Source organism: Phoenix dactylifera, chromosome 17 (assembly GCF_051530095.1).
Source record: "Phoenix dactylifera cultivar Ajwa chromosome 17, Ajwa_hap1_PhDact_Kaust_v1.1, whole genome shotgun sequence".
NCBI classification, from domain to species: domain Eukaryota; kingdom Viridiplantae; phylum Streptophyta; class Magnoliopsida; order Arecales; family Arecaceae; genus Phoenix; species Phoenix dactylifera.
The window spans coordinates 8,450,339-8,522,427 of NC_143206.1; the positions used below are offsets into that span (position 1 = coordinate 8,450,339).

General features: G+C 39.4%; 3 protein-coding genes, 1 long non-coding RNA gene and 1 pseudogene across 5 annotated transcripts; 4 read left to right on the forward strand and 1 right to left on the reverse strand.

Moving 5' to 3' along the window:
• Positions 1 to 224: 224 nt before the first annotated feature.
• LOC149751025 (uncharacterized) lies at positions 225 to 1,495 on the reverse strand. Its single transcript, XM_089928282.1, has 2 exons — positions 1,382 to 1,495; positions 225 to 491 (listed from the first exon to the last, which is right to left on the reverse strand). The coding sequence occupies exons 1-2, from the start codon at positions 1,493 to 1,495 to the stop codon at positions 225 to 227; spliced, it is 381 nt and encodes a 126-aa protein (XP_089784408.1).
• Positions 1,496 to 12,195: 10,700 nt separating this feature from the next.
• LOC103709445 (antifungal protein ginkbilobin-like protein) lies at positions 12,196 to 14,639 on the forward strand. The gene has a single exon (XM_088713850.2). The coding sequence runs from the start codon at positions 13,138 to 13,140 to the stop codon at positions 13,777 to 13,779; it is 642 nt and encodes a 213-aa protein (XP_088569976.1). The 5' UTR covers positions 12,196 to 13,137; the 3' UTR covers positions 13,780 to 14,639.
• A 9,836-nt stretch (positions 14,640 to 24,475) lies between these two features.
• On the forward strand, positions 24,476 to 48,598 carry LOC103697019 (SUMO-activating enzyme subunit 2-like). Its single transcript, XM_008778781.5, has 11 exons — positions 24,476 to 24,788; positions 24,875 to 24,964; positions 31,715 to 31,798; positions 31,909 to 32,127; positions 36,164 to 36,265; positions 42,314 to 42,766; positions 42,852 to 43,081; positions 43,368 to 43,461; positions 43,577 to 43,759; positions 43,861 to 43,958; positions 47,829 to 48,598. The coding sequence occupies exons 1-11, from the start codon at positions 24,756 to 24,758 to the stop codon at positions 48,193 to 48,195; spliced, it is 1,953 nt and encodes a 650-aa protein (XP_008777003.2). The 5' UTR covers positions 24,476 to 24,755; the 3' UTR covers positions 48,196 to 48,598.
• Positions 48,599 to 51,147: 2,549 nt separating this feature from the next.
• On the forward strand, positions 51,148 to 55,539 carry LOC120112864 (putative disease resistance protein RGA3; annotated as a pseudogene). The gene is made up of 2 exons (XR_015974490.2): positions 51,148 to 55,096; positions 55,338 to 55,539. The product of XR_015974490.2 is annotated as a putative disease resistance protein RGA3 (transcript).
• An 11,812-nt stretch (positions 55,540 to 67,351) lies between these two features.
• On the forward strand, positions 67,352 to 69,618 carry LOC149751026 (uncharacterized). Its single transcript, XR_016398883.1, has 2 exons — positions 67,352 to 68,037; positions 69,444 to 69,618. It is a non-coding gene; the product is annotated as an uncharacterized LOC149751026 (long non-coding RNA).
• Positions 69,619 to 72,089: the final 2,471 nt, after the last annotated feature.

Here is a 72,089-nt window from a genome sequence, read left to right on the forward strand (position 1 = left end):
CAGTACTTGTCCCACTCCCATGCAGTTACACTTCCCTCCATCAGTGAACTGTACATTCTATAGAAGAGGATGGAAGCTTATTTTAATTAAGCCCTCTTCATAATTACTTGGGCAGATGGAAGAGGTTTCTTATTCCATTTTCACAATAACCATAGAAGTCCATGACATTGTCAACAAACAGAGACCAGATTAAGGTTAGTATGAGCCAAGGATCTCTGAAGTTCCTACTTATGAGTCTTCAGCACAGCAGGGTTGATGTAATAACTAGAGTATATGTGGTTTTTGGTGGTGGTATCAGAAACTGCAACTCCTTGTTTGTAAGGATGCTTGTGAGAGTTGGTGTAATCTGGAATGGATCTCCCAGACTTGTTCTTCCTTCTAGGGAGCGTCGACCGGGGAATGAACACTCCGGTCCCCTTGCTCTCCCTTCTGTAGGCCAATTCATACCCATAAGGCGGTGGCATGATCGTTTGGGGCATGCAAGGGAATCCCTGTGGGCAAGAACATATAAACCACTTGTTAATATTCCATCTAGTGTGATGTTTTTTTTTATACCAAGGCTGTTTGGTTGTTTTAAGTTTTCTCGAAACAGATAACCATAAACTCTGAACTTTGGTATTTTTTTTTTGTATAACAGATTATTTTCAGATTCTATGATTTGTCAAGTTATTTCAAATAGATTTTATGAAAAGTAAACAAACAAATATTTTTATAAGATTCATTTCTTATAACAAATCTCTTGTTAAGCAAAACATGTTTTTAGTGCAGTTCAAAACATGTTTTGTGCCATAATACTGTCTAAGCTATATTCAGAATGTTCAAATAAAAATCACTTTTATTTATATAAACGAAGGATCATGGAAGAACTGAGTACAATCAAATGTTAAGAGGCAATAATAATGAATAAATAGAGGGATCGTATAAGATAGTTTGCACAAGGACAGGCCATAATTGAAGGACTTCTATGGAAATAAAAGGTGCAGCCGACAGGTAGATCCGACATGCTGTTATTGGAATACATCCAGCTTTCCTAGAAACAGACTATTCTATGTCCAATCTCTGAGAAACATGCCTTCCGATTGATTAAAAAAAATATTATTAGCTCTAATCTGAGGGAAACCAAAGCTTAAAAAGAAAGAGCACAAGATCATAACTAGAATTCCAAATCTTAGCTTCTCTGCAGCTATCTCTAAGTGCAAACAATTTCAACTACATCTTCTGTTATGATCCTTTTAACAAAAACAGGGCACAACATGGTTGATTGGTAGGTAATTACTCCACCAAAAAATCAATCTATTTAGCATGAAAAGAACTACTACTACATCCTTGCCTTCCTTGTTAATTACTTTAGAGCATCCAAATGATCCAGAGGATGACTCACCTGAACCGGAAGCGAGGGACACTTCACGGGGAATTCTTCTTCATCATCCTCCATAATTAGCCGAGCTATCTGCTTGCTTAACTCGGCAAAGAGCACATCATCTTCTACCTCCATGGCCATGCAGCACTAGTTCTAGAAAGAGAGAAAAAAAGGGAGCTAAGCTAGTCCTACTGGCCTCACTTGCAAAGCAGAGGAATTGAAGAAGAGAAGTTGACTGCTCTATTTGTTCCTACTTCCTTGGCTGCCCATGAACTTATAATAGGAGAGACAAGGGATGGAGGGGAAGCTGAGGGCATGTGGGTTGGAAGAGGCAGGTGGGTCCACGCGGCAGTTGGCCAATCCCTGCTTTCTTCTGACCCCAGAAAAAAATAGATGGCGAAGGGAGGTGCATGGTATTATCCGGTTGGGAGAGGGATGCCGCAAGGGGAAGGGATGGCAGCCGCTTTGCCGACGAAGTTTATCATTTATCAAATCCTAAGATCAGGCTCCACTGCATCCACTCATGTGGAAAGCCGTCTGGCCCGGTTCTTCTCCCCTATCTGAATCCAGCGCCAAGGCAAGCCTCCTTCCACGTAAACCACACCCTTTTTGGTGTGGTTTGGGGCTCCAATCCTTCATCAGGATTTCAGCAGGTGACGTGGAATTTTGAACCACACTAGCTTCAGTGCCAAGTGTTTGCTCTTCGTAGACCCCACCTAGTGATTGGATCAACTGTTCTGTCGGAGTAGCAGACAGCTACCCAATGCAAGTAGCTTTCAGACAACTTATTTCACAAGAATTGTACGTATGAGTTGCTTCATGGTGAAGGTATGGTAGTGTTGTTCTGTTAGATCTGGAAATCTAGGCACATCATTATGTACATATGCAAATACTGCCCCACTTATGTCCTCTGTGGTATACGTTTGTCCTTCTTATTTGTTTGCACTCTGCATTTTAGAAGTATAACGATATATTTGCAGTGTAAACAGTGAATATTGGTGTTTTGATAGGGCGGTTTGTGGAATGCGATCTAACTCTTGTAGCTAGAGGCCAATGGTGCTGCGGACCAGTAAGTGCAAAAAAAAAAAATATATATACAAAATAGTTTAGATTGAAAAGAGAATATTTTGAGCTTTGAGTTTAGCAATTGGAGGAACATTATGTTTGTAGTTTCGGGTTCGAAGGCTTGCTCAGTTTGTGTGTGTGTGCACAGAAAAAAAATAAAAATAAATATAGAGAGAGAGAGAGAGAGAGAGAGAGAGAGAGAGAGAGAGAGAGAGAAAGTAGGGAGATACCAACTTTTTCTATTAACATAATTTTTATTAACAAAAAAGGCTAGAAATTTTGTTTAATTTTTAATTTGTATATCGACAGCAAATTTTTGTAATCGACCTCATTAATGTTCAGGAGACAAGTTAGCCCCTCATTAATCCACATTAGAGTATGTTAGCATCGATCAATGCTCATTCATCAAGTCATCGAGGCGCCTCCTTAGATTTGTTATCCACCTTCTTTTCCATTTCTTCGATTACTACTACTGTTTTTTCCCAGAAAAAGTATATCATTTCTTAAATTGTGGTTACTAGTGGGTGCATGCAGGGAGCAAGGAGCCAAACCCATATCCCTCCTATCCCCAAGCTTTGATGATATACTGTTACTTGGCAGCCCAGGAATATCACTTTTAGCTGTTGAGCAGCAGCATAACAGATCACACCCAGCTGGCCTAATGGCCACCCTGCACTCAGTTTTGAGTGCCTTCAAAGCTTGGAAACTAGCTAGCTAGCGAATAATGTGACACAGAATTATATCCATCCTAGTGGGGTGGGTCACGGAGACCAAACAGCTGGAGATTGCCAAATTATGAGCATCATGTGACCTCTAAAGCCACCATTGCTGGCATGGGCCCGGAGTGCAATTATGTGACAAACTCCCTACTACGATCTTAGTAATTGTGAACACCCAATGCAGGATAAGAAATTCTCCTCCTCCGAGTCGGTGTCGCATAGGAATAAGCTGGCATTGTACTGAAACGTAGACGGTAGATCTTGTCCTCCTTATTCTCCTTTATTCCAGCTTTATGACAGAGAGAGAGAGAGAGAGAGAGAGATACATTGATGAGGTCTGGTATGATTTTCTAAGGCGACAGAGAACCTTTCCATGTAACTATAGCTTTAGATCTCGCCCGAAGGACAGTGTCACAAAGGTCTTTGTCTGCTTCCAACAGTGTGGAGCAAGCGTCATCGCATGGCGGCGCCGCTGGTGGTCGGCCAAGGCTGCGGTGGATGTGGGCCTTGGGACGAGCATCATGTTTGATTCTGAGCATGGTTTCAGTATTTTAGTGGTGATGACTAAGAATTGGGTGTGTCCAAGAAGAGCAGACTGAGAGCTTTATATATGTTCGCTTTTGACCATCCAGCCTGGTTAACTAGTAAAGCACATGGAACACCAATTCAATATTTAAGATCAGATGGAATAACACACTTTCTAAGGTTCACTTCTGGAGCTATGTATTGCTCCTTTTGCAGGATTCATGCATAGATTTACATCAATGTACATCTTTAGTGTCATACATCAACATTTAGATGCCAGCTTTTAGCTCTACGCAACATGCTTAGGCCCCACATGTTGGTGAAAGTTGCTTGAGGTTTGGATACTTTTGAGAAGTAAAAGCAAAATGAACCGTTGTTGCACTGCACTGACCCTATAATTAGACCAATAGCTAACATTGTATCTGGAGAACCCATGGAAAACTCAAGAAATGCTAAAAACCTTCTTAGGGGCCTGCATATGGCGCAGCACTATAAAGTATTGCACAGTTATGGATGGCCGACATCAAAAGATGGATGGCCATTAAGCGAGGCAGGCTATGAGTGCTTACCATATTCAATACGGCACATGTTTGTCTGATGGTCATTCATCTTCTGATGGTGGCCATCCAAGAATGTACAGCACTTTGCAGTGTGCAGGCTGCGCCGATCCTAGTTGATCATTGAGATCTCACGTTACATGTACAAGATGTTCTATTCAAGGAAAAGCTGGGAATAGAAAAAATAATAGAACATAAGTGCATAACAGCACACTGTGTACTTAGCTTTAAAGTCTCTGAGAATCTATATAGCATGATTTAGGGAAAATATTATGCTTATGCGCTGTTTCTATGTACTGTTTCTCAATTAGGTGCTTAGCAGGCAGAAAGACAAGTTGGAATACACTTCCAAAATTTCAGAAATCCGTGAAGACAACTCCAGTTCACATGCTGCCACATCCATCAGAAAATCAAAATGAGTGGGTGAAGACTTCATTCCTAAGTATTATTTAATTTAAATCATTATGTTTAATTGCTCTCTCAAAGAAATAGTTGTGTTGCATATGCTCCATATGAATTCCTAGATGAGTCTCTAGTTAAATTGTTTAATATTTTATAATTGGCATTTTAGTTAACTAATTATTATTGGGCCAGTGCAAACTTAGTAACTAAGCTCATAAATTATTATTGTATAGGATTTATTAAGCCCAACATTGTGCTCATCTTTTTTTTTTTTAAGTCCAAGATCTGGCTACTTTTTTATTCACTTGTAGCTCAGTAGGGATGCTTAAAATTGATTATTTTTATATATAAGGTAATTTTAAAGCAGCATAAGTAACTTAGGCTATAAAATTAAGGGATTGGATTATTGCCAAATAAAAGAATAGGACTTCCTTTTCAATGAGCTGGTATTAAGGCTACAAATGGGTCGGGTTGACCCGTGACCCAACCCGACCTGCTTATATTCGATTCGACCAGTTTTGGATGAGCCGTAGGGCCGGGTCAGGTTCTAAAATTGGACCCATTCCATTTTTCGGGTCGGGTCTGGGTTTACTGAATTCAGACCAAATCCGACCCGACCCGATCCATTTGAAATTTGGATAATTGTGGTTTTCAGTCCTACGAATCGACCCAACCCGACCTAAATCTGTAAAATTGTTGAAGCTCGTGAGGTGCAAACACAAGTTCTGAAGCCATGGATGGGTTGACCCGAATTGGACCTGATCCAGACCCGAACTGGACCCAAATTTTTTGATTTAGGTTCGGGTTATACAAGGATTGGACACGACCCGAATGACTCGTTGGGTCAAAAATTATAGCAGTGGACCCGATCCGGCCAGACCCAATCTGGTCCAAAATTAGAATCCAAACAAGAAACTGGATTGGTTCGGGGTCACTCATGATCCCACCTGACCCGACCTATTTGCATCCATAGCTGGTATTGGTTGACAGAATCCCCATCCTTGAAATTAATAAGATGAGTAGAACTTTTTGGTGGAATATTTTAAATTGCATATTGGTTTTATAAGAAAGTCTCTCTTCCATATCGTTGCAAAGAGGGCTCTTTTGCAAGAGAATTTTGTTCACTAAACTTTCTCTCATATCTTCTCCTAGCACAGTACGACATTTTCAGATGTTTAAAAATTGGCTGACCTATTTGAATTAACCTTCGAGGCTTTTCAATTAGGTATTCAAACCGTATTGTACCCCAAAGGTTGCAGCATCCTTCATTTGGAAGGAAGTTCTAGGTTTAAATCTTGAGAGGTGCTTGCCAAGTGTTCGACTCGAGTAAGTATAATATAATGCTCCCACTATTACTCTTAATTAAGGGAGAAGAAGGAGAAAAAAAAGGTTGGCAATGCTAAGTTTTAGCATATTTTGAAAAAAAAAAATCTTTAAAAATACATTCACAATGTGGTGATAATTGAATTCTAGAACCGTGTTTGACGAATATCTATAATGTTATGTAGTATGGTTATATAGAAATTTTATTATCCCAATTCAAAAATATAAAATAATTAAAAAATTTCTAGGAATAAATATGCCTAGCTTTCCTTTTAGCACTAGTCTTTTCTAGAATACTTTAATTCTATCTATGCTTTTGTTTAGCCTTAAATAGCCCAAATTCTCTTACAAAAGAACTTTCTTAAATTAGAAATTTTGTATTGAAATCATATAAACAAATCAAATTGAATTTTGTCATCTTACCCTATATAAATCCAATTTACAAATAATTGGTAAATCCAAACAAAACAACAAGTAAACTAATCATTACATGACTTTGATACAAATTAGCATTTATTTTGTGAAAAGTGTTAGACTAAATGAATTCACTTTTTAACAAAGGCAGGTTAGGTCTGACGCTCATGAAGCCATCCTGGATGTCTTATCATCCAATGTAACAAGAGCCGCACACCATGTCAGGTGTATAGGCACTTGTGTATTATGTGCATATAGGTATAAATAAGGTTCGCCGTCTTGGTACCGTATTCTATACCAGTGCCATATTAGCACAATATCGGTACGGTATGGTACGAAATTTTTTTGGCGTACTGTGTCGGTATGCCATCCATATTCAATATCGGTACCGAACTAGTATGGTACGTTTCATACCATCTGGTTTGGGCCGGTATGGCATACCATTGCCAAATTGCTTAAAGCCATAAAAATTAAATTGATTTGGTAATAAAAATTTTATAACCGGATCAAGTTTGCTTGGGGCCCCAACCCTAACAAGTCATCATGGGTCGGACAAGGCCCTAAAACCGAACCCCAAGCTCATACCATAGTAGTAGTACTGAAATCATAGATGTAAATAGATGCTGTCAAAATCGAGCTCAGGACTTCCAATAAGTGGAAAGGGCTTAGCCAGGGCTACCTGGAAAGAATTTATTTAAATGATTAGCAAGATCATGCAATTCATGGTTAAGAGATGAAATAAAAGGAGGAAAAATTAGAGATATCTTTGATCTCCCTTGTAATATTCTCTCTTTTCTCACTTCAAGATATCTTTGGTGAAGACATTGACTAATAGTGGATTGCGCACTTTGAGTAAAGCACTTCTTGATCCTAAAAACCAAGGCTAGTGGACCAATTTGAATTTTTAAAAGGAATATATAGCAGAGTGCTTTGCTAGTGCTCCAATAATTCATTCTCTTTGTAAGCATAGAAAGATTAATAAAGTGGTATGGAAAACATATTATGATAAATTCAAATTCTCTTTGAGCTTTTTGACAGCTTAAGTTAGAGCTTTTTGACTGAATTACTACCTAAGAGAGGTGTTAGAACAAAGTGGCATGGATGCACCTTATCTTGCCTTAGTCTAACAAATCAACAGTTTTAGTTGGCAGTGTGTGGGTTATTGGATCACCAGCAGGAGAGGGCTTAAAGCAAGGTGATCTTTTATTGCATTATCTTTTTGTTCTGGTAGCTGATTTCTTGGAAAGAATTCTGGATAAAGTTAGTGCTGAAGGGGTCTGAAAGAATCAGGATTCCTGGATCTGGTCTTGATCGTTTTTAGAACTGCATTTTATGATGATGATCATCTTTTGTGGTGCTGATGATACATGGTTCGGAAATCATAAATTCATCTTATATTCTTAGTAGATCTTATATGGTCCTCAAATCAACTTTGAGAAAAAGCTGTCTATTTGGTAATTAATCTTGAGTATAGAAGTGGATTTGTGGCTAATATGCTTGACTCAATTGGATTGAGTAATTAGACTAAGGATGAGCCAAATTGAATTAGATTCAATTCTGGGCTCAATCAGGATTTTTTGACCTGATTGGATTAGGTCTGAATCAAGAGGACTTAGGTTGACCAAATTAAATTAGATTAAATTTGTGCTTAATTAGGGATTGACCTAATTGGATTAGGTTCAACCCATGGTAATTGGATCATTCTAATTGTTAGGATTTAATTAAATTAAATGGGTTTGATTTGAAACTGTTCGGATCTTGAAATCCACTTGTCACATATCCATGCAAGGCGCCATAAATTGATTTTTAATATGATTAATAATTAATTTAATTTATTTAATGGTGCCATGGGATACTTGGCAACATCAGGGACCTCTTTCATCATTAGATGGGTCGAAATGAAGAGATAAATTCATGAAAAGAATTGGATAAGATCAAATTCTCTCTCTTCATGACATATGTCATCCTTATCTTTATCTCACTTCTAATTAAGGTTGAATTTCGAATTTAATCACCACAAAATCACCACGTGACCCTCTAATCTGATTGGGGGCATGGGAATTTCGAAATTGAAAGAGGGAAGTGGCAACATGATGAATGGTTTAGATTAGATCAAGCTTCATCATGTAATGGCACATGAACTTGAATTTTGAATTCAAAATTCAAAACCCCACAAAATCCTCCACAAATATGGGATGGTTGGCATGAAGTTAGGTAGGAGAGCAACATTAAAAGGACCTCCATCAGCTGGTGGTCGAATTCAAGGAAAAAAGAGAGAAAAAGAAGAAGAAAAAAGAGAAAAAAAAGAGAGGAACCCTAGTTCATGCATGAAAAATTCTGCATTCAATCTAGCTGACTTCTTCCTCCTCTAAGTTCATCGCGCCATTAGTTTTAGGGATCCCTGATAAGAGTCTTTAGATCAGATCTAAGTCCTCTTAAATCCCTTGAAACCTTTCCTCCAAGTTCTTCCAAGAAGGCGGATCAAAAGTTGATAGCATTGGAAAGATCAAATTTCAGCCTCAAGAAATTCTGCGCAAGCTAGCACTTCCGCAGGATTGGATCTCTTCAGGAACTTCGCGTGGACTTCTCGTAGAGGCCATTCGTGTGCGTGGCTGCGAAGTCAAGGATCAGATCCACAAGTTTCATCCATCATAAAAGGTATTAATCCTACATTAATCTTTTGTTATGGTGTCAAGATTTAGGTCCGATTCCCCGAAGTTTTACCCTCTTTTGGGGCTCCTCACGGAGATATCTCTAGAATCCATTCAATGGATATTCGGAGATTAATTGGAATAGAGTTTTTAAGTTTCAGATCTGATAGTTAATCATGCATGAAAGTTTTAGCATAATTGTTTAAACGATTCCGGCATAATCCTATGTGTTCTTAATGTGCTGATTTCTAGATTTGATCTTGTAAGCATGCATGAATTAAATTGTTTGATTCATTTTTCCGCTGCATTTTTGAAACTTAAAAAGAACTACGTATGGCTTGATCCCCCTTATGAAGGGGTACGTAGGCAACCCGATCAGGTTCAGCCATGGTTTTCAAAAAAAAAAAAAAAAAAAATCAGCATGCTTAACACCGAAGAACCTAGGATTCACTTTCAGTGGTATCAGAGCAAAGGTCCAAGAGTTGTGACCGATCTCCGGGAACTCTCACGCGTGATCGTGTGACGAAGCGTGGCTCTCCATCCGGAGGCGTATAGAGATGCGTGCTCTGATAGGTATACATGGGTGTCACCCTATTTTTAATAGGACCGAACCCATGTAGGAGTTGAGACTCCCCTTTCAGTGGTATCAGTAATAAGGTTATCATTTATTTGGTAATTAATCTTGAGTATAGTCTGAGTTCGAAGATGGTACTTCCAATTTTAGCTGAAGTCCAGTTTAGAAAAGCAGAGTTTCTAGTGTACACCATCAACTCATACTCTGTATAACTGGATCCAAAAAAATATGGTGGTTAAAGAAAAATCTAAATGCTGCATATTTATGGGTAATGAAATTGGTGAAATCAAATGGATTCTTGTAATTTACACGCACCCATGTTAAAAAAAAGTGGACCTCACATAAGAGGATAAGTTATTGCTAATGAGATCCTTAGAATGTGTTAGGAATGATATTAATTTATACTAGGGTGTTAATTAAGATCATTGAGAAGATTATATATTCATGCTTCATTGTTTTTTCTTCAAAATGTTCTTAGTATTGTTCCAAATGTGTAAAGATATATTAAGCCTCTAAACTGTGCATTAGATTAATTAGATAAATGATTTTTAGTTTGAATAGTTCATAATAGGATGACCAGGTGTGTATTATCCTGGCGAGTGGTTCATCTTTGATGCCTTGAAGAATAGTTGGCCACCTTCTTTAGTTGACCATTCCAAAATATCTGATGTTGGAACCCAACTCTCTATATCTAGAGCTATGTCATTATTGTGGAATTGTCTGTTGACTCCAGATACACCCTCTAGGTATGGACTCCATCTCCATGTCCATCATTCGCAAACATTTGGTTGCATCATGGTATGTCGTACCGGTCCGGACTGGAACCGGTATCGGATCAGCGTGAAATCCGATACCGGTAGTTTATTGTTGAAGAACCGGTACGAGATCGGTACGGAACCGGTTCGCCACCGGTTCGGAATCGGTACGGACTGGTACGGGACCGATTTCGTACTGGTCCAAGCCGCCATCGGTACTTAGGTTGCATGGTTTTACAAAGTTTTACATCTCCATTATCTCATCTCATCTAATTCAATTCCAAAGTGCTATATATACTCCGAGAATCCACGGAGTTTCATGTAGATTGTATGGTTAAAGAATCAATAGATTGTCGCTCGGCAACCACAAGGGTACTGTATATTCTCTTCACCTCTCTTTTCAATACAGTAGCACTAGTGCACTACATTTCAAAAAAAAATACTTTTAGTAATTGTTGGGACCCACGTCTCTGATATTTCCGTGATGTTTCTGTTTATTTCCGCAAACTAGATATTTATGCTGGAGGGCGTGTGCTTATTGAGGAGGGGTTAGTGTTTATTCTTTCTGTGTTTCTGTTTATTTCTGGAAAGGAACATAGGAAGGTTGTGAGCACCCTCGCAATTTTCTGCTAATCGGTGGTCTGTCTGTTTAAATACACCCCCCCTATTGCTCAGGACACCCCCCAAAAATTAAAAAAAAATTAAATACTCTCTACACCCCCCCCATTTGCTAAGGACACCCCTAAAAAATTAAAAATTCCTAAATTACCCCCACCTTCCCCACCCCCCACCTCCCCACCCTCCACCTCTGCCTCCTCCTCCTCCCCCCTCCTCATCCTCCTCCTCCCCCTCCCCCTCTTCCCGCCCACCTCTGCCTCCCCCTCATCCCTCTCCCCTCCTCCTCCTCCCCCCTCCGCCTCCTCCTCCTCCCCCCTCCTCATCCTCCTCCTCCCCCTCCCCATCTTCCCGCCCACCTCTGCCTCCCCCTCATCCCTCTCCCCTCCTCCTCCGCCCCGCCTCTGCCTCCTCCTCCTCCCCCCTCCTCATCCTCCTCCTCCCCCTCCCCCTCTTCCCGCCCACCTCTGCCTCCCCCTCATCCCTCTCCCCTACTCCTCCGCCTATTCACCCTCCTCCTCCTCCTCCCTCCTCCCTCCTCCTACTCCTCCACCCCTCTACCTCCGCCCCCCATCCCCATCCCCTCTTACTCTGCATCCCCCTCCGCCTTCTCCCCCTTCTTTGCCTCCTCCTCCACCCCCTATTCCTCCCTGCTCCCATTCCTCCTCCTCCTCCTACCCCTCCTCCCCCTTCTCCTCCACCTCCCCCTCCTCCTTCTCCTCCTCCACCTCCCCCTCCTCCAACTACCCCTCCTACCCCTCCCCCCTCCGCCGCCTCCTCCCCACCCTCCTACCCCTCCTCCCCTTCCCTCCGTCGAACAGAAGGATTCTGTTCGGTTGAGGGTTGCCGAACAGAAGCCTTCTGTTCGGCACTGGATCGCCGAACAGAAGCCTTCTGTTCGGCACCGTTCAGCCGAACAGAAGCATTTTGTTCGGCGATCCAGTGCCGAACGGAGCACGAAACGGAGGAGGAGGAAGGGGGTGTACTGAGAAAATTTCAAGGGCAATATGGTAATTACACTAAAGGTTAGTTTGGGTATTTTTTTTTTAATTTTTGGGGGGTGTCCTGAGCAATAGGGGGGGGTGTATTTAGAACTACCCTTTCCTTGCACTACTTTGTATTTATTGCATCTGAATTTTGTGTTTATCCTCAATCTTTACTGTTTATCGTGAGTGAGCCTGGAATTGACTAAGGGTGGGGCGTCAAGTTTTTATTTATTTCTGCCGTGTTTTTATTTATACACATAAAGTCGGTGTTTATCCTAAAAAATTTGTGTCTATCTTGGAGGGATTAGTATTTATTCTTTAGATATTTTTATTTATTTCTGCCGGTGAGTACAGATTTCTGTTTATCTATGACCGATTTGTGTTTCCTCTTAAATAGTAATAAAGTGGGTCATAGGGGTGAGTTTTATTTTATTTATTTTTCTTTTGTATGTGTGAAATGATAGTACTAAGGGGTAGACTTCGACATGGGTAGCCTGTTCCGTCCAATTAATACTTTTTTCCTTTAATAGCTCCATTAACCTATTAACTAGGGCTTGTTACCTTGGGATTGGTGTAGGATCGGACAACTTTAAAGACAACTGGATTTGTTTTCAAATATTGGAACGGAGTTTAGTCTATCTCTCTTTTATATATATATATATATATAAACTAAACTTAATAGACTTGGTTGCACTCGGTTGGATCTCCACTCAGATCCGATCAAATTTATATTGGATAATGGAGATCTTACATCGATGATCCAAGCAGTTGGATGTGATCCACTATCTCCAAATTGCTTATATACCAAAAATTATATGATTTAGAGACTCATAGCTTGTGCATCAAGTAGTCAAAAAATTAAATAGTCAAAGTAAAATTAACTTAAATATTTTTTTTTATCATTTGATATATAGATTAGAAAATTCCAAATCACATAATTTTTGTTCTGTAAGCAATTTATGGATACACAAACAATAGCTCGACCATCAATATGGGACTTCTATTGTCAAGTGTAAACCTTGATCGGAGCTAAGTCAAGATCCACGCAACTATGGTCAAGTCCTCTCTCTCTCTCTCTCTCTTTATATATATATACATAGATATATAGTGTGTATGCATGTATGTGCGTACATATGCATCAAAACTACAAGGAATTAACCAGCCGACCAACTATTAAATGGCATTAATAATATGAGCATTTCTTTATACTCTGCCATTGATGCCTATTTCACCATGGCCGGCCGAGGGTGGCGTCCAGCCACTCCATCCAAGCAAAAGGAGACAAAAGAAACGGCAACACCGAATAGCCCCACACAAGTCAAGTTACAACGACGACCATCCGCTGAAGGCGGAGAAGCCGATAAGAATCCAATGCCAATTCCTCCCAAGACTGCACAATCCCATTACCAAGCCAATTCAGCAAAGGAAATGTCTTTCCTCTCCAAATTGCCGCTCACCATCTCAGCACTGCTGATACTGTGGAGCATCACGGTTCGCAGCGCGCCGAACACCAATATCACTTCAGTTCTGTGCAACTCCGGCACGTACACTGCCGGCGATCCTTTCACCATCAGTCTAGCCTATGTCCTTTCAGACCTTCTTGCAGTAACGCCCTCTCGCAAAGATCATGACTACTACAACGTCTCTCCCTTCCCCAACGCTTTCGCCTACGGCCATGCGGCATGCAAGGCCAACCTCGCCGGCGGCGATTGCTCGGTATGCCTCCGGTCAGCCAAGGGGGTTATGAACACCACCTGTGGGATGGCAATTGGTGCGAGATCATCGCTTGTGGATTGCGCCATCCGATATGAACAATATCCTTTTGTTAATTAGAGTGTACCTCCTGGTTCTTCCTTGTGTCTTGCTGCTGTTTTCTAGTTCTTGCTCTTTTAAAGAAATACAAACACTATTTCAGGCTCATTTGCTTCTTATAACTTTACAGGTAGTTGGCTTTCTATATTGAGATGAATGAGAAATAACAAGCATCAATTCTGTTGCTTGGCATGGGGTAATTGTGCGGGTAATTAAGTAGCTTTTGATTTGCTTGTGTCAGCAGTTGCATGCCGATAAGATCTCCTTACATGTCGAAAGAGGTTGCTTGATGAAATTCAAATGATCATCCAACATCATAAAATTTTTATGCAGCAAAAATTTAGTACTTCTTATGGAGAATAGCTTCAAGTTTCTAGGGAATTATGTTCAAGTGAAAATGTAATACCTGCTAATGTCATATATATATTTCTTTCTTTTGGTGCACATAGGCACAATGATCATTCCATTCAGCTCAAGGTTGGATATATATAATCTTACCAGGAAAAAAAAGAAAAAAAGAAGGGGTCAAATATGTAGGATACTCCAGACCTTGATTAGCTCATTAGTACTTCTCAGACTTTAAAGAAATTATTTCATAAGAATATATCCTGAACTGGCACGAAAGAAGACACTTGAGAATGGGAAATTGCTAGGTTTAGATCAGCATTATTAAGATTATAAGTTGAAAATAGCATGATATGGCCAACTATGTCAAAAATAAAAAGATGTATAAAAACTAGTGAAATATATAGGTTCTTTCCTCTCCAATGTTTTTAATTAACTTGCATCTTCATAAACATCATTAACATACCGCAGACTTTGACATGGATGCACCAGCATCTGACTTCTCTTTGTACGCAATGCCCACATAAATCCAATCCTTGCCAACATTGCCATTACCTATGCTAGTATTTATACGGCCTGGCAACTGAAAGGAGATCCGAAGACCTCCGGGCCGTGCTAGATTCCCGGAATCCTCCGATGTTTTTGGCGATGCCTAAATGCTGATGCATTCCCTATTTGATCCTCCCTCAATCAGGAGAAACTTGTCCTCCAGGATAGAACCCTATTATCGAATGAATCATTGGTCTTATGAACAAGGTTATCATGTCATGTTTTTTGACCTTTACTCAGCCTCCAAATGCCATTTCTAAATTAAGGCCGCAAAAGGTATTTTGATGAGCATATTGAATTGCCCCTACTTTAGTCAACAATGCATAGAATGACATTTTCATTCATTACCTGTGCCAATATTTCTCAGTTTTTGCTTGGTCCATGTTCCCCATAGAATTTGCAACTAAGATAGCCACTCATCTTTCTCTTTCTTTCTTCTTCTTTTTTTTTTTGGTTAGGGGGATAGTAAAGTGCCTAAAAGGGGTAGAGATTGACACAGTTGAACTTGAGCAAGGATCATGGTTCCCCTAGATCCATGGAAATCACTTTCCATGATGTATATGGAGAAAAGACCAATCCCCCTTGCAACAACACATGACCCCTCTCCCTGATCCCACCTCCCATTTCCCATGTAATTTTGTTAATTTTGTGCTCGTCTCTCTTCACTTTACTCTCTTTTATTGGAGATGACTTAGAGTCTATAAAAAGCCAGGAAATTCATCCAACTCATAGTGTAGTTGGAATATCATTTTATGTCCCTATTTTCAGTTTTTTGGGGTCCCTATAGCGTTCTCAACTTAAAGGTCCTAAAATCTCTCATTATTTAAAAATATTGATTGGAACAAAAACCCATGTATCTCTCTTATTTTCAAATATGTGGATAGGGGTAGTCCAAGCTCATGGCCATCATTACTACTCGCTATCATACATGGTCAAAGCCACCAATGAGCAAAATTACGATGAGTTGCAATGGAGGAAGTAAGTCACTTCCCCAAATGTTATTAATAAAATTACTTTTATACAATAAAAGGTGTAGAGTAGAAAAGAAAGCAAGTTACAAAGGGTCGTTGGGGAGTGAGCATCAGAGATGGGAGGATAGACATGAGTTTTTTGGTGGTCTTCAAACATTTTGGCTAAGCAAATGTTTTCCAAAGCTTGAAGGTGTGGAGGATTTTGCACAACACCTCATGGACCGATGAGCTCTTCCTAAGGAAAATACGAGAGTTCCTCTCATTGCCAAATTTCCCAACAAAGTACAATCATTAATAGGTCCCATGCTCTTTTGAAGGATGAGTGGATCTTCTTTTCCCTCCAAGTTGTCCCTAAGGTTTGGAGATTTGAAGGCCAACCTCTCATATTAAGATAGATTTTGAGGGAGTAACAAATGCTTTTTGGGAGATGACATTTGATAAATAGGCGAGATATGGTCTCCATTGTCACACTGCACAATGGACATCTTGAACTAAATGCCCAGCCCCTTTTTTTTCCATAACTTCTCCTGCATGCAATCTATTCTTCAAAGCCAACCGCATAAATAATTTTGCCTTTTCTGGAACTACAGCCTTCCATAGCTTTGCCTTGGATGAAGAGGATGCCCCTATCATCCTCATGAATGAACTGATTCAGATCTAGAGTAAGTGGAGTAAGATCTTCTCGCCAAACCTGTTGATGTTGATCAATGTATGCCACGTTAGCCAATCGATCAGCCACTAGATTCACTTCCTGAAGGACATGATGGCAAGAAAAGCTGGACAATGTGGAGCAGACTGTTGAATTCCTCAAAGCCGGATGCTGCAAAGACTCCTTGTCATTGATCCATTTTACCACTGTACTCGAATCTCCTTCCAGCATAATTTTATCATTCTGAAACATGCTGATTGCTGTCTTCAGACCAAGCCATGCAGCCATTAATTCAGCAATGGGAGCAAATTAAGTTTATAAGGATGGGAATAGATGCCGCATAAAGAACTCTTCCAATTGATTCCAAATAACAAACCTTGCACCTGCAGCCTTAATTTCATCAAAATTCACTTTAACACACTTTAACATTACTTACCTCCTTTACGTCCACCCTTTGTTTATAACCTGAGCTGCAGCATAATAGATATCACCTTTTGAGTCGCGGCAATGGGAGTTTGTTTAATAAGATTTAGAATATATGAAGGAAAGCACCGATCCACCGGATTAGAATTCCAATCACCTGACTCTATGGTAAAAAAATTAACAGGGGGGTGGGCTGTCAATAACTCAATATTATAGTAAACAAGCATTCTTGATAGAGGTTTCTTTGCAAACCAACAATCTATATCGCATTTGATGTAATCACCCCTTCCAACTGACCAATTGAAGTTCTCTCTTTTCAACCTCGAAGCAATACAAATTTTCTTCGACACAGCTCACTACACAAAAAAAGAAAATTTCCGACTCTTATTTGCCGATGCTTATTCCAGGCGTCGGCAAAAATTTTTCCCCGCCAACATTTGCTGACGCTTTTTAAAAGCGTCGGCTAACGACGACGCTTAAAAGCGTCGTCGAAGTTAATATGTAATTGACAAGACTTTTAACGATACTATTTAGCGTTGTTAAATAACGACGCTTAAAAGCGTCGTTGAAAGCGTCGTCGGAAGCCAAAACACTACCTCATTTTAGTCCCACATCGGCGGATCTGAAAAAGAAAGAGCTGTTTATATAGCCAAACCTAACCACTCCACACGGATGGAATGATGATACCGATCGGGAAGGTTGTTTGTATTTCTCTTTGTGCTCCATCAGCACTACGGTTCCGGTTGTTTGTACTCCATCAACATTAGTGATGGAAGAGAATGTGCAGACCGCAAATGGTTTTTTTTTTTGTCTAAAAAAGCAGTAGTGACGCGCCGTAAAGCGTCGGCAGATCCTCTCTTCCAGCGACGCTTTGGAAAAGCATCGGCAGATCCTCTCTTCCAGCGACGCGTTGGAAAAGCGTCGGCAGATCCCCCTCTAGCGACGCTTTGGAGAAGCGTCGGCAAAAGTTTTTCCCACTCTTGAATAGATGACGCTTTTACGACGCTTTTAGAAGCGTCAGAAGATATTTTAGCAACGCATTTTAGCATCGGGATAGGCTCCAAAAAGCGTCGAGAATACTATATTATCCTGTAGTGGCTGATGCATTTCGTGGCTGGTTATAGGATCTCCCGTTGCCATTGAAATGATACTTGGCTTTCAGAATGAATTCTAGCATTTCTTTTAACCGCTTTAGAGGTATTTTATATTTTTTTGGAAAAATGTTATAGCTTGATTAAAATCTAATCTTTTGTATTTTTGGTGTAAGCTCTATGCAAAGGTCTAACACGAATAAATAATGTGGCTAACAAGAAATCCTAAGAGTAACTCTCCCACCAAATAGACATTGATTCCCATTTTCAAAATGGATTCATGAATTATTCCCATTTATTTCCCATGAATCCTTTTATCTTCCCAAATACATGAACCATTCGTGAGTCATTAAATACATGAACCTCATAAATGAAATAAATATTAAACTTTAATATTAAAATGCACCAACATTCTCCCACTCATTTTAATATTAAAACCAAAGTTTAGAGAAATTACTAGGCAAAGACAGATCATTATGCATTATAAAGGTGTGCTCTGTATTGAACCTTCACTTAGTGAAACAACAATATTTACTCCAGAGCCAATAGTGGTCTCAGACTTGAACTATGACTGCTTGGGGGATATAAAGAAGTACTGCTCACACATAATAATCCAGGTATTGACATGAGCTTTATTAGCCAGCACGTTACAGCCATGTGCTATCCCAGTTTGATGAGCATTTTTGAGAATAAGCCCAATTCTCATGGGAAGCGGCCCCACTTCTATGCTCACATAAGTGAAATCTGTCAAGGGTGCTCCTGTAATACTGACACCCCACTCATACGGGCTACAGATTTTCACTAAGAGTTTTCATTACAGGATAAATGCATCTACACCATAGGGACGGAAAAAATAAATTGTGCATTTCTTTCGACCACCATATGATTCGTTTTTCCCATTGAACCCAGTTTTCAGGATCTCTGATCTCCAGGTTGGGTATCCCCGCATGTGGTTATTGATTGTATAGGCTTCAGTCCCATCCCCCTCGATGTATTCCAGACTCTTTCTCTTGACAATGCCTTAGTCAGTGAATCTGCAAGACTATCATAAGATTTAATGTAATCCACATTAATTATGCAACTGCTCAAATAAGATCTTACAATACCGTGTTTTCTCCTGATAGGCTTGGATTTACCGTTATAATAACGGTTTTTCACTCTACCAATTGCGGCAGTGCTATCACAATGAATTATCACAGGTGGAACTGGTTTCTCCCAAAGAGGAATTTCATGCAACAAATCTTCCAACCAGTTTGCTTCCTCACTAGCTGAAGCTAAAGCTATAAGTTCAGCCTCCATAGTAGAGTTAGCAATAATAGTTTGCTTTTTAGATTTCCAACATATAGCACCACCACCCAATGTAAAAATATGACCAATGGTAGAGAGAGAATCACCTGATAATGTGTTCCAATATGCATCACTAAAACCTTCAAGTACACCAGGATACTTTTTATAAAACAACCCATAATTTTTGGTACCAGATAAGTATTTCATAACTTGCTCAATGGCATGCCAATGTTCCCTACCTGGCTTGCTAATAAACCTGCTAAGTACTCTCGCTGCATATGCAATGTCAGGTCTAGTACAATTAGTCGCATAACGCAAACTCCCAATAATACTAGCATACTCCTTTTGGTTAATCACATCAATCTCATTTTTTATAGAAAATAAATGAATATTAGCATCAAAAGGAGTAGCAACATGCTCGCAATCAAAATAGTTATATTTTTTCAAAATTCTTTCAATATAATGCGACTGATTAAGAAAAATTCCATCACAAGTTTTTGAGATTTTCATTCCCAAAATAAAATTAACCTCACCAAGATCTTTCATTTGAAAATGGCTACAAAGCATATTTTTTTGTTTCATTTATAACATGCAAACTCGAGCCAAAAATCAATAAATCATCTACATAGAGGCTAACAATAACATGCGCATTTTTTTCAAGATTTATAATATATGCACTTATCACATTCATTTGGTTTATAGCCATTCTCAATCATGCAAGAATCAAATTTTTCATGCCACTGCTTAGGAGCTTGTTTTAAGCCATATAGGGATTTGTTAAGCTCAAAACTTTACTTTCTTGACCATGCTCTACAAAGCCTTCGGGTTGATCCATGTAAATTTCCTCATCTAAGTTTTCATTTAAAAATGCTGTTTTTACATCTATTTGATGAATGCTCAGATTAGGAATTGCAGCCACTGAAATTAATAATCTAATGGATGTAACTCTAGTGACCGGAGAAAATGTATCGAAAAAATCAAGGGCAGCTTTTTGTTTAAAACCTTTTGCTACAAGCCTGGCCTTGAATTTATCAATAGAACCATTAGGTTTAGTTTTTTCCGGAGGACCCATTTACAACCAATAGTTTTACAACCCTGTGGTAATCTACTAATTTCTGAGTTTGATTAGAAATTAGGGAATCCATCTCATCAGTAACAGCCTCTTTCCAAAAAATAGCATCAGGTGAACCTAAAGCTTCTTGTAAAGTTAAAGAAATTCCTCCATATTAAAAACATAATAGTCAGGGCCAAAATCTTTTTCAACTCTAACTCATTTACTCCTTCTCAGCTTAACTTCAATATTTTTATGGTTTTGTGAAGAATTAGAAGAACTAGGCTCATATAAAATATTTTCTCTAAAATGTTGACCCCCACTATTTTTAGTTTTGAAAGAAAATTTATCTTCATGAAAAATAGCATCACCTGACTCCAAAAGTACATTATTTTCTATATCCAAAAATCTATAGGCTATACTATTTGCTACATATCCAAGAAAAGCACAAGTGGTAGCTCTAACACCAAGTTTTGGTCTTTTAGGATCTGTTAGCCTTACAAAAGCCAAATAGCCCCAGACCCTCAAATATCCCAAATTTGGCTTATACCCTTTCCACAACTCAAAAGGAGTGAGTTTGGTTTTCTTATGAGGCACTTCATTCATCACATGATATGCAATCAAAATTGCTTCACCCCAAAGATTTAAGGGAGCACTTGAGTCAATTAACATGGCATTTGTCAAATCAATCAAAGTTATATTTTTTTCTCTCAGCTACACCGTTAGATGCAGGAGAGTATGGAGGAGTAGTTTCATGGATAATTCCCAAAGATTGCACAAAAGTATTAAAACCCATAGATTCATACTCACGGCCTCTATCACTTCGAAATCTTTTAATTTTTCGACCAAATTGATTTTTAACTTCTCGAAGGAAATCTTTGAATTTTTCGAAAGCATCACTTTTATTTTTCAATAAGTAAAGATAAGTATATTTTGAAAAATCATCTATAAAAGTGATAAAATATCTATTTCCTCACGGGTTAAAATTCCTTCAAATTTACAAAGATCAGTATGAACGAGTTCTAATAATTCAGTTTTTCTTTCAATACTTTTATGAGGCCTCTTTGTGATTTTTGCTTGACTGCAAATTTCACATTTTTTAAAATCTTTTGTCAATCTCAGAATTAATCTCAAACTACTCATGATTCCCACGTATCTACTATCTATATGACATAAACGAGAATGCCAAAAATTCATAGAAGAAAGCATATAAATAGAACTCGATGATGCTTTATTATTTTCAATATTCAACTTAAACATCCCATCACATGCATATCCTTTGGCCACAAATATTCCGTTCTTGGTAATTACATATTGATCATATTCTATAGTTTGTTCAAAGCCAGCCTTGTTGAGTAGAAAACTCGACATCAAATTCTTCCTTATAGACGGAGTGTGAAGCACATCTTTTAAGAGTAGCACACGTCCAGAAGTGAATTTCAGCTCAACCTCACCACTCTCAAGGACCTTTATTTAGCTAGAATCACCAAGCATAATCGTCTTATCATCCTTGAAGGAAGTGTAGTTCTTGAACCAATTTCTGTCATAGCAAACATGCCTATTGGCACCAAAGTCTGCCCACCACCTTTCAACACACTGAACCATGTAGATGTCTGTAATCATTGCTACAAGAGGTTCCTCGGTTACATTAGCTTGAGGAAGAGGCCGACGTTTCTGGAATCTACAAGTTCGAGCAATATGCCCACTTTTGCCACAAACAAAACATGCACCAAAAGAATGGTTTTGTGAAGGGGGTATTTGGTTCTTATTTTTCTGACTCGGATTTTTCCTACTGTGAGGTTTGCCATAAAATTTCATATATTTTTTTTTGGCTTCAAATGACCATTTTTAGGCAAAGCATCATTTGAAGCAATTAAATTTACCTTGGTGGTGGAATGTTCATTACCCTCTTGTGTAATCAGTGCATCTTGGCCTCGAGCTTCCTTCTCCACTCGGATGCGAGTGATCAAAGTCTCTAGGGACGTCTCCTTCTGCTTATGGCGCATAGATTTCTGAAATTCTTTCCATGATGGTGGTAGCTTGTTAATAATACCAGCTACAATCAGGTTATCCCTAATCTTGATGCCTTCAGATCTAACCTCTGCAACGATTATTTGAAAATCTTGTGCTTGCTCAGCAATAGATTTTTCATCCATCATTTGAAAACGAAAAAATCGGCTTGCTGTATATTTCTTTGCACTAGCTTCTTCTGTATCATATTTGCTCAGTAAAGCTTTCCAAATGCTCTTTACAGAAGAGTAAGTACTATTGTAATAATCATAGAAATTGTCGGCAAGGCAATTTCAGAGATAACATCGACAATTATAGTCATCTCAAGTATATTTGTCCACTTTCTCTTGATGAGCTTGATACTCTTCATCCGTCATCTCCTCGGTTGAGATCTTGGTTGGATTTTTCTCGGTGAGAATGTAGGAAATATTGACAAGACTCAAATAGAACAACACCTTGCTTTTCCGTCTCTTGAAGTGGGCCCCCTTGAAACGGAAGGGCTTGTTAAGATCTCCAACATTACCATCATGCTTCTCAGGGATTGGCTCCATTTCCATTTGAATCTCCTTAAAATTGTTGGGGGAAAATAAAATAAGAGGACGAAACCAATCGGACTGAGGCACGAAAATCTTGCTTTCTTTAAGGAGATTCAAGCCCTCTGCGGTTGGCAAAGCCTAGAACCCGGTGCAGCAGGAAATACTATGGCTTGTCTCCTCCACGATACAACAGCCCGACAATCATCATATAGCATGGACAACTCTGCACAAGTAGTCAAGCCTAAAGCTCCACCAAAGAAACACCCTTTTTTGCCAAGAACTCTCTCAAAATATTTTTATGAGTAAAATAAAATGATATTGTATATATTTGGAATGAAGGGGGAGAAAGGTTTATATAGAGAGTTTGTAACTTTAAATTTATGAGAGTAATAAAAACATAAATGTACTTAAAAATCTTAAGAGTAACTCCCCCACCGAATAGACATTAATTCCCATTTTCAAAAAGGGTTCGTGAATTCTTTCCATTTATTTCCTATAAATCCTTCATCTCCCCAAATACATGAACCTTTCATCTCCCCAAATACATGCATAAACCTTTCATCTCCCCAAATACATGAACCATTTATGAGTCATTAAGTACGTGAACCTCATAAATGAAATAAATATTAAACTTTAATATTAAAATGCACCAACACTATGTTTAACTTATACCTACGCTACCATAGTGTAAATTTAAGCCAAAGAGAAATTTAACATAATTTAAACCCCTATGTTATTACTGCTAGCTTCTTGGTCGGTATTAGATGTCTATAGGAGTTCCACCTTATCAGTAGCATACATGGAATCATATATCTTATGCTCCGATTTATTTGCTTCAAACTAATATCAATTCTAAGCAAAAATTAAGGATTGTAGACAAGTTATCTTCATTCGAGGTCAAATCCAATGTCTGCCCCGTTGAACCAAGATTTGAACCCTCATCAAATCTGGTGTGCCCTCATCAAACCTAGTGCTCATAGACTATTCTTCATGTATTAATCTTTCAAAAAAACGGATCGTCTTAAATAATTTTAACATCTGTTCTATGCTAAAATGATGCTCTCGCTAACCACTAAACATCAAAAAATACAAAAGACCATGCATTTGGTACAATTGCTTTCAAAACATACTAATGAATCCAAAACTTTACTCATTTGATAAAGGAAACAAGATCAATCTAATAAGAAGTGGCGGGCATAAGAGCAATCACTCCGATTTCTTCGGTGATTTTGCAACTTTATCTGATATTTTGCAAGGATGGTTTAACTCTATAATGACTAAAGATATAACTTTCAAACATCTAACGAATATTTTTTGGCATCATAAACATGTGATCTAAAGGAGTTAAACCTATCCTTTATATGTCTATATAAGTTATAATAGCCAAAATATATAATTCCTATAATTAGAAGTAACTTAATTTATTTTTTTTAATATCTTAATAGCCATGGAGTAAATTAATTATTTTGGTGCGAAGAAAATAACTTTGCTTTGCATCACCAGATGTGACAACTGTATTATTTTGATGAAACAATGTATTTTACTTCGAGAAAACTGCAACATACAAGAAACATCAATCTCGTCTGTTTATATAAATTGATTGATGATGCAAATTCCACAAATTTTAATATAAGTATGGCATAATTTTTTTTGTCAGCAAAATTTTGTATCAAAGTCTAGCCAATAGCGACATCAAAATGACAAAATCTGATCTCCATTGGGCTTTAACTAAGAATTTCACATGGATGGACCATTTAACCCAACTCCCAGCTATGTATAGCATCCATCCCTCCCATCCATATCCTACACGCGCGTTTTGGAATTACTCCGTCGGCAAAAAAGCGTAAAAGAAAGGTACAAGCGAGGAGGAAAGGTTCCATTTAAACTTCCCGTCTCCACCTCCGGTTTCTCAAAGAACCGAAGCGGGCCCCTCGCTTTTTCCCCCGAAATCAAGAGAAGTCCTCGGCCGCGAGGGCTTCTGAGCTTCGCCCTCTGGATTCGCCCCCCCTCTTCTCCATCTTGCTCTTATAATCCGCCATCAAAACCCTCTCCTTCGCTGTCTCTGCGCTGCTCTCGGTCGCTCTCATGGCTTCGGGGTCGCAGTTGGAAGCGATTAAGGTATCGCTCTTTTTCTCGGGCGTTGTTTTGTTTATGGAATTGATTTGAGCTGAAGTAGAAGAGGCGATTCGAACGAGTGGTTGCAGGGGGCGAAGGTGCTGATGGTGGGGGCCGGCGGAATTGGCTGCGAGCTCCTCAAAACCCTCGCTCTCTCCGGTTTTCAGGATATTCACATTGTAAGCAGCTAATACTTGCTTCCAGTGCCCTTTATTTCTTTTTTCCTCAGATGGGTTTTGGGTGTTCTTGAAGGGTTTTAGTTGTTCTGGTAGCCTAGGGTATTAGCACAAGAAAAAGAATCTCTTTGTACCACTAAGCATTATTTTTTTCTGTTTGCTGGGGTTATGATTCTATGATTACTGTTTGGCTTTTACTGCTGTTGATTAATTTTTTTGTGGGTGAAGTTTCAACGACAGACCAGCTCTTTAGAAGACCGTGGAGGCGGAATTTTTGACGTTGGAAACTATAATAGTGACAGAGTGTTTTGATGAGGAAAATTGCTGGTTTTCGAGAGGTTAGGATTGCTGGGATGGTGAATGAGATATGCTACAAAAATGTTTTATATGCTGAATGTGACTTTTTGTTTTAAAATTGGAAACTTGAGAAGAAAACATCTTGTAGAAATGTAATGACTAGGTTGTAGAAACCTGTTCCAGGTTGTTTCAGTTACTAACGTAAGTGGGACTAGGTTTCCACCTGCTGCCTTGGCAGCAAGGGGCTGTTATGCTTATGTTGTGAGACTCCAGTAGGGCCCATGAAATTCCTATGATTCTAGGACCTTTTCATCAAGCAGGTGTATTGTACGCTTCTTTCCAAAGGAAAAAATGTGCGCTTCCATAGATAAGTCCTGAAGAAAAGGTCTAGAGGCATTTCGTCATGTAATGAGATGAAGGCAAAATATAGCAAAATGGGAAAGAATGTGATGGGATATTAATGCAAAAGATAGCCATAAAAAAGAATGCTATATGAGCGTTAATTCTGTATAGTGGTGGATGGTACATGAAGTTAGGATTTTATGGCACACGACTTAGTTGTAGATGACAATGAAATGCAGTTCTTAGAAATAGAGTTTAACGTCCCATTACTTGTAGTACTAGTTTATTACAAATATATTGTGCTTAGTAGGGGACAGTGTGATACACATGTAGATTTTCAATGGTGGCTGATTGGCAGGTGATGCAGATTTATACAGTGTGAAGGACCTATATGTATGTGGCACCTAGTAGATATAAAATACATCTCTTACAAAACGAGTGAGGGTGACAAAAGAGGAAGTGCTCATTCGATAAAAGCATAAGGAATTGAAGGAGAAGTGGAAATCAAAAAAACACATGAAAAAATTTTGTGGACCAACGATAGGATTTGAAAAAATGGCAATCCTTTAATGAAGGTGACATGCTAGAAGAGATATAGGTACTAGTTAGAAGGGAGAGATTCTTTATACCTATAGCTTTAGTTATGAACAAACTTATGTGCCTACATGTTTAACATATTCATGATGAAGTATGAACAGTTGAGGGTCTGAAGATGCTTTTTGTTGGGACGAGAATAAATAAATATGTTCATTTGGCGGGTTCCTAGATCAAATGGGTACTGTAGTTTATGAGATAAACCATGGTAGTGATGGCTCATTTGTAAATTGAAATAGCCATGTTTGTGGGAGAAGAAGTTTAATAAGGATTTTAGCAATTTTACCACTCTTTCATCTAGAACAATTTATAATCTTACATTTGTCATAAATTCTGAATTCTTTGTAAGGTTGTTGCAACAGATGGGTGGCTGGAGCTCCGACTAACTCCTAGATTTTGGAACCTAGTCATCATTGCAACCTAGAGGTCAACATGGTAACATTTGTTCCTCTATGCAGGGCCAAGTAAAATAGCAACAAGAGTTGCAAATGACAATAGTCATAATAGTAGCCCCTAAATGCAACATCAGCTGCTGTAGTACTAGCTAGTGTCCTTCCCATGGCAAAGACATTGAGAAGTAGAAAAAGAGAGGAGGGAAGGGAAAAAGAAAAAAGCTTGAGTTTTGTTGCCTTTTACCATTTTGTGCTAGAGTCGTTGTTGGTCCTAGGTCGAACCATTTTGCTACTTCCTTCTCCTCTTTCTCTCTCTTACCATTTCCTTACGTTTGCCTCTAGGGCATGTGTGGGGATGGAGTAATTATCATTAGAGGTGCAATTGAATCATTTTTCACATGGTACCTGACCTACTTTTTTAGCTACCTAAGTTGCTTGGTTCAAACACCTACACAAGCACTATTATAGGACAATGGAATCACCTGTCTTAGGTTTCAAATGCAGGATTAAAGCCTTAATACTAGTACCCTTGTTGGTTTGGTCTTGGGTTGGTGTGGTATCAGGATAAGTTGGGATGGACTAGAACAACCATATTAACAAGAATGAAGAGGGAAAAATTGTGTCTTAGGATGGATCACTATTTGAAGTGTCAGGATGCAACCATCCCATTCTATCCCTATCAATTGTCTTGGGGCCATCTTTGTATCATTTTCTTGTTGGAGTGGTATGGTACTACCAGGACATGCCAGGACATGTTGGGGTGTGAATCCTTGCTCTGAATTGCCCAAATTGGTTACGCTAGCTTAAGGTCCAGATTGCTTGAAGAAGTTGCTAGGGCCTTAAATGAGATAGCTACAGATGCCTTGCATAAATTTGCACCTGGAAGGAGAGCTAACATTTTCTAAATTATTCTGTCTTTTTTGTTTTAATAATCAAGATGCTAATAATGACATTAAACTAAGTCATAATCTGTCTTTTTTGTTTTAATGAAAGATATGATAAACCTAGGTGAAATAGGAAATTCATAACTAAGTGGGCGTAAAGAGAGTTGGTACTTAAGAACTAGCTGAGGTAGGATCCTAAGGAGCTAGGTTCAATAAGAGTGCTGTTAGGCCAAAAAGAAAAGGATATCACAAGGATTTATGACAGAATTGTTATATAGAACCTTGAGACAGGACATAATATAGTTTAGGGATGAAAGAGAGATTGGTGGGGATTTTTTAGGACTTACGTGCTTAAGAGTGTAGTTCAGTATTGTGTTAATTGATTTTTATGCTACTGTTCTGCATTTTAGGTTGAAAGAAATGAAGGGAAATACGTCTATGGGGGCTTTAACAAATTAAGAATTGGCAAAAGAAATGGAGTCCTAAATCAGTTTGGATCTGATTTTTTTTGTTTGCTTATTTTGATCATTTTTACAAAAAAAACAGCATAAAAGAATGTTGCAGCAGCTGTTGAAAGATGAAGATTAAACTAATTACATGCAAGGATCAAATCATACTCACTTTGAATATATTCTAAATCACATTAAGTACAACAGTAGAGAGGGTAGTAGCAATGAATTATTTTATACAAATTAAGCTTTGAACTCACCAACAACAATAGGAACTACAAAGAAGAATAGAATAAAGAAGCAGAGAAAAATAGGAAGAGAGAAAAGAGTAAGCTAAACCATGGCTGTTATGTTACTAATCTCTGATTTGGATGCCCAAACTTAGAGATTGTAGTAAAATGGGTTTGATCTGGTTTGGATTAGGTTGCTCTCCATTATTAATACTAGTATAGAGTAATTTTACTTGCTCGCAAGTTGATCCTAGATGAGCTGAACCAAAGAAGGGTAGTAGAGAGGAGAAAGTGAGAGAGAAAGAGTCATGAAGGAATGAGGAGAGGGTGAATGGGGACTCCATAACTCTGACAATAGGGTGGGCTGGTAGTAGACAGCTTTGGCAATGACTTAATCTTGTAGTGAGGTGATGAGGGCAGCTTTGTTAGTAAGGGGGATTATGATGAGGTCTGGGTGGTGGTAGGTCTGAGTAGGGCAGCCACAATGCAACAGAGGAGCAAAGAAAAATATGGATAGAACAATGGATGTAGCCATTGGGCTGGGTGACAGCCCCGTGGTCAGACCTTCATGGGGTGAGGAGGCAGGTGATGGTGGGCTGGTGACGTAGAGCTTGGATGGGTTTATTATGGTGGTGGGGCGAGGTCATGGCAATAGGTGGAGTAAAGGAGGATAGGAGGAAGGAGAAGAAAGGAATGAGAGAAGAGCTGGAGAATAAAGGAGAAGGAAAGGAGAGAGAGATGGAGGAAAGAAGATGAGAGAGGAAAGGGAGGAGAGAAGGGAGAGCAAGGAAGAGGAGCACCATGCCTTGTCCCAAATTTTTGAGGTTACTTAGATGAATCCTCATACACCAATCATTCTTATTTAATGTTATGTTTGATGTTATTTTGATCTTCTGTATATCTTTTTTTTTTCTTTCACAACTCTCATCCATTCTATCATGGTCTTCCCCTTTGTCTTAAATCCTCTTTCCATAATTAAGTACACCTTTCCATTGAAGCCCTTTTAGATTGACATCGTAAATGCCTAAATAACCACAATCAGCTTCTATCACTTTTAACTTAATTGGTGCTATTCCCTGTTCTATCCTTTCTATTCTAATTATTTATATAGTATTACAAATATAATATGCTAAAGATAAATAAAGTTTTGGCCCGATGGTTCAGAACCCTATGACTTGAACCTGATTGATTCACCAATCAAACAAGTTTACTGACCCCATACACAACCTGATTGATTAGGTGGCTCATATGTCTTGGGTTGGATCAGGTAAACAAGCTAAGGTCAAATTTGCCACCTTTGCTGAAACTACTGGTGTCCAAAACTTACCATAGAATGACCAAGATAAAGAAAGATGAAACTGAAAGGCCATAAGTGGCATCAAATATCTCCTGAATTCTCTTCCAAAAGTTCTCCTAAAAGTAACAAAACTGAAATAAATTGAAGATACATATAGTCCTGGTAAAGGCTGGGCATTTAACACATCTCCTAAAAAAATTGGGTATTGGAATTTCTGAAATCAATAAGAAGTATGGCTATGAGGTTGAAGATTGAAGTTGTAAAGCAATGCCAGTCTTTTGCCCAAGGCTCAGATATGGAACGATTAACGCCTTTTAGATAATATATATTTTTTCCTCCTCAAATGGGTTTATCTATGTTCCAAAACAGTGAACTGCCACCTTTTTCTGAAGTTTCTCCTGCATCTGAAAGTGAATACTATCATCTTTTAGGCGCTGCACTCTCCTTGCATCCATTGCACCTGCTTTCAAGCTTTAGAAGCCTTTTCGCATTTCAAATTTTATTACTAGCTCAATGTAGTATATGAGCGAGATGTACCAAACTGAAGTCGAATTATGTCTACTTGTAGGCATACACAAAAGCAAAAAGTTGAATTAACCAAAAAGTTTATTAATGATTTTACAAATCAAGCAACTTATATTATGCTCATCACGTGTCAAGATCTAATGTGTGAGAGAACAAGAGAACAATGATCTAATTCTTACAACTGACTACTCTAGTTGAAAGGGCTAAGGGATAGGACTAAATAAGTCCAACAAGATTAAGCAGGCAATATATTTTGGTTGGTTACTAATGCATGATATGAAATATGGACTACATATTGATAATTACCCTTTGATTTTAATCATCCTGTCGGGTCCATTTTGATGCATCTGGATATTATCAAGTTTAGTAATTTGATGGAAATGCAGGAGCTATTTCAGTCTTTTTGGAAATTTCATGAATGTGCATATTATGACATAAACCAAACCCAGAGTTTAAATGCACCATTCATTTATCCTATCATCAGCCTACCTTGATCTGGAGATGACTAGTATGGCAATATCAGGAGTGTATTAAAATAATATATATGTATATATATATATATATATGTATACAAGGTTCACCATACCGGTAGGCGTATCGGTTGTCTATCGGACCGGTACAGTTCTGATTTGGCCTGGTTTAAACCGGTATCGAACCGAACACTCTTCCCCGCCGGAGCCGGAGAAGAAGAAGAGAACGAGAAAGCGAGTGGGGGAGGGAGGGAGCAGAGGAGAGGCCGCCCGCGAAGGGCCAGCGGAGGCCGGGAGGGCCAGCGGAGGCCGGGGGGGGGGCGGAGCCCACGGGGGCGCGGCGGAGGCCAAGGCCAGGGGACGCGGCCTTGGGCTCCGCCTCCTCCTTGGCCCTCTGCGGGCGGCAGAGGCCTCTCCTCCCTCCCTCTCTTCCTCTCTCTCTCTCTCTCTCTCTCTCTCTCTCTCTGACTCTTCGTCTTCCCCAGTGCCGGCTGGGTTCGGCCCGTACCGGTTATAGGCCAGATCGGTCCGATACGGCTTGAACCGGCCGGTACGGGCCAGTTCGTCAGACCTTGTTTGTGTATATATATATCCTTTCGTTCTTTCTTTAAAGTAAAGCTGTGGATCAAGTCCTATTCAAAACATCAATCTAATTGTATTCATAAGTTCTTTTTCTGAGCTTAATAAAAGAGCCAGGCTGCACTTTATAATGTACATTTTAGAGGTTTGTAATTAATAGTTAGCTGGAATCCACATGATTATTCTCTTTCTTTACTTGGTTCCACCTTTATGTTTCTCCATTTATTTTTGTTTCTGTTGATTATCTTTGTTGACCATGGACATGCTGTTTTGAGTATATACTGGCCAGTAGGCTAACCTTTGCTTCAGTAAAATCCAGATTGCAGAATGGAGCAGCAGATCATTCTTTTCTTCACTTCAATAAACTTCTGATAATAGAATTGTAGCAACATACAGAATAGTCTAAAATAAATTTGGCAGAAAAGTGATCTTTGTTTATTCTTCACTTCAATAAACTTCTGATAATAGAATTGTAGCAACATACAGAATAGTCTAAAATAAATTTGGCAGAAAAGTGATCTTTGTTTATGTGCTTGTGACGACATGTTAATGACGACCACGGCAAAGCTATCTTTTACTTTATACAGTTATAGATTGCTTGGATATATTTTTCATTTTAAATTTCATATAAAATGCAGAATGTTTGTTCATGCGGTATTACTGTCTATACTCATACTCTGTTTGATATTTGCAGATTGATATGGACACTATTGAAGTCAGTAACCTAAATAGACAATTTTTATTTCGACAGTGTCATGTGGGGCAATCTAAGGCTAAAGTAAGAATAAAGTTTGATATGTTTTCTTGTGTTAAATCATACTTGACGCTTCTCATGTGCCTTGTGTCAAGGTTGCTCTGACTGCTTCCAAGTAATGTTCTTGATATCAGGTTGCTCGAGACGCTGTCCTAAAATTTAGGCCTCACATCAATATAACACCATACCATGCAAATGTCAAGGATCCTGAATTCAATGTGGAATTTTTTAAGCAATTTAATGTGGTTTTGAATGGTCTTGATAACTTAGATGCTAGACGACATGTTAACCGCCTTTGCTTGGCTGCTGAAGTTCCTTTGGTTGAAAGTGGAACCACAGGGTTTCTGGGGCAGGTTAAGTGATGTTTCCTTTTTCTTTTTAATTTGTTATTTAATTTTTTATAGCATTAATACACCCTATGCATGCATTCCATTATCAGATTGAACTTTGTAGACTAGTTTTTGTCAAGGATACTTTTGAGTGTCACATGTTAATAAAGGTTTGCTTCTGTTTTGAGACTTGATTATTCTTTTTGTTGAGTCTAAGGCTTTGATTATTGCTGCCTCATGGTCACAGTGGATACAATTATGTTGTTTAATGTTTATAGAAAACAACATATCAGAAAACAAAAAATACGATATCGGAAGAGTAGTAAAAGTTAAGTGTTATTTTCTGTCTGAAGCTGAGGGAGATCCCTAACCATTACCATTGAACTTTGTCCAAGCTAATTGCAATCAGCTTAAGTTCAGGACAGCCATTCTTTATAATGATCTCGTATTAGTATAGCTATATTGTCCAGGACATGTGCAAAAAAGGCAAACTGAGATGGTTTGATATGATTAACATAATTTAGTTACACACAATGAACTGATGATTGTCAAACTTAACAGATCTTTTTCTGGCCAACTTTTCTTCTATAACCTGTTTTAGGCAATCCTTTCTATATAACTTCCTCATGAAAATATGTTTCTTGTTGTATCTGTATTGGCTTCTATTAGGATAATTTTTTGAAACAGTAATAGAAAATACACTTTGTCATTTTAAATGGTCTTGGTTGGGGGTTTATATATAGTTTCAACATACTAGTAGTTGAAAATCATTTGTCATGCAGGACATGGCCAAGAGTGGAATAGAATTTACAAAAGCTTGACACTTGTAAACATTGTAAGTTGATAATATTTTGTGGCAATGCAATTAGTGTTTTTACTAATTTATACTACAAATGGTGTCTAATTGTTGCTAAATAGGTGGAATGAAGATTATTCAAAGATTAAGAAACAAACTTGATTTGCCAAGTTAAGCTTACAACAGTTTGTCAAGTATATTATTGTAAAGGCCCAGACATGAAATTTAGACAATCTTGTTAACTAACTAATTGACCCTAAAGTCTACGGTGATAAGGAAAGATTCAACAATGTATACCAGGCTTAACAAATCTGATAATTACTTTTCAAATATGAAGCACTAATATCTTTTCACTTGACCAAGAAGGATTAGAGCTGGCAACTGTGCAATTATTATATTCATTCCCTTAAAAATGTAACAAAGTAATATTGTAAAAAAGCATGTAAGTCAATTTCCTATGTGGCAAACCTTTAAAATGTTGATGGCAAATTGCTTCCTTCCAAATATTCTGATCATTGTCAATCTTGGCTTTCAAGTTTCATGCAAGAAAATAAGCCTAGATGTCTTAACTTTTTAAAGTATACTCCTACCATGTATTTTGCAAAGTTGTTGACTTTTATATATTATTTACTTTGAACACAGCTATCTTTTGTTAGTTGTCAGTCTACTTGTACACATGTACATGTTTTTTAGGTCTCTACATAATCTTACAAGGTCCTATGCCATAACTACTTGTAAATTAAGGGTTGTTGCCTTGTTCATCAAAGGAGCTTGCTCTTGTTGCAATTGTTTGACGTTTAATTTTAATTTGATGTTTACTAGTTGCTAGTTAGCAAGGGAAGCTAGAGAGGCCTTCATGAAGTCAAATAATTGTAGTTATGCATTGGTAAATGGTGTGCAAATTCTTGTTGCAACCAAAAGAAGCCAAAATTTATATCAGCTATGCATAAGATTCCGCGACCCCCCCCCCCCCCCCACCTTCTTCTTCCTTTTGTTTCTTTGTGAGATGAGGAGGGGCTAATGCCCACTTTTTACCCTATACCCATCCACCCCTTCAGGGCTGTTAGCTAGATAAGGTTATTTTATGATGGCCTTACAAGAAACTATATCCTTAATCATTATTTTAACAATGAAAAATGAACATTATCTTCGTTGTTCAAATAATTCAAGTTTTAAATATTCATAGCATGAAAAAAATAGCTATCTTCCTTGAGCTTAATATCTTCCATTGTAGTACCTAACATATTTCATATATTTTAAATCATACTTCTTTGTTCTCCATTCATATCATACTTCTAGTTCGTTCTTCATGTCTTCTTCCATTGGTTCAAAGCTTTTTATTTCAAAATTTTCTTGAGCATTTTTGTTTCATCATTGATCTAATATATATCTCTTATATTAGAAGTAAAAGGCAAATATACAAGACTTCAGAATGTCGGTACTCCATCTTTAAGTCCAAGACTCAAGGGACATTACAACTTGCTTTGATGTTTTCAACAATTATGCTTTTGGTATGAGCCTGATTTACTCAATCAAAATCAGATTATATGAGTTGTTTAATGGAATAAAATTTAAAAGAGATTGGAGTGTCTTCACTTCACAGTACACATCTGTTAATGATCTCTTTTGTTCATCTTTGAAAGAAAATAAAAAAGCATAATTGGATCTCTCTAAGCACAATTCCTATTAAAACTGTTTGTTTCCTTGGAAACAAATGCCTGTAGAAATCCTGCTTATGTTCTGTCATTTTGCAACTTATATAGCGCAAAATCTTCTTCCTGAATATGGGTTGTCAGAGACCTGAGCCTTAAAAGATATCTCGTCCTTTTTGACATATAAGAGTCTTGATTTTTACAATGCACAATGCAGTAGGATCCATGTTTCAAGTTATGCTAATGATCTTTGTCGGCGTGATGATGACTGTTTATCTTACTTTACGAACTTCTTTTTATTAAAAACTTCATTGCTACACTCTTCTGCTCTAATGACTTAAGGCCTTAGGCAAATTGTTGTTCTCAATCATCTACCACTCTAATCAAATGTGAAGTCTGCCATTGAACGGATGCTAGGAAGTCCAATTTCTCACAAAGTTCTAAAGACACTGTAAGATCTCTACATACTGTTGAACATAATGCAGTAAAATCCTAAATGCTGGTGGTGAAGTCCAATAATATAGCTATAAGTCAATTTCAGGTGGAAAGGTTGCACTACATGATCAAAATGATCGATCTAGTTCAGTTAAGAAACAAAGAAATCAATATAAGATTTGGACTAGAAAAATCAATGAAGGCCATGTCTCTTATCCGAATCTGATCAGGCTTTCCTCTTTATTTTGTTTCATCTAAAGAACATGCAAGCATATTGAAATTGTCTTCCGGGCAGTGTTGATGGCTGCAAGCATTGCGTCCCAAGTTTGTTCTGGATCAAGAGTTGTTGGGAAGCTAGGCCCGTCAGATCCATTAAACAGCAAAGAATTGATGGCCAACTGTTTTGCACATTTTAGAATTTGCTGATGCGGTGAATATTCTGTTATTATGTTACTTATGGCTGAAGGGCCTTTCCTCCCTAATTGAGCATGTTCACATTCCTTACAATCTGCAGATGACAGTACGTGCAATGGAAACTGCTTTATCAGATTTTTTTATGAATTAAAGACATACTCTAGCTGACTTCTTTACCTCCTACACTGCCAATTTAATGTGACATTTGATCGATATTCTTCTTACTAAGTTGATAAATGATTAAGGCATGCTTCTGTTTTTCCAATCCGTACTTCTCTCAAGTTCATGTTGCTCAGTAGTATAGGCTCCTTTTTTTCTTCCATCAAAGAGTTCATTCTTTCTTCCCAAAGACTGACAGTCTAACATTCCATCAAACCTGCCTGACTATTATATTCATTTATCCAGTGAAGTATGTTCTCACTGTCTTTTCGTTGCATCATATTAAAAAGATAGTATGATTCCAGTCTGTTGTTGAACTGCATGTTTTCAGTTTTTTGTTGTAAACGATTGTTTTTAAGAACTATACTCCTCGGTAACTTCTGAAGTTTCTGAACTTTTCTAGTTCATGATTGCTTATATGGAATTATGAGCTGGTTTAATGTTCTTGGCTTAGGCGTCTGATTCTGTATACACTGATTAATTTTGTATGAACTAATTTAATGTTTTTTGTTGACAATCTAATACAGTGATTCTGATTGTGTATCATTTTGTCTTAGTGGATCTAACTATTTATTTATATATATTAAAAATATGATTGGAGCAGGTCACTGTCCATGTCAAGGGTAAAACAGAGTGCTATGAATGCCAACCAAAACCAACCCCGAAGACCTATCCTGTTTGCACCATCACCAGCACTCCTTCAAAGGTTTGATCTTCATCAGTGACTACGGCTAGATGCCTAATCTTAATTCCTGTGTGCTTTTCTAGTAAAACTGTTTTTTTTAAGTATGTTGTTGCTTAGGAACATTTTGCTACAAACAAAGTATTGTTTCAAAAGAATGCTTGTTCCAAATTTTTGTATTGCAATATGTAATTGAAAATTCTTATAATGAATCATTGGGTCTTATATTTTAATGGGTGCTGTTAGCCTAATGACCTTCAAATACTTACATGCAACTTATGTTGGAAGGTGAGTGATATAATGATATTGTATTGATACAACTAATTAAATTTTCTCTGCGGAAATGGATTAACATGGTTTCTGGTTTCGTCTTTTTATCTGTTGAACATGGAAAAAATGTGTTTATTTGGGGTGTTACATCTGCCAGTTTTGAGGTTTCTGCTAGTGTGAGTGTACCATATAGATTCTGTTTCATTTGATGCAAGTTTGAGGAAACATAAGATGACTTTTTCTTTCAGCTTTAGATGAAATTGACATGCTAAGTACATTCATGATAGACAACTAACTAAAGAATTTATTATTACTCTCTTTATTCTCATGATTACCAAGCAACAGCAGTAATGATGAAAGGATCAATTGAAACTCCCTAATTGTTTCTGCAAAATCAACATATTTCCCTTGCTTCATTCTCTCATGGACTTTACAGACTCAAAACATTTTCTCCTTGTGCGGATGGAGTTTTGCTGCGCACAATTTTGTTTGCAGTACCGATCTGTACCAGCCGGTCTAGGGCGATACTGTATCGACCTGGTACAGTGCCAGTACACTATGAAGGCTCGGTATGCTCTGTATGACACATGGTTCAATTGCTCTCTTGATTCCAACAGTGTACCATGTGTTGATATGGGGAAATACAATATTGATCTAACCTGTACTGAATTTCCTGGCATGGGGTTCGAATATCAAGACTGAAACATAGGTAGCAACGACAACAAACTTTTTTTTTTCGTCTTCCTTGTTGAACCATGCTGCTATTCCTATCAACAGTACATCCCTTTAAAAAGAAGAAAAACTGCTGGTGACAAAGAAAGTGGCGGGTATGTCGATATTTATGGGGCAACACCATACTGAGCTAAGGTGTACTGACAAGTTAATGGTATGGGGTTCGAATGATGAGACTGAAAACATAGGTAGGAACAGAAAGAGACTTTTTTTTTTGTCATCCTTTTTGAACCATGCTATTATTCCTATCGACCATACGCCCCTTTAAAAAAGAAGAGAAACTGCTGGTCAATGAAGAAAGTGGAGGAAAAAAGGGGTTATGAAACTCCAATTGGTTTTTTTGAACCTCCACTTAAGCTGTTCTGGATCAAACTTACAGAAATTTACTGTGGGAAGCACACATTCTTCTTGTTTCATGAAGTCAATGCATTTCTGGATTGCTCAACTCTTTTGGGAAGGGCCCATTATAGTTTGTTATAGTATATTATACTCAGGAAAATCAGGGGAACAACCTTGACTTTAATCCTAGTATGTAAAGCAATTTTGGGTTTTTCTCTAGCTGTTGTTATCCCTTATTTCAAAAAATCAAATTGCTTCATCAGTTTTTAAAAGAGTGTTTGGATCACATGTGGGAGACCTGAATATCAGTTCTCACAGAAACTTTGCAATTTATCTGCTATGGTATAATTAGGTCATTCACGTGAAGGCAAATTACTATCTACATTAATTAATGGGGCAATACCATATTGAGCTAAGCTGTACTGACAAGTTAATGGTATGGGGTTCGAATGATGAGACTGAAAACATAGGTAGGAACAGCAAGAGACTTTTTATTTCTTTGTCATTATTTTTGAACCATGCTGTTATTCCTATCGACCATACGCCCCTTTAAAAAAGAAGAGAAACTGCTGGTCAATGAAGAAAGTGGAGGAAAAAAAGGGTTATGAAACTCCATTTGGTTCTTTTGAACCTCCACTTAAGCTGTTCTGGATCAAACTTACAGAAATTTACTGTGGGAAGCACACATTCTTCTTGTTTCATGAAGTCAATGCATTTCTAGATTGCTCAACCCTTTTTGGAAGGGCCCATTATAGTTTGTTATAGTATATTATACTCAGGAAAATCAGGGGAACAACCTTGAGTTTAATCCTAGTATGTAAAGCAATTTTGGGTTTTTTCTCTAGCTGTTGTTATCCCTTATTTCAAAATATCAAATTGCTTCATCAGTTCTTTAAAAGAGTGTTTGAATCACATGTGGGAGACCTGAATATCAGTTCTCACAGAAACTCTGCAATTTATCTGCTTTGCTATAATTAGGTCATTCACGTGAAGGCAAATTACTATCTACATTAATTAAATCTTGTCCATGCAGTCTTCTTTTGATAAGTTTGATGTAGTGCTGAAGTGTATACAAAGCTTAGTCATGTTGAATTGTCATCTTCAGGCCCTAGAATACGGAGTTCCTGATTACAAATATCAGTTCACCTCCTTTAGATTGGAGTTGGTTTTTGGCTGCTAAATTCTACAAAATGATACCATATCCGTCACATCTCTGGAGAGAGGAAACAATCTTAGGATCCACGAAGCCCTTTCCTTTAGCCTGCTAGAATTTGCCTTGTACGCTCTGTTCTTTCCAGTTACAGTGGGAAATGGGCATCCTGTTTTGAATTATAGCACTTAGTGCACGTATCCAACTCCTGATAAATGTCAGCAATCAAGTCTTAGGAGACAGATTACATAGTTATTTCATGATATTATCTCTATGCCTGAAGTCATTTTTTGCATTCTAGCATTCATGCACCAAAATGATCCATCGGATCTTCTTAGTTGGATGGTACTCGTGCCATAACTTGTGCGACTATTAACTTGTATAAGTTTTCAAAATTATTTCCAGATTATGGTTTGCTTGTCAATGTTTAAGGCACTTCCTTACCTATGTATCCTTTAGAGTCAGACTCTCAGATTGTAATGTAACTCCAATAAGGGATTGTTTCCATCTGGTAAATTTTAGATCAATATCATATCATTACCGCCTTCTTTCTGTTTGTGGAGAATGTTTAGTATACCAGCTGAAAGCTTTTGTTGAAATTGTAGCTTTAGTTCTTAGCTTTGGTCTTTCAGATAGGGCATCTGTTTCTCAGGCTTGCTGGTTGTGCTAAATTCAGTACATTTGTCTTGTGCGTATCATTTGTAATTTCTAACAGGGTCTAGCCTGGTAACTCTTATTGTGCTTATGAGTTGGGCATATATTTGAGTCTATTCAAGTGGATATTGTGTCCACCCTCACTCCTTTTCTTCATTATTGTTCTTGCGAATTGATCTATTTTGTTCGATATCTGTCCACCAGTCTGAGGCCTTGTATTTCTCATAGTTTTTGAAACACTGAAGTATGAGTGCATAATAGCCATGTACTGGTATGGTACCCTACAATATCACGCCCCTATATCAACTCATGGTTTGTCGATAATGTTTCAATATGTATCGCGGGCTTGGTATGGGGTGATACAAACTGCACTATGGTTGGGTTCTCAAACCTTGATTTATTGTGGAAAAAAGTTTCACTGAAACGAATCATCATGGGACCAAAACTTAACTTTGTTACAGGCCCGGCAATGGTGGATTAGGACCATGATCTGAAAGGACAATGCACATGGTGCATTGAAGGATATTGTGCGGCGACAATCGAGACAAAGTGAACCCATGAAGCAACACCAAGGATTAAGACAGAAGTGACAAAGAGCATTATGTGCCGAAGATATTGGTTGAATTGAGGTGAGAGAAGAGCTTGAACAAGTTCTAAGGCTTAAACAAGTACAATAATGATCTTAAGGCACATGAAAGCAGATCAAACTGAAAAATGGAAACCTTAAAATGCCAGTGATGTCAAAAGATCAAGAGTTACATGAGTCAATAGTGGACTATTATCAGAATGTTGTGCACAAGGGATGTAAGTGGAATGATGGCTATAAAGCCTTGTTACAAGGTGGCTATGTCCGTTAGAGGCGTTGCAGCACGTGTAACAATTTGTTAAAGCAAGGTTTTAAATACTATGGGACAGGGCTGTCCCGATTTTTCCATAGAGTGAAGACCTACACCCTAACACCCCAGAATGGTGGATGTTCTGTCCTAGTTACTTCCCACCTCGTGCTGTACTGACACTTGGGATGGTGCTTTGTATCAACACACAAGACTGTGGGACGCCCCTTCTTGTCCCACCGGTATTTAAATACTTTGGTTTAAAACTGGAAAAAATTGCTTCATTTAGATTCGCCTGGACTTGAAGAAGTTGAATAAAAAGAGCAAGAAAAACTCTAATAAGAAAGAAAAAGATCCAGCACTAGTAAATTATGTTGTGATCTACGAGATAGCCATGAAGGAGAATGCGGTTCCTTTGAATGGCAAGATGATAGGTTTCTAGATGTCAGGAACTGGAAGAGAAGACTTTTGTCATGCAACTCGTAAAAGACAGTTAATTCCATGAAAGCAAATGTGTGCCCAGGAAACTATGGAATTATTCTATGAAGGAAAATCATCAAGAATGAAGGCATGCTGATCATGTTAGAGTTCCCCAGGGGCCACTATATGTTGATGTTGGCACATGAATCCTCTTAGAAGGAGGTAGACCCCAAATGCAGGTACCATATATCAAAAACAATAACGAAATATAAAATTATTGATGAGTGGGCCTGAAAAAGATATATGATGCCAATGATTGGGATTGGTGAAAAAATTAGGCTTTTAAGGCTAGAAGTAACTAATATTTAGAGGGGATTTATCGTCCATGACAAGCGATTTATGTTTATGGACAATAATAGAATAAATGGCTAAAGCAAGAAATAGAAATTCTACAAAAACCTTACATCAGGTCGATTAGAGGTAACAAGTTTTGTAGACAAGTGGGTTAGGCTTGAAAGAATCTGTTCCAAAGCTGAATTGGCTCAAATTTATTCTAAAGGAAATGCATATGTCTACAAAATAAATGTAACTCCTAGATAAGGACGTAATGGCTTCATTAATCACCATAGGAGGGTGGAGAAGATCTAAAAGGCCTTCCATTTGTTTCTAAGGGGATATAAAGGGCTGGAGATGAGAGTGTGGCCCGGTTTTTGATTCAAAGCCTTAGTAGTTAGTATCTTCTACCTAGGGTAATGCACACGCTTAGGAATCTTTCTGGAATCTCAAATTTGCACCCACTTCCTAAGTGCTTTTTTAATAACAGCATTTCTAAAATATCCGCTTCCTTGTGCCTACACCATGGACTTGCTCCCACACCTGATTTTGATTCTGGCTACTTAATTCAGGAACTACAGTTTAGCATCTGATTTTTTTTTTTTTTTTCGTTTAAAAGGTTGATGCTGGTGATGAAGCAGATATCCGTCTATGATCTTGATTCCCCACAAAATATCAAGCACAAGGTGCTAAGTGCATTAGAGTTGGATGTGATTTTGTGTTGGTTGATGTCCTGCATGCTGAGTCCTGTACATGTTAGATTGATCCTTTGGTGATCACTGGTTGGAGCGTTGTTGCAACACCGTCCAATGCCAGCACCATATATTGATGGATGAGTAGGTCCTTGAAATTTTTGCGATGGTCATGAGATGTGGTGCAGGTTTGATAATATGAAATTTGAGGGGTAATTTTGAAGTGAGTGTACTATGGCTAGTGCTCCAAGATATCATAATTTTTTTATTAAATTTACAACCTATAGGCAAGACACCTTACTGGTGCCACTCATGCAGACTGTTTACGACATTGTGCAGTCTCATTACAGAATAAAATAGTACTAAATAGTTAATAATAGGTAATAAACCAAGGTACTTTAAAGTGCAACAAATAACAAGCTCATGCGTTATGTGCATGCAACATTTTTCCTTAGTTAAGTCTTTAAAAATGTGCTTAATTCAAAATTGTAGAATCTCAAGTCATGAACTAATGGATAATGAAGATCTTGCTTTCTATTTTCACTCTAATTGCTAGATTTTTGAAAATTCATACTGTATGCTTGACTAGTTCTTAATAATTTCTATATTGTCCTGGTGTAATATTGAAATCTGTATCTTACATTGACAGTTTGTTCACTGCATTGTTTGGGCAAAGGACCTGCTTTTTGCGAAGTTGTTTGGTGATAAAAATCAGGAGAATGATCTTAATGTGCGTTCCAATGATGGCACCAATTTAACAGCTCCTACAGAAGATGTGTTTGAGCGAAGGACAGATGAGGATCCTGAACAGTATGCTCGTAAAATTTATGATCATGTTTTCGGTTATAACATTGAAATTGCATTAGCTAATGAAGAAACATGGAAGAATAGAAACAAACCTAGGCCTCTTTATGTCAGAGATGTATTGCCAGACAACCTTATCCAGCAAAATGGAAGTTTGGAAAACTGTGTGACTGAGGAGTCAGTGGTGTCTTCTATGTTGTCTCTTGGTCTAAAGAATCCTCAGGATATTTGGAGTCTTTCTGAGAATTCAAGGATCTTTTTGGAGGCCTTGAGATTATTTATTGAAAAACGACAGAAGGTCCATCTCCATTTTCTCTCAGGAAATTCTTTTTAGTTCTTATGTCATAGTTTTACCTTACATTCTCTTTGGTTTTGGTTTTCAGGATGTTGGGAATCTGACTTTTGACAAAGATGACCAATTGGCTGTAGAATTTGTGACTGCTGCAGCAAATATCAGGGCATCTTCTTTTGGAATTTCTTTGCATAGTCTTTTTGAAGCTAAAGGTATTGCTGGCAATATTGTTCATGCTGTGGCAACAACAAATGCTATTATTGCTGGTTTGATAGTAATTGAAGCAATCAAGATTCTCCAGGGTGATTTTGAGAACTGCAGGTGTGTCCTAATATACCTGAACCTATTTTGTGCTATCTTGCTCTGCTGATTCTACATTTAGTAATAATTCTTCTCCTCACATGAGGTGTGTTGTTTGACATTAGCTGTGTTTAGTCTAATCAGTTGGTATTATTCCGTTTTTCCATTTTTTCTAAAGTATTTCACCTTCCTCAGTGGGCTTGAGGAATGTGTGTCTATCTTTTATTTGTTCTGATTGCTTGCATATAATAACAGTCTTTCACTGGATAGATATATGCTTATCTATTATACTCGTTATATTTTTCAGGATGACATATTGTCTTGAACACCCATCAAGAAAGATGCTTTTAATGCCAGTACAGCCATTTGAGGCTAATAAATCATGTTATGTCTGTTCTGAGGTATTCTTATAGCTTATGATATATTTGTGTATGCATATGTTTATCTTGTTGTGTTCGTGTGCACATATCTTTTTGTATGCTGTACTATAATTATGTATAACATGATATGAAACAGACACCCCTAATTCTGGAGATAAACACTCGAACCTCAAAGTTACGGGACTTTGTTGAGAAGATAGCAAAAAACAAACTGGGCATGAATTCACCAATGATAATGCATGGCTCAACTCTCATTTTTGAGGCTGGTGATGATTTAGAAGAAGATGTTGCTGCCAATTATGCTTTGAACATTGACAAGGTTATGGTCTCTTTCTTTTATTTTCTTTTTAAAATATTTCTTTAGTTGGTTCTATTTTTATCATGGTCCTTAACATATTCTTTAATGGCTATTTTGTGCAGGCCTTAGCAGAACTTCCTGCTCCAGTTACCAGTGGGACTGTGCTCACAGTTGAGGATCTTCGGCAGGAATTGTCATGCAATATAAACATCAAGCACAGGTCTTTCTTCAGTGCTTGCATCTGTTCTTTAAGCATTACCTTGTTTTAATAAGCCTTTTCTTCCCTTTTTATGTGTCTTTAGGCAGTCACTAGATTTCGATCGTCTTATTTGTTCGTTTGGCCTCTGCCCTGGTACCTTATATTAATATGCTTAATGGTAGCACACACAAGCTGTAGTCGAACTTGGATAAATAGATATATGGTGAGATTTAGGTAAATAGGGGTCTTTGTAGACATGTTATTTCGAATATATGTAGGAATTATATGGCAAGAAGGAAGAAAAATACAAAATAACAAGGAAATTTTTTGGAGGGTTTTATTTGGATGAAGTTTCTTCTTCCCCTGAAAAGGGCTCGGTAAAAGCATTTTTTTTAATTGCTTAACTAGATAGTAAGGGTCTAACTATTCACCAAATTTGTCTAAACGCAGACATGATAAAAAATTGATGACCTAGAGATGACATCATGCAACCATTTTTTCGGTTTTCTTATGTTCTTATAGAAAATAATGGGGAAATAAATCTAGACATTTCTGTAAGAATTAGAGTCAAGCTTATGAAGCAGATAAGTGCCAATAAATCATTATGATCGATGACTTAAGAGACAATTTTATAACTCACGGATATGAATAAATTATGTCATTCAAGTTTAATGAAACAGGTTGATGGTAGTCATCTCGGGTAACATATTTCTCAAGGAATGTCTAAATCAGGGATGTCTAAAATAGGGATATCTTAAGCAGGTATCATCTCTAATAACAAATTTCTCTCTTGGAGACAAACATAAGGATGTCTGAGACTTTCTACATGTAGGTGGCAATTTTGCTGTCCTTGTTGCCCCATAACTGCATCTGCATCTGCTTGCATGTGTTCTTCAATAGTAGAGGCATGATGGTGCTTCAATTGTAGGTGTCATGGTTTCACATGGGTGATAGAATCAAAGCATCGATACAGAAATTACCAAGCAGACTATTAGAAACTTTACTTTTCCTCTTGTTAAATACAATACAAACCTAGCTTGGTTATGGAACCATGAAGACTGATTTCATATTAATAGCTTATATCTTAAGAAACATAGAGACAGAGAATAAATAATTTTTATTAGTATCAAGCTATATATATGGTGTTCGTAATGTAGGTGTTTTTATTAGAAATTATATTTCGATCTATTAATTTGGTAATATTATCCGCTCAGACATTGTTCGGGTCTGTATTTATATCATATCATGTCAATTTATTTAACCCAGATGTTTAACAAGAAGATAAGAATCTAAGAGGTGTGCTGTGCATACAAATGCATGCATGCATGTAGGCACAGATCATCTGCATGCAACATTAACTAAAAACACTTATTTATTTGAGTGAGTTATTCAGCAAACATGTGGGGCTTTAGCATGGTTCATTCTGTGTGGCGGTTTTCACATCCATTTGCTTTAGCATTTGTCAAATTTTAAAAAGGGAAAAGTTTATTACTTACATACTTAGCACCCATGCAAAATATGCAGATGTCCGCAATTGTACTGCCAAATCCTTATCTAATTCTTGACATTGAAACACTTTCATATGATAGAATGCCAAAATATTCATACTACCAGAGTAAATTGATCAGTCAGTGACACTTGTGTCATAAAAATTACTGATGCTATAATAACACTAAAGAGAAGGAAACACAAGGAAAAATAAGTTCGATACTTTTGCTAAAATAGTCTAGATACTTTAGATTATATTGCTGAGTAGTAAAATAGGTGAGAATTTGAATTTCATGGATTGCAATAAGGGATTTTTTGATCAGACAGTTCAAAAATCCATTCTAAGTGCTGGCGCTTCTAGCTGATGTAAGCATAATCCAGTTTTTGAGTTCCATAGAGGCATTGAGGTATTCAAGATTTTGGAAGTGTTGGCACTCCAAAATTCCCAGACAAATTGGGAACATATTGTTGCATTGAGAAAGGTTAGAGGAATTGAAGTACACAACAAATGAAATGAAGGTACAGTTGTTTCATGGTTATGGTCAGGTTGGTTCTTGATCAAGGTTTGAAAACTTAAATTTCAGTATGTTGGCCAGGCTGCTTTTTTTTTTTTCTTTTGCAATTTCTGCATTTTGCTGTTTCAATTGAAAAGTGATGAAAATATCCAAAAAAATAAAATAAAAAAGTAAAAATTTGCTGAAAATTTAGCCACTTTTTTTTTTTTTTTTTTTTTTTTTTTTTTTGCTTAGGAAAATTTAGTCACTCGGAAAATACATCCAGCAGCTATCATTTGTATATTGCACTGTTTTGGAACCCTAGAATGCATGGTATTCATAGTTCCATATCGAAATGAACAAGAATGACGAAGTACTTCGAAAAAGAAATATCAAAAAGATTCATGGTATACAATAGTGTAATGCAGTACACTATTCTTTTGTTCTGCTTGCTATTTCAACATGACAAATTTCTGTCTTTGAGATTTGGAGAGCAATCCAAGATTCATGAACATGTCTAGGATATCCATGTGTTAGTGCTGTACTTCTTGGAAATATCCAAATGTTCTTTTGACACCTCTTTATATTCTGAATTTGTTTGTATGACTGACGTAATTGCTTCTTTGCATCTGTATTCCCAAGATACATATGAAAGAGTTACAAATTTTCCAATCTCGACTTGCAATGTGCTTCAACATTGAGATGAAAATATTGTTTTGTCTTACTTGTAGATTCATCTCTTCAGAGCTTTATTTTAAATTATTTTTTTGTAGATTTGCAGTGCAGGGTACTTGGACTTTTCTCAATCTTTAGTAGCACTTATGAAATTCATATCATTTATGTCTTTGTTCTTTATATAGGTAGTGTGGCTGCCATATTTCATATGCTTATTTTCCTGTCATCACACATACATTATATATACATGCAGACATACATGTGTTTATGCATAAATACCTACGTGCATTCATATATGGATAATCATTATGCTTTTAGCAGAGCAACTTACAAAGTTGCTCCTATCAGCAAGTGACAAATTTACACCCCAGGTATTTACTTTATAATTCTACATGCATCCGGGTATTTTTGTGACATTGATGCAATGGACCAAATGATGAAAGAACCCCATGAATGTAAACTATAACCAAATGACAAACCCCATGGATGCAAACTAACTAGTGCAATACATGAGGATAAATTTCTCATTTGTCGGTGGGAGCAACTTTTGGAGTTGCTCCTGTAAGAGCATTATAACACTACCTTACAAATATATGCACCATTTTCTTTTCCAGATAGAATTATTGTTTCATCTTTAGCGGAAGGAATCTTCCACTTAAGGTGGTGCACGTCCTTGGTGATTTCCCCATAAACTAATTCCCATGTTATAGTTTTTAAAAGAGAACTTCATGTCCCCACCTGAATCTGTTACTGCATCCGCATCCACTTCTATCAAGTTTAAAGTATTCACGGAGGATCTAGAAGATTTTGTGAACAGTAGCTTTCATATATTACAACTGGTCAAATGAGGGTTGGAGATTATGACACTGGGTTGGTCAGTGTTAATCTACTTCAACCGTACTGCTGTTTCAGTTGGTGACTGTATTAGGGGAGGTAACAAATGGAAACAGAATTTAAGAGTGGAAAGGAGGATCATCCACATATATTTCTTTTTTCTACTCCAAGTTTATGTATTTACAAGCTGTTAATATTTAGTGGCATGAGAAATGTATTGACCGTATCTTTCTGTGTACTTTAGGAGTTTTGATTGTTTTTAGCTGCATTTTGTCTTTTAACTGCATTTGTAGTTGATCTACATTTGCAGCTAGTATAAGGTTGATCTGATAAAATGGCATTCTTCTTTTTCCAGAAATTCCTTTGGTCATTAATCTACGTCTTGTGCTGATATTTGCAGGGAGGAGTTTGATGAGGAGAAAGAACCTGATGGGTTGGTCTTGGTTGGATGGATAGCTCCTACCCAGAAAGACACTCGGCTTGTAAGCAATGGCGAGAGTACATCGACTGCACATCCAGCTGTCACAGAAATGGTAGAGAATTCTGATGAGGTTGGGATAGCTCCAGCAAAACCTGGGACAAAGAGAAAACTATCTGAAATGTCAGAAATAACAGACAATGTTCATGATATCACGCCTCGTTCAAGCCGTGATGTCAATGATCAAGTAAATCCTCAAGAAGTTGAGGACGACAATGACGATGTTGACGACGACATTGTTATACTTGATGAGAACCCTGAAACAAGGAAGAAGAAGAGATTACAGTAGCATCTGTGCCAATTATTTCAAATGACACGTCTTATTCCAACCTGCTGCCAGTAATCCATTAACTGCTCTTGACCTGATAGGATTCTAAATATCATCACTAACACATCGTTCCAGGTGCAACATCAATGTATTTAATTGCTCAAAGAAAGTCCATGGAGATGGAAGTTCTTGTTTAAAAGCATGGCATAGAGAACGCGCCTCCACGGAGCTTTGGCAAGCAGAGCTGGACCGATGATATTGATTTTTTTTCTTTTGACATTTTCATTGGAGCATGAAGAGCTGTTTTTTTTTATGTGTAACATGTTAACTCTTGTAACTTTGTAACTAATTAAATTATGTTTTTGCAGTTCCATTTAGGTGTAATCAAACAGTTAAAAATGTGGGATTAGGTACTTGTAAGTTACATTGGCTGTTATATTATTATCATGTTGCCTGACAAAGAGAAAAGCTCAAAAAAATCATATTCTATGATTTTTTGCATATACCAGTTTAATACTACTATATGCATTTGGACTACGGCACACATAAACGGTCACAACAGGCAACAGATTCAAAATTCTGATGCAAAGCGATTGTTTATGGTAGTAGATCAATAGGACCCTACTGCTTGTACCAGAAATTCTCGTGATCCAAATTGTGGTTGCGGCTTAAAGAAGTAAAGAACCAATCGCTTGGAGGCTGTTGATGGTGAATCCAATAAACATTTGAGAATACTGCATTTTCTGTCCAGTTGAACTCACAGAGAGATCATCCCAAAAAATTGTGAATGGTAATGCAGACCCAATATCCATGTCGCTCGAGGAACATGAACGCTCACATTGCCTTAAAAATTTCACAAGCATTAAATAAAGAATACGTACAAAGTTCCCCACATAGCATCATGCTGCATGCACCTAAACCCCTACAAACATGTGTTTCCAAACTTCTCATGGTGTAGCCTCCCGTCTCTTGGGTCCTGTAACCTGCTTCCCAATCAAGGTGTCCACCGTAACAGCCATTGGGTGTTATCAGTTTAAATAGTGGTGTTCTGCAACCTCTTCAAAATATCAATAACCCCGCCACTATGGAGTGCCATGGCCATCTCACTCTCTTTCTCCCTTCAAAGTCACGACATCTAGTCACTGTGCTCGCTGGAAAACGGGGCTGTCGTACGTCGCCGGAATCGAAGTAAGGCTCTAGACTTCTTCTCCTTTCCTTCCTCTTATTCCCATGACTAGGAACCGCGACTGCCGACCGAGAAATCGGCCAGAAATAGACTGACAAAAGAAGACCCTGTTTCTCCTCTATTTTGTTCAAGTTTTTCTTCCTCTTTCCGGCCACCAGCACAACCACTACTTGGCACCGGATCTCCGGTTGAGTCCCACGGCCTCTCTACTCTCTTCCATGATGGAGTCGTGGCTACCGATGAGTGGCCAATGGCCGGAAATCAAGGAAAGATCTGATTCATCTATTTTTCAGGTATTTTTCTTGGATTTTCTCGTCGGCCGGCCACCGCTGCCGACCGTCACCACCACCGACTGCCACCTTGCCAGATCATTGTAGTCACAACCACCAGCCACCCCTTTCTCTTCTGTTTAGTTAGGAAAGAAGAAAGAAGAAAAAAAGAATAAAGAAGAAAGGAAGAAGAAGAAGAGGTGAGAGATCATCATAATACCTACGTTGCTTGCCAATATATTGCTAATGAACTATTGAGGCCTCAATCTTAAATATTTTTACTCTTGTTTCTTAAATATTTATACACTTCTTTCTTTAGGCCTCAAGCCTCCAGCAGGCTGCCTATCCTCTCATTCTTACATCCCATCAGGGACTGTTGGTTATTACACATTAAATTTATAATTACCCCATCAACAAACCATTTTTCTCGTAGGGAGGTTAATTCAACATAAATGCTTTCAGAAACAAGAGCTATCAATATCATAGTTCCAAGCATGGACATTTATGAAAAAACCAAGGAGAAACATCTAAATATAAAATAATTTTACTAAGCGGCTCTTGCGATAGATGTGAATGTCTTTCAACCTTCTTGATTATTAAATCTCTCTTCTCTTCAAGTTGCTCATCTTCACAATCAGATAAAAGTAAAAAAAAACCCAGAAAAGAAAAAACAAGAAGCAACAGTATGACAACCCATTGTTTGGCAAACCAGACAGATCTCCATACCTCAATTTATTAGCCATAGTGAAGATAACTGCCCGAGCATCATTACTGTCATTGCCGATGTGGATCACTTAGAAGTGTACAGACAAAGTTTGCCTCACATGTAAGGCACGTGAGAATTGCGGTCCCTTTCGCAAAATTATTGTTGCGATCGACGCGTAGGTCGGAATTTTAGAGAGAGAAGCTATCATGACAGCGCCAAAGAAAGTTTCGCAGAAATTTCGTAAGGACTTTTTCTTTTTTCTTTGATAGAAACATCTTTCACCTTGTTTTTCTTTTTGAAAACTCCATCTTTAACACCCTAGCAGTAGGGCTTGTTAAGGAGTTTTCCTTTCCTTGTTGGATGATAAGGAAATCCAACGGTGGGCCCGCTGCCACTCCAAAGATTCATTTGATTCGCAATCAAAAATAAAACTAGAATTAAAATAAAAATAAACTAAAATAAAATTTAAAATAAATATATTTAGTTCATCATTGAAATCAAAATAGAAAAAAAAATTAAATTGAATATCAAACAATCTAAGATTATATTTTGAAAAATTAAGATATTTTTATTTCTTCTTAAAACAGGAATAAAAATAAAATTTTCTCCAACGAAATAATAAAAATAAGAGCCATCTATTTCGGTTCCCATCAAATCTCTCAGCCAAACATCTTTCGATTATCTTTTCTAACATACGTGATAGCAATGTAGTTTGGTAAGATAAGACTGAAATAATGGGTGGCTGTAATACTGGTACTACATGCAAAGCGGTTGATTAAACAAGCAGGGAAGGAAAAAGCACAAACAAGAAAAGCTTCCAGAGCACCTACAGATCTAGCGGAAAGAGGGAGAGCATTTCCACTGGGTCACGTTCTTTGCCATTCGTCAACTCTTCTTCCCAAATCATTCGGAGAGACTCTTTGCAGCCTGGAGTAATGGCCGAGGTTCTTCTCTCAGCCTTCCTACAGGTGGTGATGGAGAAGGCAGCCGACCATGTTCTCCAACAATTTGGAGCGATGTGGGGCATCCATGGGAAGCTAGAAAAGCTCGAAAGAATGCTGTCGGCAATCCGGGACAGACTTGGAGATGCAGAGGAGCGGCAAGTCAAGGAAGCGGGTGTGAAGAGCTGGTTGGCAGCACTGAAGGATGCAGCCTACGAAGCAGACGACATACTGGATGAGTTCAATGTGGAAGCAATGCGGCGGAAGGCAGAGATTCAGATCGATATGATAAAAAAGGTGCGCAGCTTCTTTTCTCTTGGCAATCCAGTTTGGTTTCGCCTTAAGATGGGGCGAGAGTTGCATGCTATTGTTGAAAAAATAGAGAAACTAGTGGACGAGGGAAATAAATTTGGTTTCACCGTCAAAACCCAACCCCAAAACAGGGACAGGCCACAAACCCACTCCTATGTTGATGAGTCAGAGGTCATTGGTAGGGAGGAAGATAAAGAAAAAATAGTGAAGTTGTTACTTGATCATGATAACAACCAGAATGTTGCAGTCCTTCCCATAGTTGGGATTGGGGGTTTGGGTAAGACCACACTGGCCCAATTGATTTACAAAGATCAGAGGGTGGAGAAACATTTCCAGCCGCTGCTCATATGGGTCTGTGTGTCGGATGAGTTCGATGTTGCAAAACTTGCTAAAGCAATAATAGCTTCAGCCACAGGGGTTGCGTGCGAGCTATCAGAGATGGAATCGTTACAACGCCGCCTTCAAGAAGTTGTAAGTGGGAAGAGGTACTTGCTTGTATTAGATGACATTTGGAACGAGGATCCGGCAAAGTGGGATGGGCTAAAAACTTTACTACAAACTGGTGTAGAAGGGAGTAGGATTGTTGTGACTACACGAAGTGAGCAGGCATCGTCGATAATGGGTACCCTCGACACTTATCGCCTACCGTATTTGACTGAAGATGATTCTTGGGCATTGTTTAGGAAGAAAGCATTTGCAGGGGGAGCAGAAGAGCCTCAAAATCTCGTAAGCATCGGCAAGGAGATTGTCAAGAAATGTGGTGGGTTGCCTCTGGCAGTGAAGACACTGGGGGGATTAATGCATTCCAAGAGCCAGGAAAGGGAGTGGTTGTCCGTGAGGGATAGCGAGATTTGGGATCTGCAGGTCGGCCAACATGGGATCTTACCAGCACTAAGGTTGAGCTACAGTGATTTGCCTTCCCATTTAAAACAGTGCTTTGCTTTTTGTGCCATATTCCCGCAGGATTACGAGATGGAAAAGGATCTGTTGATTCAACTATGGATGGCCAACGGATTCATTCCATCCGATGGAAGAAAGGAGTTGGAGGACAAAGGGCATGAGATTTTTAATGAGTTGGCTTGGAGATCTTTCTTTCAGGATATCAAGGAAGCTGAGGAGGACGGAGATCGCAGAGACAGCCATGAACTTTATTATATAACAACATGCAAGATGCATGACCTCATGCACGATCTGGCACGATCCATTATGGGGAAGGAATGCCTTAGCATACTGGACCCAGACGGGTGGGAAGATATATCTCAGAAAACCCGTCATTTGTGTACATCTGAGAATTGTCATTTGAACATTCATAGGACCCTGAAAAATTATCCAAATATTCGCACTCTTCTGTCCTCGATAAAGGGATGCCATCATAGTATTACAGTGACTGCGGATTCGTCAAAGCCGAAGTCCTTGAGAGCATTGGATCTACATAATACTACTATCAGACAACTGCCTATTGCAATTGCATATTTGGAACATCTGAGATACCTCGACCTCTCTGGTACTTCTATAAGAGCAATACCTGAAGCCGTCAGCATGCTGGTCAACCTACAGACTTTAAAACTCTCTGACTGCTGGAATCTACGTAATCTGCCCAAAGACATGAGAAATATGAGTAGCCTGAGGCATCTCTACATTGATAGATGTCCTAATCTGAAGCAGCTGCCAGCAGGTATCGGGCTGTTGAGCAGCCTGCGAACATTGACCAAATACATCGTAGGCAATGATGCTGGAAGGCGTATAGGTGAGTTGAATAGCTTAAATCTCGGTGGCCTTCTAGAGTTGTATAACCTGAGGAATGTGAGGGATGCAGCAGATGCTAAAGAAGCTAATCTTAGTTCCAAACATAACCTTTGCTCATTAATATTATGCTGGGATATGATTCAGTGGAATCCCCCATACTGCTATGCGGAAAGTGCCCATAAATGTTTCGAAGAAGATGTTTCGCCAGCAGAAAACACTGAAGAGGTATTGGAAGCCCTTAGACCTCATGGTGAGTTAAAGCAGCTGACAGTATGGCGCTACGGGGGTGGCAGCTTTCCAACGTGGATGATGGATTCTCTATTGCTGCAAAATGTAGTTGAAATTCATCTGGGAGTCTGCACAGGATGCCAACATCTCCCGCCTTTGTGGCAGCTACCTTTTCTTAAATTTCTCTACATGATGAAGATGGATAGTGTCAAGCACATCTGCAGCAGCACCATCTACGACAATGCAAGTAATGGCACAGTGCGAGCATTCCCCTCACTGAAAAGGCTAGTGTTGCATACGATGTAGAGCTTGGAGAAGTGGTCAGAGTTTGAAGAAACTGCAGAGGTCACGTTGGTTTTCCCTCACCTTGCTAAGCTTGAGATCATTCATTGCCCAAATTTGATGACCATGCCAGAGCTACCATCTCTCAAAAGTTTAAAAATGAAAGGAACTAATAAGCAGTTGGGCTTGATCTGTAATCTGACGACACTCTCTTCCTTTAGCATTGGTGTCAATAAAACGAGCAATGGTACAGAGTCGCCTCCTTTTGTTCAGAAAAAAATGACTTTCAGATATTTTAGATCTCTTGAAAATTTAGTTATTACGGCATCCGAGGATCTGACACCGCTGCTGGATGAGGAAGAGGAGACAAGAGGGCTGAGCACATCCCTGCATTCTTTGGGCATTGAATCCTGCAATTGGATTTTTTCACCACCACATCCTTTGGCGTTTTGGAAGAACCTTACTTCTCTCCTATCTTTGATGATTTATCATTGTGATGATCTGGTCTACTGGCCGGAGGCGGAGTTCCGTGGCTTGAACTCACTGAAGAATATGGTTATCTATGGTTGCAACAAGTTGGTTGGCCCCTTACGTTTGCCATTATCCTCGTCATCATCAGGGGATGGAGAGCTCCTTCCAAACCTGGAAGTGCTGAATATTTATCAATGTGATGGTCTGCTGGAATTGCCCAAGTTGCCTGCTTCCCTCAGATCACTGCTTGTCACCAACTGCCCCAAAATAAATTCCTTGACGGAAGGCCTGCGACATGCCACTGCTCTTGAGAGTGTCCGTATTTGGTTTTGCCCAAGCTTGACTTCTCTGCCAGTAGATTTGGGGCACCTAACCGCACTCAAGATGATGTCTATCAGAGGCCTTCCTGGCTTGGAATCTTTCCCACAAGGGCTGAGACAACTCGCTGCACTCAAAGGGATGCAGATCATCAATTGCAGCAAATTGTTATCTCTGCCAGAAGGGATGCAGGGCCTCACTGCCCTTCAGGATTTGTGTATTAGCAATTGCCCTCTGCTTTCATCACTCCCAGAAGGTTTGCAACGACGACTCCCCGGCCTTAAGTGTCTGGAGATTGTAGGGTGCCCCGACCTTGAGAGACGGTGTAAGAGAGGAGGACCGTATTGGGACCTCATCTCAGGCATCCCCAGTACCGAAATATTCTCTGAGAGGAGCAACTTCAGCACATTCCTTCCTTCCTTTTCTTGCTTCTACAGTTTAATGTCATCCCAATCCTTTCGAGGTACAATCCCATCTCTCTCTCTCTCAAATGAAATAGAAATTAGTGAGTACAATTATTTATGTTCCCTTGCATTCTCGTTCCTGCTGAAAGAATCTAGTAGCAAGTTTTAGATTAGCTTGTCCATCCTCACTAAAGCATTTCCTAAAGGTAATCAATGGCATCTTTCTGAGATGGTAGCCACACTACACTATTCACAGAAACTATTATGAACCAATTCATGATTATCGCAAGTATTTTGCAGGGAGAAGAGGTCAAGTGGGAGCTGGAGGGATACATACTAAAGTTGCTCCTCCAGTTTTGTTCATCTAATTTTTCTCTTGCTATGTCAGCTGAGCAGCAAATTTAGCTTCAGGATGAATTAAGAGCGTTCATGGTACAAGCAGCTTTCTTGCCGATTATTTCAGCATTGAACTTCTTGCTATTCTAAATCCAATAGCAGAAGAAACGACATACCATGTCTTGGATAAACTTTTCAAAGATTTCCAGACATTCAATGATCAAGTGGCTTCGTGAATCTTCTTGATATATTTGCTTTTGCTGTTGTTAGGCATTTAAGGGGACCCTAGGAAGAGATAAGCTTAATTCCCTTTCAGAAGATGTCATTTGGCATGTAATATTATGTTGATTGTTTCCTCTGAATCTTATTTTATTTCATGTCATCGGATATATAAATATTGTATTTGAAGACTTTGGACAGTACTTCTGCTTTATGTACCAAAAATAACTGAAAGATGGAGATGTTCATTAATTATTTGAACATCCACTTTGGGTGCTCTAACCATTTTTAAGTAGTATCATACAACAGCTATTTGATTGAGAATACTACTCTCACTAGCATGTTTTTCTTCTTTGCTTTTATGAGAAAATGTTACTCGTGATGTTTTCTCACAAGCTTTGGCACTTCTCTGGTTCATCTGGAAGGAGGAAAAATAATGGAGTTAAAAGAGTATTTTTGCCACTCTGTCATTTTTTTCTGGGCAGTGAATTGGTAAGCTTCAAGAGACAGAGGAGCTGAATTCCTTGTTGTTGGCACCTCTGTTTCTGATCTTGGGCACAGATACTGGATAGAGAATCCTAGAGGTAAAATCTAGAGTGTAGATTGCATGATAATTCTTCTCCTTTTTGTGTCCTATATATATTTCCGAAAATATAGCTTCATTGCTCTCTAGGAGTTATTGTTATTTGTTCTGTTTCGTTTAGGGGTTGTTTCTATGCCTACACCTCTGTTGCATGTAATTCAAATTGTCACACCCCCGACCCGAGATTGCAAGCCGCACAACCGCCGCATACTTATAGAAACTCTCCTCACTAACATGCAAGGCATCTATCTCATCATGATATCAAAATCACGAAGCAAAAATAATTTAAATAATAACGTTCAAATTCTTATTAAATAGTAAAATTAAAACTTTTAAAAAACCGATAATATTCCAAAATCTTGTATCAACTCTAATATTTAGTCTAAATAAAGATATCAAAATTTTGTCTGAAGTCGCTCTTCCATGATAAATTTTCGAGTCCAGCTAATTCTTCGGATTTATAAAAACAGTAAAAATTCATATAATAGGTACACTCGAAACTCGCTGACGATGATTCTTGGGCATTGTTTAGGAAGAGAGCATTTGAAGGGGGAGCAAAAGAGCCTCAAAATCTCGTAAACATTGGCAAGGAGATTGTCAAGAAATGTGGTCGGTTGCCTCTGGCAGTGAAGACACTGGGGGGCTTAATGCATTCCAAGACACTGTAAGATCTTTTTGGCTTTTATTGCAACTATCGGATCATCGATCTAATGATTGTCAAGCAGAAGTCCAAAACTCGGATATAACAGATTATTGTTGACCGAAGACCTACAAACATTCTGCTGTGTTGGTGGCTCAGGTTTTCTTAGATGAGAACACAGCATGTGCAGTGCACATGGGACCCCAAGAGTGCCAGTAACCAATACTAGAATAGGTATCCATGCAAGAGGAAGCAACAGATTGTTATGATCACCATCGATTTATGTTTTCTGATTTCTATGTAACTAGATATTCGCATTTTCATTTTTAGCTGGTGTACTTGCTTCTTTTAGAGAGCAAGAACTAAAATCAAGAGGGTATGTTTATTAAAGACAAGAATATCTATAGAACAATGGAAAGTGGAGGTGGACAATGCAGAGACAAACAGATGAGTTGCCACTCAGGAGTTTGGGTTGGATATCAGAATAGATGTAAAAAATATATAATAGGCATTTATAACCTCAAAAAGAAGATAAAAAAGCTATCATATATCGTTTAAACTTCCAGAAGATGAGAAAAGCTTACTTCTGACAAATCTGCGTCATTGAACAATGTGAAGGGTCCTAGGATGCTGATGATGTATGGCTGTACACCAAAAAACCCTTGCCTTTGCAACTTAACAAGAAAAAATGACTCTCCTATATAACAAAAAAGAAATATTCATTATAGAGACTTTCCCAAAAGATTGTGTATAAATTATACACCCACATAAATATATTAAAAAGTGTTGACCTTTATATGAAACGTTGACCGAGCAAAAATTTTTATGTTGCTCCTGATCATTCAAGCCCACACATAAATTCATGTGCAGAGAACTTGCCTAACAACATCCTCCAGGTACATTTTAAATTATCAAACCATTTTTGTCAAAGAGTACATGTAATTATCATATTAAAGCAAGACAGGCATGTCGCCAACAATTCTGTTGTTAGGATCAGTTAAGTTTCTGTGACAGCAAAACCAAGCAAATCTATTAGATATTGTATCAAATACATTCGGGTCTTGTATGCAACTATGCATTATGCTTTGATTTTTCAATCCAAGACTGATATGAACAGTTACAGCTTAAATAGGCCAACATAACTCTTCAGACTAGTTTAAACAAGACATAGGCCAATCTCAGTCCACTTACAAGTTGTAGCTATGTACCTTGCCATAAGTTTATAGTTCTAATAAAGGTTCATCGTATTGGTGCATACAACCCCGTAACAGGAGTACCATGCCTAAAAGTAACAAACCAAGACTCAATATTGGGAGCATACCAAGTATGGGTACGCCAAACCGACTCCTATTCTAGATGTATCGACACTATATCAGCATGCAAGGTCCATTTCCAAGTTTGCAAATCTTGGTTCTGTTAGTCAATAATAAATAGGACTTAAAACCATTGTCCATAAGAACCTGCAAAAATTATATTCCCCCAAACAGTTGGCGAATGAATCTTAGTATAAACCAGTGCCCATAGGCATCAAATACATTGTCAAGATTATACTAGAAGCACTCCATCTAAATCTATCTGAAGTCGCCAGTTCTGATGCCTCAGCGTCCTCTTAGTAACACCCTTCCAACACACCTAAATGAGAAGTCCTAATGCAACTATACAGATCATGAATTTTTTAATCCTGTTTCACCACCTTTAGTTCCTAACAACAAGCAAGTGCTCTGATGATGATCACCCTCCAATTTCTATCTTGCTCAGCTTAAATTCAAGTATGATTGTTCTGTCTAATTTTCAATTATAGTCACATTTTCTAAAATGAATCTATGCATAAAGTTGCCAACTCCAAATAGTTAGGAAGAGACTGGATGGTTATGGTTATGGTATCTATGCATAAATTTCCGCTTGTAATGGGCAGCTATAAGATGACCTTGTACTAGATGTATTAGATATTGGATCAAACACATTTTGGCCTTGTATGCAACTATGCAGTACGACTTTTGTTTTTTGCTGCACACCTGGTATGAACAAATAGGGCTAGATAGGCCCACATAACTCTTCAAACTAATTTAAGTAAGAAATAGGCCAATCTCAGTCCACTTGCAAGTTACAACTATGCACCTTGCCACAGATTTACAGTTACATCCAAAGTTTACCGTGTCGGTGCATACAACCCCATTTTGGGGGCACCATTCCGTACAAGTATCAAACCAAGAGTCGATATTGAGGAAGTACCGAGTATCGATATGCCAAACCGACCTTTATTCCAGGCGTACCAATATTGTATCTTAAATTGTCGGTACCAAGCCTCGTATGTGGTTATGGTGTCTACATAAAAATTTTCACTTGCAATGGGCAGCTATAAAATGACCTCACCCATACTAACTTTACACATAAATTGTCATCACAAGGCTATTTAGGTCATTTGTTTCCTAACACTTCAAATGCAATTGACGAAAAAAAATGTCTTACAAAGTCTTATGTAAATAAAAAATGTGAAGGAGGTTATACATAATGTTTGGTTTTCTTAAAAGATAAGACCCCAAAATTAAGGGCCCTGCCTTAACCCACACGTGGTTCCTTGTACAACATACTCTTTACTTTAATATCTTTGGAGAATCTGAAAAGTAATCTAACTTATATTCTAAAAAAGTTGTTAGGAATGCTCAAAAGTCAAAACCATTAACAGCCTCCTCTAAAGATCTCCGCTTGGGCATGTTTGTTGCTTCTTCACCGGCATGTCTTTCGAACATAGTCTAGCCAGTGAACAAAATGGGGGGGGGGGGGGGGGGGGGGGGGGGGGGGGGGTGGAAAGTAAGGTCAAGGCTTCTTACTTCTTAGCTTTCACCTAACCCATCTTCTCCAAGCCATCCTCCCTCTCTCTATCTCTAGAAAGGAATAAGGGCAGACTCCACTAGAAAGAAAATAGAACCCTTTATCATGAATTGATGCTATCAAGCACCATTAACTGTGGCAAGGGTATATTGGTGCCTTTTTGCCTTTTAGATAGAAGACCGTCATGGGCTTTTATGCCTTTTTGCCTTTGTAGATTTCTGTAGGCTTTAACTTGGCTGCTCGAATCAAGGTCGGATCGCCCTCAAATATTTTTTCTGAGGTCGAGGGAGTCATTGACTCGCGGTCATCATAGCAGGGCGCCTGACTTTGGGATTGGGACATCCTTTGCTGTGGTCGATGGGGCCTCTTCGGCTCTTAGTTGAGACTACAAGGCGCCCCCACTCAAACCGGTGCGCCTGCGGTCGATAGGCTTTTTCGGCTTTTAGTTGACTCTCCAGGGCACCCCCACTTAGATCGGGGCGCTTGCGGTTGATGGGCTTCTTCGGCTCTTAGTTGACTCTGCAAGGCGCTCTCACTCAGATCGGGGCATGATAGTCAACTTTAAAGACCACGCAATAGCACGTATCTGATAGGATAGTGATTACGGGTATCGATCCGCAGGGATTGGGGTATAGTTGTTTTCTTAAAAATAAAATATTTAAAAGGATGAATTTGTGAAGACTATTAAACTAAGCAATTTAATAAAAAAAAATGCAATTAAAATTGTAATGTCCGGGCCCACAACCTACTAGGCCCAATAAGAAATAGGCCCAGTTAAGGGTTTGGGCCCAAATTTTACTGTGGGCAGTACTATTATAATGGTTATTATAATGGTTAAAAAAAAAAAAAACGAAGGGATAAGACCGACAGGGAAGGGTTACCTCACCCCCTGCTGGCAGCCGATGCCGGCGCGCCGGAGACAGGGGGGGCAGCGGCCAGTCCCGGAGTATGGAGGAAAGGAGAGGATGGGACCTCTCAGAGGGGGGTTTCATCCTCTAAACAATTATTTAAGCCTCTGCCGGCAACCCCAAGTCACAGACTCCCTAAACTTTGAACGAGAGAGAGAGCCGAAGCCCTGGAGCCTAAGGCCAAGGAGCCCTGAAGCTCTGAGAAAGGGGGGACTACCAGGGAGGAAGCACTGCCCGACTACACCGACTAAAACCAGGTATGGACCCCCTGTTAATAACATTTTAAAGTCTGGAGAAACCCTCTGTGGAGGATTTCCCCTCTGTCTCAACAAGGAAACAGAGAGGAGGAAATCGGCAGAAGGGAGAAGGGTCTCGGGCCGGACCCATAGACCCCGGACCGGCCTGAGAACGGCCGCGGCCCAAGGCCAGGCCCGATGACCACTCGGGCCGAGCCGCCTGCAGGGCACCGCAGCCTCGGCTGCGGCTACTCTAGGGCTCGGGGGGCAGCCCCGGGCCGCCGGTCAGGTCGAGCCGGCAACCGGCGTGGCCACAAGGCTGCCAGCCCCAGCCGGACCACTGCCTCCTCTCCGGCAAGAGGCGGTGGTGCCGGAGGGAAGGACCAAAGAAAAGAAAAGGAAGAAGGGAAGAAGAAAAAGAGAAAAATGAACTCACCGGACCTTGAGGCTTCATCCCCTCCGGCCATGCCTTACCGTGGACGGAGCGGGTGGAGGCTCTCGGGTATAGCCGGATCCCGACCCATCTCCGAGCCCTTCCCCTCTCCGGCATCACTTCGGAGGGAGGAAGGGCTGGCCTTCCCTTCCGCCGGTGCACCGGGGGGGGAAACCCCCACCTCGGTCGGTGGATCGGGGGGAGCCTCGTCTCCCCGGTTGCCGCAGGAGAAGAAGGGGAGGAGAGTGGGTTTCGGAGGGGGACGAAGGGCCGGAAACTAGGGTTCGGCGAAAACAAAGAAGAAAGAAAGAAAGACAGAGAGAGAAGGAGAGGGAAAGGTCGGAAGGAGGAAGAGGCCGTAGATCCGGCCGGAGGAGAAGAAGAAGGCCGAAGGACCGGCCGGAGCAACCGAGGTCGTCGGTAGAGACGAAGGAGAGAAGAGGGAGAGAGAGAGCGGCCGGAAGAGAGAGAGGGGAGCCGGGAAACGAAGAGGCAAAGCCTCTGGAAGGGGGGGAAAACCCGGATAGCGGGTTCGCGGGTCGGATCCGCATCCGAACCCGCAACCCGTTAAGCCTAAAAAATTGAAATGGGTTAAGTAAACCCAATTAAACCGGACCCAATCTAGTTGGGTGAACCCGGATGAGGGATTGAGTGGGATCTGAACCCAATTGAACCTGAACCCGAGCCCAATTTAATTGGGCTAAGTCTGGACGAGCCCAAATTACAAATTGGGTCAAATCCGAACCAAATTAGGCCCAAATTGATTTGGGTCCGAACCCAGTTGAGTGGAGTTAATTCCAGCAGACCCAATTAAACTTGGGATTAAGCCTAATGACCAATTAGAAGGCCAATTAAACCATATGGACCCAATCAAGGCTCCAATATGAACACATTAGACTTGGGCTAAATTTCGGGTAGGATCCAAACAAGTAAAAAGGAAATAATATGCTCATTATAATGTGATTTTAGGTGACTCAGGATCCGTCACCAGGACGTAAGAAACTTGGGAGAAAACGAATCACTGTAAGTAATCTATCTTAATCTTATCGTAGATCTTGTATTACGTTTTATAAGATGAATCACCAGTGTTTTTCATACAATTTGAATTGTATACATGATTTGTGAAGAAAGTAAGTAACTTGTTTTAATCTTGTTGTGAATCATGTATGTAAGTAACTTGTTTTAATCTTGTTGTGAATCGTGTATGTAAGTAGCCTGCCCTAATCTTTATGGATCATACATGAAATTTAACATGTTATGCATGTACTGTAGGCTAAGAACGATATGTGTATCTGACATGTTCTAGTTACACAAGATATGATGATATATGCTTTATATTCCGTTATGCCTACAAAATACTGGGATTACATTACATGCTAAGATATGAGTTATGAAATATGAACATGGGTGGTACATGTCAGTCACATAATTCATAGTTATGCACGTATTATGTTTTCATAGCTCTTGTGATACATGCAAAATGAATTGAATTCCATATTATGATTTTTATTAGCATGAGTGTAAAGAATGATAATGATTTGCTCTAGCAGCATATTGCTTGTAAAGGGGTACCTAAGAACTCCTATTGCTACGGGACGAATGCAACTGAGCCGGCCTTGCCAGTGGCCGATAATGACTGAGCCAGCCCCGCCAGTGGCCGACTAATAACTTTGCAGGCCCCGCCAGTGACCAATAATGAATTCGCCGTAGCATCTATGAGGTACTACCTATACGAAGCATTATTTATGAACTCTTAAGAGCTACTGACCCAATGTAACTGAGCCGGCCTTGCCAGTGGCCGAGAATGACTGAGCCAGCCCCGCCAGTGGCCGCCTAATAACTGAGCCGGTCTCGCCAGTGGCCAAGAATGACTTCGCAGTAGCATTTAAGAGCACGACCACGGCATGCCGGGGGCACGGTTTCATATGCATACTTTATGAAAATGATATTTGAAGCATGATCATGAGGCTCATTTCAGAGCCTGGGTATATGAGGCGGGTGTTTCTAAATCCTGCAGATGCGTTTTGGGGAGAAACAAAATCGGTGAGGGGTGAAGGACGCTTGCGTGAAGCCCCGGAACCGGCCAACATCTGGCAGGGGAGCCCCGTGTTTGCCCCTCATGTGGGCCCGATAGTCACGTGCCCTGCGCAGGCGGGTCGTGACATTTATGAACGTGCTTGGCCAAAGCATACATTATTTTACAACGGGTTTTTTTGAATATATCCTTATGAAATATTGTATTTTGCTATAACCGCTATCTCCTTTAAATTGCATACATATTATGCCATGATGATGATTAGATAAATATGCATGTCAGCTTCTCAAACCCTGCATAAACATGGTTACCGTTATGTTCGATCCGGTAAGATTATGTATGATTACTTACTGAGCCGTGTAGCTCATATCCGTTCATTTACTTTTTCTTTCAGATCCTTACCACTGATAGCTGCCAGAGACACGTTAATTTGGTATCAGGGCTTCTTTCTTTTGGGGTAAAGCAAGTATACTTTTGTGTACATAAACTACATAGAAGCTCTGTATTTGGGTACTGACCAGCATGTTGTACTAAGAATGCTTTCATATGAAAAGATTCGGTTGGTTTGACTACCCTGTTACCCAGGTATGAGGCTGCGTGCTATTATGGGCGGTAGTCGGCAATAGCACGGCCGTGTCACGGATCCGGATCCGGGGCGTGACATTCTAGTGGTATTAGAGCAATAGGTTAATCATGAGTAAAAATTTTAAGTTTTAATAAGGGAATGGGTAGTTAAGTCTCATTCGGTGAGATTCCGCATAATTGGAAAGAAAGAAAAGATTTTATTAGTCGTATCATCGGTCAATCACGAAAATTGTTTGACACAAATATTTTGATAGGTGACAATGAGCAACAAAAAGAGAGAAGTTAGGGCTAATACACAACCATTCTAGGGGCATGATTGTGACTGGTATGGTATTAGAATTCAAGACTTAAGATTACTAAGGATTTTGGTATTTTGAATCAGAATGCTAGCAAGCCATGCCAAAATAAGAATAAGCTAGTTTGGAGATTTCTCGATGGAGTAATTTGTATTTTGGATTATGATTAAAGTATATTTTGACTGATATTAAGTGGAGTACTAGCTATGGAATATTAAAGTACATGGTGATTATTTGTGTATTAGTATATAGGTGATTTTGGAAGTTTAACTTGATACCGGGTACTGTGGATAATACTTCTAGTTTGAAGTTAATTATTTTGATGGCAAGATAGGGTTCATTCATAAGTTGTTTAAGGCTTGGACAAGGAAAGCTTTTATATTCTTTGAGGTTAAAATCTCTATGACAATTATGCATGAAACTATTGTATAGAAAGAAAATATATCTGAGAATGACATTTAAGAGTTTCTCCTTTGTTTACTTGGAATGTGACATATTAGATCTTTTCAAATTACAATGCAAGATTGGTATTTTGATTGGAAGTCATTTAGTAAATTCTGGGATAATTTCCAATCTTGAAGAATATTTTTGGCTCATTTTATATGAATGGAGTTGCTGAAAATGTAAAATTTATTTAAAGCATTGTTACTTATTTAAGGGGATCTTATGTTGGGATACCCTTTCTTTACTCGTTCCATTATTGGAATTGGAGTCTCTCTTTCAAGCCCGCACATGAAAAGGTAAAAGGAAGTTCTAGCTAAGTAACATACGATCTAGATGGAGGAAAGATTTGAAGTGCAAATACACATGAAGGATTAAATAGTTCTGTTGGTAGACAAATAGTATGGCGATCAAAAGTTATTAATGAATTCAAAAAAAAAAAAAAAAATTGATGTTTTGAATCAGAGTGCGCAGCGAAAACATAGTGGGCTGAATTAGTTCTCTAAGTTGGCCAGAAGTGTTATTCTTTTGATTCGGAAAGTTTTAATAATAAAAGATTTGATCTGTTTTCTTCTGTAGTAGGATTTTCCTTGATAAATGAAAAGAAAATGATCGGATTTTTTTTTGGGGTATCGCTGTGCTACCTTTGATTCTCCAGTTTTATGTCATGCTAAGAAATTCTTAGCATCTTGAGAGTAGAATTAACGGATCATCAATTTTGATCTCAGATCTGGAATATGCTGATATAAACCTCCGTCCTCCTAAACTTGAAGCTTGAGTTTCTTTAATTAATATCAACCCTCCATCTGATTGAAAGAAATTGAGGTTGTCAGTAGACTACAAGGAATTTCTATCCAGAGTGGATTAGAGTTGTTTATGATCTAATCTTGTGATAGATCGGTTAATCAAGAGAAGTTGATATTTTGACAAAGAAACTTGATCTTCTTATTCAGAATTAAGATGTTGATTCTATGAATAATCTGGAGAGAGAGCTGTATAATTTTCACCAGTGAGTTTTTCTATTATTGGCAACTTCCGGGAGAATCTTGGCATCTTAAATTTAGTATTAACGGATTGATGGTGCCTTGGTTGGGCTTAGACCTGAAATGTTCCCTACTCCTAGCTATGACATCTTCGATCTACCTATCTAAAAGGGGTTTGAAGTTTTGCTAGGATAAAAGTTGATCATAAAATTGTAGGCAAGGTTAAGAGAAGAAAGAAGATTATAGATTATGAAAAGTATTTGATGCTAATGCTCTCACCTATTTTTGTTAAGCCGATTACGACCGTTGTGTGGACTTAATCGAGAGCAATTAATTTCTTGGGCCAAGGATTATAGCATTTAAAATCTAAGGTGGGAAGATTAGTCTTCTTTTGGAAGAGATCAAAAGAACTCCTATATCATAAATGGAAAGGATCAAGTTTTGAGATGCCATGATTTTGCCAAAATCTTATCAGCAAGCATTTTAAGAGGGAGACTAACTGAGAACTCGAGGGTGACTCGATGGTTGAATACTTTTAAAGCCTGAACCTTAAGGTATGTATAATTTCGCGGACGAAATTTATTTTAAGGGGGGTAGGATGTAATGTCCGGGCCCACAACCTACTAGGCCCAATAAGAAATAGGCCCAGTTAAGGGTTTGGGCCCAAATTTTACTGTGGGCAGTACTATTATAATGGTTATTATAATGGTTAAAAAAAAAAAAACGAAGGGATAAGACCGACAGGGAAGGGTTACCTCACCCCCTGCTGGCAGCCGATGCCGGCGCGCCGGAGACAGGGGGGGCGGCAGCCAGTCCCGGAGTATGGAGGAAAGGAGAGGATGGGACCTCTCAGAGGGGGGTTTCATCCTCTAAACAATTATTTAAGCCTCTGCCGACAACCCCAAGTCACAGACTCCCTAAACTTTGAACGAGAGAGAGAGCCGAAGCCCTGGAGCCTAAGGCCAAGGAGCCCTAAAGCTCTGAGAAAGGGGGGACTACCAGGGAGGAAGCACTGCCCGACTACACCGACTAAAACCAGGTATGGACCCCCTGTTAATAACATTTTAAAGTCTGGAGAAACCCTCTGTGGAGGATTTCCCCTCTGTCTCAACAAGGAAACAGAGAGGAGGAAATCGGCAGAAGGGAGAAGGGTCTCGGGCCGGACCCATAGACCCCGGACCGGCCTGAGAACGGCCGCGGCCCAAGGCCAGGCCCGATGACCACTCGGGCCGAGCCGCCTGCAGGGCACCGCAGCCTCGGCTGCGGCTACTCTAGGGCTCGGGGGGCAGCCCCGGGCCGCCGGTCAGGTCGAGCCGGCAACCGGCGTGGCCACAAGGCTGCCAGCCCCAGCCGGACCACTGCCTCCTCTCCGGCAAGAGGCGGTGGTGCCGGAGGGAAGGACCAAAGAAAAGAAAAGGAAGAAGGGAAGAAGAAAAAGAGAAAAATGAACTCACCGGACCTTGAGGCTTCATCCCCTCCGGCCATGCCATGCCGTGGACGGAGCGGGTGGAGGCTCTCGGGTATAGCCGGATCCCGACCCATCTCCGAGCCCTTCCCCCCTCCGGCATCACTTCGGAGGGAGGAAGGGCTGGCCTTCCCTTCCGCCGGTGCACCGGGGGGGAAACCCCCACCTCGGTCGGTGGATCGGGGGGAGCCTCGTCTCCCCGGTTGCCGCAGGAGAAGAAGGGGAGGAGAGTGGGTTTCGGAGGGGGACGAAGGGCCGGAAACTAGGGTTCGGCGAAAACAAAGAGGAAAGAAAGAAAGACAGAGAGAGAAGGAGAGGGAAAGGTCGGAAGGAGGAAGAGGCCGTAGATCCGGCCGGAGGAGAAGAAGAAGGCCGAAGGACCGGCCGGAGCAACCGAGGTCGTCGGTAGAGACGAAGGAGAGAAGAGGGAGAGAGAGAGCGGCCGGAAGAGAGAGAGGGGAGCCGGAAAACGAAGAGGCGAAGCCTCTGGAAGGGGGGGAAAACCCGGATAGCGGGTTCGCGGGTCGGATCCGCATCCGAACCCGCAACCCGTTAAGCCTAAAAAATTGAAATGGGTTAAGTAAACCCAATTAAACCGGACCCAATCTAGTTGGGTGAACCCGGATGAGGGATTGAGTGGGATCTGAACCCAATTGAACCTGAACCCGAGCCCAATTTAATTGGGCTAAGTCTGGACGAGCCCAAATTACAAATTGGGTCAAATCCGAACCAAATTAGGCCCAAATTGATTTGGGTCCGAACCCAGTTGAGTGGAGTTAATTCCAGCAGACCCAATTAAACTTGGGATTAAGCCTAATGACCAATTAGAAGGCCAATTAAACCATATGGACCCAATCAAGGCTCCAATATGAACACATTAGACTTGGGCTAAATTTCGGGTAGGATCCAAACAAGTAAAAAGGAAATAATATGCTCATTATAATGTGATTTTAGGTGACTCAGGATCCGTCACCAGGACGTAAGAAACTTGGGAGAAAACGAATCACTGTAAGTAATCTATCTTAATCTTATCGTAGATCTTGTATTACGTTTTATAAGATGAACCACCAGTGTTTTTCATATAATTTGAATTGTATACATGATTTGTGAAGAAAGTAAGTAACTTGTTTTAATCTTGTTGTGAATCATGTATGTAAGTAACTTGTTTTAATCTTGTTGTGAATCGTGTATGTAAGTAGCCTGCCCTAATCTTTATGGATCATACATGAAATTTAACATGTTATGCATGTACTGTAGGCTAAGAACGATATGTGTATCTGACATGCTCTAGTTACACAAGATATGATGATATATGCTTTATATTCCGTTATGCCTACAAAATACTGGGATTACATTACATGCTAAGATATGAGTTATGAAATATGAACATGGGTGGTACATGTCGGTCACATAATTCATAGTTATGCACGTATTATGTTTTCATAGCTCTTGTGATACATGCAAAATGAATTGAATTCCATATTATGATTTTTATTAGCATGAGTGTAAAGAATGATAATGATTTGCTCTAGCGGCATATTGCTTGTAAAGGGGTACCTAAGAACTCCTATTGCTACGGGCCGAATGCAACTGAGCCGGCCTTGCCAGTGGCCGATAATGACTAAGCCAGCCCCGCCAGTGGCCGACTAATAACTGAGCAGGCCCCGCCAGTGACCAATAATGAATTCGCCGTAGCATCTATGAGGTACTACCTATACGAAGCATTATTTATGAACTCTTAAGAGCTACTGACCCAATGTAACTGAGCCGGCCTTGCCAGTGGCCGAGAATGACTGAGCCAGCCCCGCCAGTGGCCGCCTAATAACTGAGCCGGTCTCGCCAGTGGCCAAGAATGACTTCGCAGTAGCATTTAAGAGCACGACCACGGCATGCCTGGGGCACGGTTTCATATGCATACTTTATGAAAATGATATTTGAAGCATGATCATGAGGCTCATTTCAGAGCCTGGGTATATGAGGCGGGTGTTTCTAAATCCTGCAGATGCGTTTTGGGGAGAAACAAAATCGGTGAGGGGTGAAGGACGCTTGCGTGAAGCCCCGGAACCGGCCAACATCTGGCAGGGGAGCCCCGTGTTTCCCCCTCATGTGGGCCCGATAGTCACGTGCCCTGCGCAGGCGGGCCGTGACATTTATGAACGTGCTTGGCCAAAGCATACATTGTTTTACAACGGGTTTTTTTGAATATATCCTTATGAAATGTTGTATTTTGCTATAACCGCTATCTCCTTTAAATTGCATACATATTATGCCATGATGATGATTAGATAAATATGCATGTCAGCTTCTCAAACCCTGCATAAACATGGTTACCGTTATGTTCGATCCGGTAAGATTACGTATGATTACTTACTGAGCCGTGTAGCTCATATCCGTTCATTTACTTTTTCTTTCAGATCCTTATCACTGATAGCTGCCAGAGACACGTTAATTTGGTATCAGGGCTTCTTTCTTTTGGGGTAAAGCAAGTATACTTTTGTGTACATAAACTACATAGAAGCTCTGTATTTGGGTACTGACCAGCATGTTGTACTAAGAATGCTTTCATATGAAAAGATTCGGTTGGTTTGACTACCCTGTTACCTAGGTATGAGGCTGCGTGCTATTATGGGCGGTAGTCGGCAATAGCACGGTCGTGTCACGGATCCGGATCCGGGGCGTAACAAAAATGATATCAGTTTGGAGGAATCTAGGGCAAGAAATTCACCACTAATATCGGAACAAGGGTTATTTATAATTTATTTCGTTCTTGGATTAACATGCAAATTGGCTACAAGCCTAATAAGCATTTGAATAGAAATTCACAAAAGTAATTTAGGCATAATCCATTTTCAGTTGGCATGAAATGTCTACCCTAATCTAAGGTGGCAGCACATCGCATCTTTCCTAAGCATGGACTCATTCACTTGAGCGGGAGATGCTGGGAAAATCCGAGATGCAGAAATGGGATAAGGATGTGATCCATTCTAGAGTTAATCCGAATGGGATATGAGGAAGAAATTTGGGATTAATCCGGCAGAAGGTTGGCTTGATTTGCGAACGGGATGAGGATGCAGGGGATTCGGAGAAGAAAATGATGGACTGGGAGATGAGTGGATCACGGACCATAACGGGGAACGGATGCCTGGTAGAATCGCGGAATGGCTTGCGGATGAGGTTGATCCAGAACAGGGGAGTTGATTCATAGATGAGGAAGCGAATGAGGATGATGTGGAAGACGTGGGAAACATGGAATGGCGCTCACGGCTGAGAGGAATCCGGAAGCAAGGAATCACGGAGAAGATGGGATCCAAAGCAGAGATGAGAGCGGGTTGCTTTGATTGTGGAAGGAATGAAGCGGAGAGGATCTCGGCTGTTCTGGGAGGAACTCACGAACGAGATGTACGTGAAACAGGGGAGAATCACAGCATATGCGAACGGGAGATGAGGATGAATACGGTTGCTGGGTTCATGGGATTTTGTTTGGATACGGGAGAAGAGGATGAGGCTTGGTTTTAGATGAATGTCTTGAATGCATGGGAGCTGGGAAGGGAGTGATCCGTGGGTGAAGAGGAGTTGAGATCTGTTCAGAAGCAGGGGATACGAATGACTTTGAGTTTGATTTTCGGTTGGCTGGGATCAATCCTGAATGCTGGGCTGGTTCGGGTGAAGTGGATGATGAACGGAATGAAGAGGATGGATTTTTGAAACAGGGGATTCTATTTGTGGACGTGATCCGTGGAGGTTTTTGGAAATGAAGATACGGAAGGGAAGAAGTTGGATGTGCTGGGTTTTTAGAGTTTATCCATGGGAGATGATCGGGATGTAAGAATACGCTCGAGATGCTCATCCGGCTCTGATGAAGATGGGGATGCTGTTCCGAAAGATGAGATTCCACTGGGATTTTGTGGAAGTCTTTGGATGGAAGACACGTACGGTGCTTGGATGCGAAACAGGGGTTATGTTTGGGTGTGGGAAGATGTTGGGAACGAGCTTTATTTTGAGTGACCCAATTCTATTCGTGGACTCGAACGACATGCATACAAGCTGAGGATTGATCCACGGACATGAGAAGGAGGAGACAGCTGGTGTATACGAGTGCGACGTGGGAGGAAAGGAAATTGGAACATGGACGAGAGACTAATTCACACGTGGGCGACATAGAGACTGATGGGACTAATTCGTGAACGGAATATGGTAGAGTTTGATTGGACCTGCACACATTAGACTCAATCAGTAAATAAATAAGTAAAACTTGAATTACCTTTAATAATTTATTAAAATGCAATGATGAAGGTAATACATTTTTTTAGTTAAATTTATAAAATATGTGTATTAAAATAATAATAAGTGATATGAAAAAGAGGATAATTTATGTATTATTTAGGACTTATCAGGGCGCCAACGATCGATGGGCCTCTTTGGCTCTTAGTTGACTCTGCAGGGCGCCCCCACTTAGATTGGGGCGCCTGCGATCGCGGGAGCTTTTTGGCTCGTGATTGACACAGCAGGGGCGCATCGTCGTAGAGGGAACTCATGTCGTGGAGAACCGGAGCATATCGAATCTATTAAGGCATTTTAGAGACACTTCAAAGAAGTCCTAGAAGACAATTTTCATTGATAATATATTGTTAACCCTAAAGGATGAATTTTGATGATCACAAAATTAATTGAGTTAAATGTGTATTCTAATGATGTTGGCTTAAATGTGAAGGTTTAAATTTTAAGACGAAAATTACACCTACAAACTCGAAAGGATCAAGAAAAACAAAATCAAAGATCTCTGAAAATTTTGAGAAAAACTTCATGAGTCGACCCTCATAGTAATTGAGTCGACCCTTGTGTAGTTCAAGAAAGACAGAGAATAATCACCGCCTGAGACAGACTACATGAGTCGACCCCTGATATTGAAGAGTCGACCCTTAAGACCAATGCAGGAAATCTGTATGAAGGAATGAGCCGACCCTTGTACTTAAAGAGCCGACCCATTATTTACATGAGTCGACCCCCGACATTGACAAGTCGACCCTTGAGGCCAGTGTAGAAATTTTGTGTGGCTTGAA

Coding starts and splice junctions, on each gene's coding strand:
- LOC103709445 (XM_088713850.2), top strand. CDS start 13,138: ATGAGCATTTCTTTATACTCTGCCATTGATGCCTATTTCACCATGGCC.
- LOC149751025 (XM_089928282.1), bottom strand. CDS start 1,495: ATGGAGGTAGAAGATGATGTGCTCTTTGCCGAGTTAAGCAAGCAGATA. Junction 492..1,381: donor GTCCCTCGCTTCCGGTTCAG/GTGAGTCATCCT, acceptor TCTTGCCCACAG/GGATTCCCTTGCATGCCCCA.
- LOC103697019 (XM_008778781.5), top strand. CDS start 24,756: ATGGCTTCGGGGTCGCAGTTGGAAGCGATTAAG. Junction 24,789..24,874: donor CGCAGTTGGAAGCGATTAAG/GTATCGCTCTTT, acceptor GAGTGGTTGCAG/GGGGCGAAGGTGCTGATGGT. Junction 36,266..42,313: donor TCACCAGCACTCCTTCAAAG/GTTTGATCTTCA, acceptor TTACATTGACAG/TTTGTTCACTGCATTGTTTG.